Source organism: Heptranchias perlo, chromosome 22 (assembly GCF_035084215.1).
Source record: "Heptranchias perlo isolate sHepPer1 chromosome 22, sHepPer1.hap1, whole genome shotgun sequence".
NCBI classification, from domain to species: domain Eukaryota; kingdom Metazoa; phylum Chordata; class Chondrichthyes; order Hexanchiformes; family Hexanchidae; genus Heptranchias; species Heptranchias perlo.
In genome coordinates this window covers 30,064,732-30,136,820 of record NC_090346.1, presented here as the reverse complement: position 1 = coordinate 30,136,820, position 72,089 = coordinate 30,064,732, and the positions used below count along the sequence as shown (strand labels likewise).

General features: G+C 41.1%; 2 protein-coding genes across 2 annotated transcripts; one reads left to right on the top strand and one right to left on the bottom strand.

The window, feature by feature from the left end:
- Positions 1-23,862: 23,862 nt before the first annotated feature.
- percc1 (proline and glutamate rich with coiled coil 1) lies at positions 23,863-24,723 on the top strand. Its single transcript, XM_068003055.1, has one exon. It carries the CDS (start codon positions 23,863-23,865, stop codon positions 24,721-24,723), a length of 861 nt encoding a protein of 286 aa, XP_067859156.1.
- Positions 24,724-36,285: 11,562 nt separating this feature from the next.
- On the bottom strand, positions 36,286-66,395 carry LOC137340912 (coiled-coil domain-containing protein 154-like). Its single transcript, XM_068003717.1, has 3 exons — positions 66,297-66,395; positions 52,983-53,149; positions 36,286-36,501 (listed from the first exon to the last, which is right to left on the bottom strand). Exons 1-3 carry the CDS (start codon positions 66,345-66,347, stop codon positions 36,408-36,410), a joined length of 312 nt encoding a protein of 103 aa, XP_067859818.1. The 5' UTR covers positions 66,348-66,395; the 3' UTR covers positions 36,286-36,407.
- Between the last annotated feature and the right edge of the window lie 5,694 nt (positions 66,396-72,089).

The window sequence follows — 72,089 nt, the reverse complement described above, 5'->3', positions numbered from 1 at the left end:
GTTTACCTGAGTGCAGCCCGTGATAGCTTTGGCTGCCTCAAGGCAAACCAGTCTTGGAGAGGGGACCTCAAACATGTGTTAGGCCCTTTATTTGCATATGCAAATAGACTAATGCCTGCTTCAGGCTTGGGTAAAAGATGCCTCCTGTTTTTCCTTACCCAAAATGGCGGTCGGCACACTTACGGCCTGCCATTTTGGGGCCTGCGGATGTCCGTGCAGCCTATACCTCATGAATAAACTAGAATTCCATTTTTTTTTTAATCAACCTGAGGTGCTGCCTTTACTGTCCTGCAAACCTGTACCTCCAAATGCCTCTGCTCTTCCACAGCACCGAGCTTACTTCCATTCAGAGTATAATTACTGCTGTTAATTTTTTAAAACCAAAATGTATTACCTCATACTTACATTGAATTCCATCTATCAGTATTTAGCCCATTCTCCCATTTAATCATTATCCCTTTTCCTTTGGTCTTCTAAAGAACTAGCTAAATCTCCTATTTTTATATAATCTGTAAATTTCGACAGCACTCCCTCTAGCCTATATCCAAATCATTGATATACATAGTGAATAAAACTGAGCTTTGCAGGACACCACTACCCACTTCCAGCCACTCTGAAAAACTGCCCTTTTTCGTTTTCTCCTTTCTAACCAATTTTCAATCCAGTCTGCTATCCTCACCCTAATTCCATCTTCTTTAGTAATATCCCATGTGGTACCTCGTAGAAGGTTTTTTCCCAAAGTCCGTGTACATCCATTGCATTTTCCCCATCTAACATGTCTGTTATCTCCTCAAAGAATTCTATGAGGTTTGTCATGATTGTGCTTTTGAAATACATGCTGGGTACTTCTAATTATTTTCTATTTATCAAGCTTTGTGATAATTTTATCCTTAATTAAAAACTCTAAAATTTTCCCTACCACAGATGTTAGGCTAACTGGCCTGTAATTACCCAGATTAGCTCTACCCCCCTTTAAGAAAATGGGTACTACATTGGCCACACTCCAGTCCTCTTGCACACCTCCACACTCAGTAGAGCGCTGAAATATAGGGGGAAAAATTGGTTAAGGGTCTGTTCTGGGCGACGTTAGCACGATGCGCTAACACCCAGCGCCCGACGGACTCTGGGCAGGCAAGACGCAAGTTTGGTCCCAAGGGAGCACTTACCTTCAATCCGCGTTCCTTTCCAGGCCTTGTATGTGGAATGAATACAATTTGCACTTTCCACCACCAGAGGGAGCTCCATCTCTTAAAGGGAAGATGTTTCTTAGAAATCTCTTAATGGTAGCTTGTACCTGTTATTTTCTGAAAATAACAGTCTACTGTCTGCATGGAGTCTAAACAGAGATCAGACATCGCAAACGTAAAACACAGATGCAGATCTTATCCCTGTGTTTACACACTGATGAGTTATGTTAAAACATTGAATAAAGGTTGCGCATTACTAAATCCCACATCCTCCAATCTGCACACCAGACCTTACCAATCTGCCGATCTGAGTTTGTGTGCCTGCGAGAGTGCATGCACCAAGGTTCTCTGCTGATGCACTGGGGACCTTGGGTGCAAGAGGTGGACAGAAGGAGGGACATCCTATATCCGCAGTGAGGATGGGCAAGAGGCCCTCCAGAAAAATACTCAAAAGACAGTGGGAGGCAGCGGGGAACGAAGTCAATGCCAGGCGCACAGCATCATGAACATGGATGCAGTGCAGGAAGAAGTTCAATGCTTTGACATGAGTAGGCAAGGTGAGTGAGGTCAACTGTCAAGTGGCGTCTCCTACCAACTGCACCACGCACTACACCCCCATCCCCCAAATACCAATAAACTCTTTCCACCAGTACTCAACTTTTCCCATCAGATGCTTCCTCTCGCCCTTACACATTACCACTGTTTCAAGCCGCCCACCCACAACTCACAGACCACACACACTGGCAGCTATTCAACCATGACAGGCACATCACCCAGGCACACGCCTCGCTTTCTTGCAGGAGAAGATGGCGTATATCAAGAGGCAGCAAGTGGCAGTGGCATTTAGCCCCTCGAGCCTGTTCTACCATTCAGTGAGATCATGGTGGACTTGTGACCTAACTACATATACCCGCCTTAGCCCCATATGCCTTAATACCCTTGGTTCACAGAAATCTATCACTCTCAGATTTAACATTCACAAGTGAGCTTGCATCAACTGCTGTCTGTAGAAGATCGTTCCAAACGTCTCCCACCCTTTGCGTGTAGAAGCATTTCCTAACTTCACTCTTGCACATCCTGGCTCTAAATGTTAGGCTATGTCCCCACGTCCTCGTATTGAAGTCTAGGCGACCTCCAAAAACAGTTACAAATGTCTCGGCAGCCAGAGGCAATAATCCAGGCACTAACCTGTAAATCCTGCATGGTCCCTTTAAATAGCACCGGTGGGGGGTCCTTCAGGCACTCTAAGACATGTTCAGATGGTCGAGGTTAAGACTGCGTTGAGTTGAGCGTTAAGTCCCAAAATGGTGTCTATCACTTTAAATCAGCGTTCCATACTGATTGAAGCCATTTTCTCCCTACTTTACATGATTCCAGCGTTTCTTATCTGCGCCTGTGCAAACTCCTATACCAAGATGGCGTCCGGCGCACGTCATGCAGGAAACGTGCGTGCGCATCCAAGACGCTATCTTGGATGTCGGAGAGGCCGTGTAGCGCCGAAACAACGGGCGCTACACGGCTCAATTTAGCGCCCATAATTTCTAGGGCCGTGGTAATTTCCTCCCTCATCTCACTAATGATCCTAGGATGTATCCTGTGAGGCCCAGGCACCTTGTCTTCAATTTTAATTGGTTTCGAACTTCTTTATTTATCCATGGCATCCTACGCCACTAGTAGTTTTCTTTTTTATGGGTTCACCTCCTCTGATATCATTCTCTTTAATAAATACCATTGTGAAGTACTTATTAAATACCTCTGCCATTTTTTGAACATCATCTACAAATTGGCAATCCTCTCCTCTCTGGGGTCCCAGCTCACTTTTAACAAATCTCTTTTTACTGATATACTTGTCAAATACTTTACAGGTCTTTTCAATGTTTATTGAATTTTTTTCCTCATACTACCGAGGGCATAATTTCAAAGTTTGGAGATGACACGAAACTCGGAAATGTAGTAAACAATGTGGAGAATAGTAACAGACTTCAGGAGGACAGAGACAGACTGGTGAAATAGGCAAACATGTGGCAGATGAAATTTAATGCAGAGAAGTGTGAAGTGATACATTTCGGTAGGAAGAATGAGGAGAGGAAATATAAACTAAATGGTACAATTTTAAAGGGCATGCAGGAACAGAGAGACCTGGGGGTTCATATACACAAATCTTTGAAGGTGGCAGGACAAGTTGAAAAGGCTGTTAAAAAAGCATATGGGATCCTGGGCTTTATTAATAGAGGCATAGAGTATAAAATCACAGAAGTTATGCTAAACCTTTATAAAACATTGGTTAGGCTTCAGCTGGAGTATTGTGTTCAATTCTGGGCACAATACTTTAGGAAGGATGTCAAGGCCTTAGGGTGCAGAAGAGATTTACTAGAATGGTGCCAGGGACGAGGGACTTCATTTATATGGAGAGACCGGAGAATCTGGGGTTGTTCTCCTTAGAACAGAGATTTGATAGAGGTGTTCAAAATCATGAACAGCTTTGATAGAGTAAATAAGGAGAAACTGTTTCCAGTGGCAGAAGGGTTGGTAATCAGGGGACACAGATTTAGGGTGATCAGCAAAAGAACCAGAGGTGACATGAGGAAACATTTTTTTACACAGCGAGTTGTAATGATCTGGAATGCACTGCCTGAAAGGGTGGTGGAAGCAGATTCAGCAGTAACTTTCAAAAGGGAATTGGATAAATACTTGAAGGGAAAAAAATTACAGGGCTATGGGGAAAGAGCAGAGGAATGGGACCAATTGGATAACTTTTCCAAAGAGCTAGCACAGGCACAATGAGCCGAACGGCCTTCTCCTGTGCTATACATACTATTAGACTCCCTCTTGGCTTTTATTATCACACTCAACCTTTTTTCTTATTTTCCCATATTCTCCTTTAGTTTTTTTTAATCATTATTATTCTTATAATCCTCATAGACCCTCTTCTTCAATTTTAATTGATTTTGAACTTCTTTATTTATCCATGGCATCCTAAGCCACTAGTAGTTTTCTTTTTTAATGGAATATACTTACTGTGTACCTTACCTTTGTAAACTTTTAAAAATAAAAATCCCACTGTTGCTCTACAGTCCTCTGTGCCAATTTCTCCTTCCACCTCACCACAGCTAGCTAGCTCCTCATCTTTCTAACCTGGTGTTTAGTTTTTGTACTGACTTTTTACACTTCTAGTTATATCTTAAACTTTATATTACGGTTACTACTCCCAATGTGCTCGCCAATTGTCGCAACGCCTCTGCCCTTGTACGCCTACTAACATATTGCTTGAGGGTGGAGTCCTGTACACATTTTAAGAATTCCATTCCCTTTTCTTCATTTACTCGCTCTCTGTCTCAGTCAACGAGTAGACAATTAAAATCTCCCAGAACAATAATTTTGTTATTCCTACTCATCTTTCTAGTCTGACTGCTGATTTCCTCCTCCAGTTCCTTCCCACAATTTGGCAGTCTGTGATACACCCCTACTAATGTAACAAGTCCTTTTTATCTTTGAGCTCCACCCATATTGACTCTGTCTGTATCCCTTCCTTGTCTACACCGACCCTATCTACAGCAAGTATTCTCTCTTTTACCAATATTGCCACTCTACCTCCTATCTTATCTTTTCTATCACTCCTAAGTATATTTTATCCCGATAGGTTTATTTTCCAGTCTTGTCCAGTTTGCAGCCAGGTTTCTTGTTAATGCTATTAAGTCCAGAACTTCCTGTAAAATGATTGCATTAAATTCCCCCAATTTGTTTCCCACACACTGTGCATTACAATACATGCATTTCTTGCTTTATTTAACACTACTCCTTTTCCCTTGATTTTTTTTTTGTCTAAGCTTCAGTCTTTTTCCTGTATGTAACTAGTCCATTTGATTTTATTCCTCATCTCTATATCCCTCTTGCTAAATTGTTTTCTACATGAATATCCTCATCTATTTCTCCCTTCACTGGTAGCTGATCCTGGTTGAATTTTCTTTTCACAAGTTCATCCACCCCCCCCCCCAACTTCCTAGTTTAAATGCCTCGTCACTTTCCCTACTTAACTGTTTTGCCAGTACATTAGCACCCTCCCTGTTCATACGTAGTCCAACCTCATGGAATAGCTTCCATCTGTCCTAGCATGGTGTCAGTGCCCAGAGTGGAATCCCTCTTCCTGACACCTTGGGGGTGAAATTTGATCTCATTTTGCTGTTGCGAAACAGGTGCTAAACTTACCAATATCGGGCCGTGATCAAGCGTGCCTGATATAGAGCAGGCCATATTGGTTCAGGCACCCATTAATTGTTCCCTGCGCTTGTTTAAAATAAGCATTTATTCTATTAAAATATTTAAGTCAGAGTCCTTCAAATGTTTTAGAACCCTATTGTGAAATTGGTCTGTGCCAGCGCCCGGTTCGATAATTCTTAAGCCCGCCCAACAAATCATGGCAGAAACAGTCAGGAAGCAGACTACAGAAGCACTATTTAAAGGGATCCTTACCTCCATTAAGGTTGTTGTTTATGGCTGCTAGAGCTCATCGGCCTTTTTTGGTTGTTTCGGCTGCAGTAGAAGTGTTTAAAAATTTGTCTGAAGAACCTTTTGAAGGTGCAGATGTCTTTCTGTGCTTTGCAATCAGCACTATTATTTTTATAATGGGAGATATGCTGGGTCTACCATTGCTGCTTGAGGATGAGGAGCTGCAGCAGCAAGGCAGCAGGGAAGAGTATACAGACGAGGAGATGCTGCTGGAAGAGGGAAAAGGAGAGGTGGGTGCAGGGGGGCCTACACCATGTGTTTATTCAGGAACCTGATGTTGTACCTGGTGTGTGAGGCACCTCTGCTTCATGAAAGAAGCTGCCACTGAACTGTGTCACCTATTGCAGCATCAACTGGAGCGCCACACCAGGGCATGGGCAGCACTGCCTGTGGCTATCAAGATGACAGTAGCCCTTAATTTCTGTGCCACAGGGTCATTTAAGGCTGCAACAGGTGACATAAGCAACATTACATAGTTTGCAGTCCACTGCTGCATCAAGGATATGATAAAAGCACTGTACTCCAAGAGGAACCAATTCACTTCGTTGCCCATGGCAGCAGCAAAACGCTGTGGGCTTCACCAGACTAGCAGGCTTCCCACAGGTGCCAACCATCATAGACGGCCTTGCATGCTTCAAGACTTAGGGATATACATAAACACGAAGGGATTCCACTCCCAGAACTTCCAGCTTGTGTGTGACCATAGGCAATGCATTATGCAGGTCTGTGCCCTGTTTCCTGGCAATAGCCATGATGTCTTTAATCTGCACCAGTCCTCAATACCTGCATGTATGTTAGTGGTAGTCTAATGAGATGTTTTGAGAATGTGCATGTCAGGGTAGGATAGTGTGAATGGTGTGTGAAAGATGGCACAGGTGTGAGGAGGTGAGGAAAGTGATAATGAGGACAGTAGCAAGTACAGCGTGTTACAGTAGCAGCAGCAGGAGATAGAGTGAAGTGATTGGAGGAGAGTGCTGGAAATCGGGGAAGGAAGTGTTGTGAGTGCCGGGTCTACAGGTGGAGCAGGGCTAACCAGAATGTAATGAGAGATAAGAGTTAGGAGTCTTACCTTTAGTAACCCTGGTCAGGTCACTGAACTTTTTCCTGCATTGCAGCCAGGTACTTGTCTCCCTCCCCCACATCTTTAGCCATGCACTGATTTCTCTAATTTTCCTTTCCTTCCCTATTCTAATACATGGCTAGGGAGGTAATCCTGAGATTACCATCTGTACAGTCCTGCTCCTAACCTTATTTCCTAATTTCCTAAATTCATCTTGTAGGAATTAAGGCTTTTCTTTGTCTACATATTAAGCTCCCACATGGAGCATGATGTCCAGTTGCTCTCTCTTCCCTTGAACAATCTTTTCCAGTCTATTAAATATGTAACTTATCCTAGCATATAGGAGGCAACAAAACATCTGGGACTATCTGGACGGCAAAGGATCGTGTCAGCCCCTTTAACTGTTGAATCCCCCATCGCTACTGCATTTCTAGCTGTGCTGTTAATCTTTCCTCTTGAACCATCTCTTGATTGTTTGTTGAACCATCTCTTATTTGATGGCCCTGCCCAGACTCCTCATTTTACCCACAGGAAGCTGGAGTTTCAAACCTGCTTTTGAAAGCATAACTTGCTCTGGGCATTCCCGTTCTAATCTTTTCTTCATGCCTTCCTCAGCCCCTCGGATAGTCACCCATCTTTTCCCCTCCACTGCCTGCTCCCTAACACTCATTGATATATGTAAGGAATCTTACAACACCAGGTTATAGTCCAACTGTTTTATTTGAAAATCACAAGCTTTCGGAGGCTTTCTCCCACACTCACCTGACGAAGGAGAAAGCCTCCGAAAGCTTGTGATTTTCAAATAAAACAGTTGGACTATAACCTGGTGCTGTAAGATTCCTTACATTTGTTAACCCCAGTCCATCACTGGCATCTCCACATCACTCATTGATATGACTACCTTCTCTGTCTGTTCCACATTACTGACTACACATCGGACACATCACTGTCCCTTCCTGTGTTGCCATTTTTAGATTTAGTAATAAGTTTGTTCTATTTTAATGTTTATATTACTTGCGTATAATATCAGCTAGTCTACTTAGCACCTCCTTCCTCCTGCACCTAATTTGCAGTCTCACCAAATTCCCATTGTTAGAAGTCTTTACCCTCACTCTATTCTTATCACACTGTTACCAGCTCTCAGCTTGAGCTGGGAATGTCGCATCTATCTCCCTTTATATACCTTTCAGACACAAACCAAGTTCAACTGCTCAGTCAGCCCCTCAACTACACAGTATCTAATTAACACCTGGCCAGTGACCTACCTACAGCTGACCAAGAACTGACTTGTAGTTCTACAGGTTAAAATTTAAGATTAAATTTCAGTCCAATAAAAAGCACATGTACTGCTTACTCACAGCTAATCTCCTGAATTCCCACTCTTACCAAATTCCTGTCGCTAGAAATTCTTACCCTCACTCTGTTACCAGTTCCCTCTGTGATGTGCTGTTGACATGTATCATGGGCCTAATTTTTACATCACTCACTCAGGTATACTTTACATTAATTTCTGCTGCATAACACTCCTTGATACATTTTACATTACTTATTCGCTCCAGAACAATTTATATGATCAGTCTCTGGAGTATATCTCCCCCAAAGATTCAAAGTTCTATCACACTACCAGATGCCATTTCACCACGAGCCAGCACAGGACCCACATTCAACTGTGTATTCACACAAGCTCTGGGATGCACTCACACAGAAAAGAATTCTGTTGTTTAATCAGAAGACGGACCAGCAGTACTGTTTTGTTTCAACAAACACTGACATGAGTGCAACTCTGCAAATACTGTCAGCATAAAACAGTAACATGTAGGTTAGAGCTGTTTTACCTGTGTTAAAGCTTATGGGTAATGGTTTGAAATAAGATATTTCCTAATTTTTATCATAAAAACACTAGAAGAAACACAACTAACCCTAGTCTTATTATAAAATCCCTTTGTTCTTCCATCAGCCCCAGGTTTCTGTTTCAACCATCCCTTTATTCTCCTAACTGACATCTAACGCAGCAAGAACAATGTTGTGGTCATAAAAAACTTAGAAATGTGGGGCTTTTGTCATTTAAGATTGTGGGGGGGATCTATTAGAGGTTTTCAAAATTATGAACAATTTTCAGAGGGAAAGTAGTACAAGATTGTTTCCGTTGGTTGGTGAGTCAGTAACAGGAAGACATAGACTAGGAATGGGGGAAGTTAGAAGAATTTTATTGTTTTAGATTATATATAATGAGAACACACTAAGTTGCCATTTTGTGAGTTGCATATGGAGGGCGTGGACACAGACAATGCAAAGATGGTGAGTCTCCATTCTTCCTGCTTTTGATTGTTTGGGACAAGTTTTTTTCCCCATTTTGAAGAAAAACTCTTTCCTGTTACTGAACTTATCTGCATTTGGTTTTGGTGTAGCCTAATGCCCAGAAGTCTGCCCCAATCTCAATGGCCAGGCTCCCTCATAAGCCCAAATGACAACTTTCCAGTTGGCTGGTACTCGAGCGCAAGGAAAATATTAGGAAAGGTAACAAGTCTTTTTTCTGCATTTGTCCCAGATTCAGTTGTTACCTGTAAATACATGTAATTAGTATTTGAATTCAAATGCAGAATGGAAATAATAAACTTGGCAGTTTATATGTATACCGCCATACAGAATAAAGGATCCTTTTAGCATAATATTCAAAGTAATAGACCCTTATGAAAAGGCAAATAATGTTATGGACAAAGCTCTTCACAATTGAAAAACAAGTTTGTGTTATATTGCTTAATCCAAAAAAAGCAATTGTATTTAAAAGGCAAGATTTGTCAGAACAATTACAGGAGATAAAGCAAAATGTAAGAATTTAAAGATTAATGTCAGAATTATATGTTTGAATGCAAAGCTCTTAAACCATTCACCCAGCTATCTTCAAATTTCAACAGAAGAGGATCAAAAGGTTGCGTTTATTTGCAGCTGCAGGATTTTATCCATGAACATAATTCCAAACTATTCGGTAAGAAGCTTACCAGCACATTACAAATTTCACCTAGACATCTAGTTTTGGAGTTAGACATGCTTTCTGAAAAAAGGTTTCCACCCAAAACAATATTTTCTTTTGTCTTTTCAGATGCTGATGGACATTTCAGTAATTTATGCTTTTTCAGATTTCCAATTTATTCTTTCTATTTCTGTCGAGAAACAATTGGATTGTCCAAAACTAAATTGTTTCATTTGTCCTCGTATCTTGGACAAGTTTTACTGCACTCTACGACATGGATTTTCAACTAGTTTTATAATGATGAATGTTAGAGACCCGTTGAGTATATTTATTCAGTTAGTAGACTTGATCAAATAATGAATGAGCTCTTACGGTGTAAATAAGATTCCCATCCAACAGGTCCTAAATTTGTTTTCATTTTCTTTTAACCTAATTAAAGCTCAGAGAAGGTATATAAAATCTTGTAGAAATCTTTAGTTTGTCCACTAGATGGCAAAAGATATCAAATATTGAGATCAAGAGGGCACACCGATCTCTTCCCCCTGTGATCCTTCCCCACCCCGCCTCGCAATTGCGATCCCTCCCCCCCGCGATCAAGATCTCTCCTCCCCGCCAAGATCGCGATCTCTCCCCCGCCAAAATCGCGATCCCTCCCCCCTGCAATCGCAATCGCTCCCTCCCGCCCCCACCGCGATCCCTCCCTCCCTTCCCCCTCGCGATCACGATCCCTCCCTTCCCCCCACCGCGATCCCTCCCTTCCCCCCCCCACCGCGATCGCGATCCCTCCCCCCCCCACCGCGATCGCGATCCCTCCCTTCCCCCCCCACCGCGATCGCGATCCCTCCCTTCCCCCCCCACCGCGATCGTGATCCCTCCCTTCCCCCCCCACCGCGATCGCGATCCCTCCCTTCCCCCCCCACCGCGATCGCGATCCCTCCCTTCCCCCCCACCGCGATCCCTCCCTTCCCCCCCACCGCGATCGCGATCCCTCCCCCCTCCCCCCTCCCACCTCGATCGCGATCCCTCCCTTCCCCCCCCCACCGCGATCGCGATCCCTCCCTTCCCCCCCCACCGCGATCGCGATCCCTCCCCCCTTCCCCCCTTCCCCCCTCCCACCTTTCCACCAACTCCAATCTTGTCAATTGCCAGGAACCGTCCTCAGTGGTTGCCGGCTACTGCCATCTACTGCAGGCTTTCCCGCCCGGCAGGCAGCCAGCCCTTCAATCCAGCTGGCTGCCGAGCAGGAAACGGAGTAAAATAATTCTAATAAGGTCCTGTCGTTAAATTCAGCAGGAGCTTGGTTTTCCCAGTATTTCCGTGCTTCCCTCCCACAAACACGCCTCCCCCCCACCCACCTACCTCCCCATCCTCCTGGAAATATCGGGGCCTGTAAATGTACAATTTTTGCTCAAAACAATTTGGAACAAATAAAATATTTAAAAGTAAATATAAACTCTTAGAATTGTCTTCACACAGTGATTAACCTGCAAAACTAACTGCACATCAGCTCCTCCTGCCCCATGGATCATCCATATATAGCTATCATGTAGAAGATCCATATCAGCAGCAAGGAGGGAAAAGTCCACTCTGACTGTTTGTGATGCAGATGACTGCAGGTATGCTCTATTTTAATGCAGCCTCTCAGTACAGACAGAAGATGAAGTGTTTCCTGTGCCTAAAAGAAAGATTTGCACTTACATAGCGCCTTTCACAATCTCAGGTCGTCCCAAAGTGCTTTGCGGCCAATGAAGTAATTTTGAAGTGTTCACTGTTGTAATGAAGGAATGGGAAAATGGTAGCATGTGTCACACAAAAGCCTCAGAGATCTTTTGCTGGATTTAATCCTAATTTTGTAAACGAATTTTAGAGTTTACTATTGGGTTTAACCATAAAATTAGAAGGCTTATTTACATACTTTAACAAGAATATTAAGTGTCAACACCTATCTTTCAGTCAGAAGGTTTCAGGTTACATCGAGTCTACAGCACAGAAACAAGCCATTTGGCTCAATTGGTTTATGACGGCATTTATGCTCCACATGAGCCTCTCCCCTTCTTACTTCATCAGTGTACCCTTCTATTCCTTTCTCCCTCGTGTGCTTATCTAGCTTCCCTTTAAATGCATCTATGCTATTTGCCTCAATTACTCATTGTGGTCGTGCATTCCACATTCTTACCACTCTTTGGGTAAAGAAATTTCTCCTGAATTCCTTATTGGATTTATTAGTGACTATCTTATATTGATGACCTCTAGTTTTGGACTCCCCCACAAGTGGAAACATTTTCTCTACAGCTACCCTATCAAACCCTTTCATTATCTTAACGACCTCTATCAAGTCACCCCTCAGCCTTCACTGAAAAGAGTCCCAGCCTTTTTAATCTTTTCTGATAGGTATATCTTCTCAATTCTGGTATTATCTTTGTGAATATTTTTTGCAACTTCTCCAATGCCTCTATTTCCTTTTTATAATATGGAGAGCAGAACTGTTCACAGTACTCCAAGTGTGGTCCAACCAAGGTTCTATACAAGTTTAGCATAACGTCTCTGCTTTTCATTTCTACCCCTCTAGAAATGAACCGCAGTACTTGGTTTGCTTTATTTTATGGCTTTATTAACCTGCGTCGCTACTTTTAGTGATTTGTGTATCTGTACCCCGAGATCCCTTTGCTCCTCTCCCCCATTTAGACTCTTATTATCCAAGCAATATGTGGCTTCCTTCTTCCTACCAAAATGCACCACCTCACACTTACCTATATTGAAATTCATTTGCCAATTCTTTTTTTATTCGTTCATGGGATGTGGGCGTCCCTGGCAAGGCCAGCATTTATTGCCCATCCCTAATTGCCCTTGAGAAGGTGGTGGTGAGCCGCCTTCTTGAACCGCTGCAGTCTGTGTGGTGAAGATTCTCCCACAGTGCTGTTAGAAAGGGAGTTCCAGGATTTTGACTCAGCGACGATGAAGGAACGACGATATATTTCCAAGTCGGGATGGTGTGTGACTTGGAGGGGAACGTGCAGGTGGTGTTGTTCCCATGTGCCTGCTGCTCTTGTCCTTCTAGGTGGTAGAGGTCGCGGGTTTGGGAAGTGTTGTCGAAGAAGCCTTGGCGAGTTGCTGCAGTGCATCCAGTGGATGGTACACACTGCAGCCACGGTGCGCCGGTGGTGAAGGGAGTGAATGTTTAGGGTGGTGGATGGGGTGCCAATCAACAGGGCTGCTTTGTCCTGGATGGTGTCGAGCTTCTTGAGTGTTGTTGGAGCTACACTCATCCAGGCAAGTGGAGAGTATTCCATCACACTCCTGACTTGTGCCTTGTAGATGATGGAAAGGCTTTGGAGAGGCAGGAGGTGAGTCACTCGCCGCGGAATACCCAGCCTCTAACGCGTTCTGCAAGTTTATTAACATCCTCTTGCATTTTGACGCATTCTTCCTTTGTATTAAGTACACCCCCCCAATTTCGTGTCGTCCGCAAATTTTGAAATTGTACTTCTGATTCCAGAGTCCAAATCATTAGCGTAAATTGTGAACAGTGGCACCAGCACCAATCCCTATGGCACACCACTTCCTACCTTTTGCTAGTCTGGATGGCTACCCTTAACCCCTACTCTTTATTTTACAGTCAGCTTGCTATCCATTCTGCTACCTGTACCCTGACTCCAGATGGTCTGACCATAGTCACGAGTCTACAATGCAGTACCTTATCGAAGGTCTTTTGAAAATCCAAATATATTATATCTGCTGCATTAACCTTCTCTATTCTTTCTGTTACTTCTTCAAAGATGTTGGTCAAGCATGACTTTCCCTTCTGAAGTCTATGCTGACTACTCCAATATATTTTCGTTTTCTAGATGTTTTTCTATTACATCTTTGAGTAAAGATTCTATTATCTTTCCCACAACCGACGTTAAGCTAAATGGTCTATAGTTCCCTGGACTTGTTCTATCTCCCTTTTTAAATATAGGAATAACATTAGATGTCCGCCAGTCCTCTGGCACAATTCTGAATTTTTACATATAAGTAATAGTGCCTCTGCTATCTCTTCCCTAACTTCTTTTAGTATGCGCAATCCATCCGGACTAGGGGTTTTAATCCTCTCAGTTTGATTAGTTTATCAATTATCTCTCCCCTTTCTACCTTAAATGTGTTTATATCTTTTTTGATGTCTTCTTCTGATGTCATACCCACCTTATTAGTCTCCCTGGTAAATACAGAGGCAAAGTAACTTCAATATTTCTGCCATTTTGCTGTCATTACCTGTAAGTTTATCTTGTGCATCCCTTAGTGGCCCTATCTCTATCCTGATTTTTCTTTTGTTACTTACGTGTCTGTGGAAGACTTTACTATTTCTTTTTATATTCCTTGATAATTTAATTTCGTAGTTGCTTTTTGCTTTCCTAATTGTTTTTTTGACATTCTTCCTAACATCTTTGTATTCCAGCACGTAATATAGGCTGATGCTCCAGTGTGATACAGAGGGAGTGTTGCATTGTCAGAGGTGCTGTCTTTCAGATGAGATCTTAAATTGAAGCTATATCAGTAAGGGTGAATGTAAAAAATCTTATGGCACTATTCAAAGATGAACGGGAGGCCTGGTGTCCCAACCAAAAACAAATTACCTGCTCATTTCCCCCATTGCTGTTTGTGGAACCTCGTTGTGCACAAATTAGCTGCCGTGTTTGTCTGCACAACAGCAGTGACTGCACTAAAAAAGTAAATAATTGGTTGTGATGTGTTTTGGGACACTATCGAAAAGTCTCAGTCTATCCAACCTCTCCCTATAAGTCAAACCATCAAGTCCCGATAGCATCCTAGTAAATCGTTTCTGCACTCTTTCTAGTTTAATAATATCCTTTCTATAATAGGGTGACCAGAACTGTACACAGTATTCCAAGTGTGGCCTAACTAATGTCTTGTACAACTTCAACACGACATCCCAACTCCTGTATTCAATGTTCTGACCAATGAAACCAAGCATGCCGAATGCCTTCTTCACCACCCTATCCACCTGTGACTCCACTTTCAAGGAGCTATGAACCTGTACTCCTAGATCTCTTTGTTCTATAACTCTCCCCAACGCCCTACCATTAACGGAGTAGGTCCTGGCCCGATTCGATCTACCAAAATGCATCACCTCACATTTATCTAAATTAAACTCCATCTGCCATGCATCGGCCCACTGGCCCAATTTATCAAGATCCCGTTGCAATCCTAGATAACCTTCTTCACTGTCCACAATGCCACCAATCTTGGTGTCATCTGCAAACTTACTAACCATGCCTCCTAAATTCTCATCCAAATCATTAATATAAATAACAAATAACAGCGGACCCAGCACCGATCCCTGAGGCACACCGCTGGTCACAGGCCTCCAGTTTGAAAAACAACCCTCTACAACCACCCTCTGTCTTCTGTCGTCAATCCAATTTTGTATCCAATTGGCTACCTCACCTTGGATCCTGTGAGATTTAACCTTATGTAACAACCTACCATGCGGTACCTTGTCAAAGGCTTTGCTGAAGTCCATGTAGACCACGTCTACTGCACAGCCCTCATCTATCTTCTTGGTTACCCCTTCAAAAAACTCAATCAAATTCGTGAGACATGATTTTCCACTCACAAAACCATGCTGACTGTTCCTAATCAGTCCCTGCCTCTCCAAGTGCCTGTAGATCCTGTCTCTCAGAATACCCTCTAACAACTTACCCACTACAGATGTCAGGCTCACCGGTCTGTAGTTCCCAGGCTTTTCCCTGCCGCCCTTCTTAAACAAAGGCACAACATATATGTTTATTATTTTTTTTTATTTCTCTCATTATGCCTCCTATTGTCTCGTGCTTATATCACTTCTGCCATTTAACCATATCCTGTTTATCACTTTATCAGTTTAAAGGTCATTCTACTTCTTTGCTTATGTTTGTTTGTATTTTTCCTCCCCCTTCCCCTTGTTCTGTTCCATTTTAAATGCTGTTCATCTGTAATATATTCCAGTTCTGGTGAAGGGTCCATCCATGAAACATTAACTTATCTCTTCTCTCCACAAGTACTGCCTGACCTGCTGAATGTTTTCAGCAGTTTCTTTGTTTTAGATTCATAGCTGTTTTGCTTATTCATGTACAGAGTCGTACAACACCAGGTTATAGTCCAACAGCTTTATTTGAAATCACAAGCTTTCGGAGCTTTACTCCTTCGTCAGGTGACAAAGGAGCAAAGCTCCGAAAGCTTGTGATTTCAAATAAAGCTGTTGGACTATAACCTGGTGTTGTACAACTCAGTACATTTGTCCACCCCAGTCTATCACCAGCATCTCCGCATCTTGCTTATTCATAGTTTTGATTTCCTGGGTCCTTGGGTGCTGACACCATAATTTCTGTTTGGTTCTTTTCCATTTTAAAACTGATTTTTCCCTTCCACTTGTTCCCTTTCCCAGCCAAGAGGGCAGAAAGATTTCCTGTTCAGAGGCATCTGCCACTGCCACCCTGTGATCAAGTTACTCAAGACTAATGACTCATCATTTTACTTTTCCTTCTGATGTGAAATGCCTACCCTCCAATGAGTGTGTTTCCTCAATGATCCAGAAGAGACCAGAACCATTTGTGAGGAAATGATAAGAAAGATTGATCCCATGGAGTACTGGCAAATTAAGGGACTATTTATCTAATAGTTTTTTTAAAATTCAAATTTAGAAAGAAAATAGCTTCTATGGTATTTTGTCACTTCAAGAGTCCTTTTCTTAAAGTTACTTGTTAAACGTTCATTCAGGATGTGGGCATCACTGGCAAGATCAGCATTTATTGCCCATCCCTAGTTGCCCTGACAAAATGGAGGTTCATACAACTTAGTGGCTTGCTAGGCTACTTCCGAGTCAACCATGTTGGTAAGGGTCTGGAATCACATATAGGCAAGACCGAGTAAGAATGGCAGGTTTCCTCTCTAAAGAACATCCAACAGGTTCATGGTCACTTTTATTGATATCAGTTTTTTTATTTCCAGATTTTTAAAACTGAATTCAAATTCTCATACTGCCATAGTGGGATTTGAACTCACGTTCTCTGGATTACTAGTCCAGAAACATAACCAGTGTCGTACCCCATTATATGTAAAATAAGTGATTTGATGCCATAGGACCACGATACTGTCAAAAGTATGTTTTCATTTAAAATGATCACGAAGAGCTAAAAAAATGTAATAATATTCACTATACTTCCAATGACAATGTACCCCTTTTATGCACCATAGCATGGCATTAGTTTGCAAAACTTGTGTGAAATAGTTGCTTTTTATGGTTGTAAAATAACAATCTATTTAATAATTGATGCAAAAACTAGATTTGACCCAACACAAAAATTGTGCTGTAACGTCCATTTCAATCTTTGAGTTTTTGTATATTATAAACCTCAGACCAAACCACCAAACTGGTGAGCTTGATTTACTTTCAGTTAAGTGATATGTTTTGTTGAAATAGATTCTCTCCCTTCAATTGGATTGGAACTGCAGTCTATTTTTTGTTCTATCAAAAAGATTGATCGTCAAGGGAAAAGTTAAGGCATTCACCAGGCCCTCACCTCGCCAGTTCATGTGTCAATGGCTGTTACAAAAGTTTGGAAGAGAAGAGCAAAGCAAATAGATGTTAAGATGATTTGAGAACTCAGTGGAGTAGATCTTGACTTTGTGTGATTGTGTAAAGCGGGTGATAGCGAGTTGGCAGCCCGTTTTACATCTCTCCCGATTTTCATTTCCAATAAAGGAGAGGTAGGCCTTCCCATGACTTTGATGTTGAAAGTCATAGGAAGGCCTATACTCAAGGCAACCTTCCAGTTCTACTCAGCAACGGTACATGGAGGTGAACAATTTTGATTTCATGGAGATTTAAGGGAAATACAATGGTAACAAATGAAAATAAAATGTGAATAAATAATCCACTTTTTTATTTCCAAAACATTAGTTATACATGTATCCACGGCCATTAAATTCATTGTTTTAACTTGTTGCTAAAAGTAAAAAAATCTCCATCTCCATTAAGATCTCACAAAATGGGGCACTTGCACTTGGAAAATATCTTAGCGCATTTTCAGTCTTAAACTGGCACAATGATAGATTTTAATACCATTGTAATAAGAAATCTAGTGCTCATTAAAAATTATTGGTACCTCTAACATTTGCTATACAGATATTTGATGAGTGCAAACCTTTGCATGGTCCTATATCACACCTAGTAAACTATTCACAGATATATGGAGAATAAATAGTTTTCAGGAAAGGAAATCCTGCTGGCCAAGGTATGGTGGAGCTTACAGCAGAGCTTGTGTACTTAACAGATCATGTAATTTATTGTTGCTTCAGAGTTCTAGAATTATTGATTTTCATCTTCAGAGGCAAATGGCATGTAATTATGCAAACACCATGTAATATTCAGCACAGAATAATCATAAAAAAGACTAAATAATTTTTCAAAACTTAAAAGTCAATATTTAAGTGGGGGAAGTTGTGGGGAAAGAGAACAGGAAGAATCATTATTTTGACAACTTCACTTTGAATATTTCAAAAGTAATTTTAACCTGTTGATGACTAACTATGTTATGAGATTGAGCAGCATAGTGCAGCAAAAAAATGCATCCGATCTTCACTCCACTGAGTTCCTGATCTGTATGGAGATGCAAATGCAAGTGAAATCAGAAGGAAGAATCATCTCCATGCTACTATTTTAGGCCTCCTTGTGGCCAACCCAGTTACATTGGCAGGACACCTGAGTAGATCGCCAACCTGACATAGAAACATAGAAAATAGGAGCAGGAGTAGGCCATGCGGCCCTTCGAGCCTGCTCCAACATTCAATATGATCATGGCTGATACCTCCATCTCAATACCATATTCCCGCTCTCTCCCCATACCCCTTGATGACTCCTGTGTCTAGAAATCTATCTATCTCTAGCCATGGGTAATTCATGCCCCAGTAGGGCATAGGACAATAGATACAATAGAAAATTCATAACTTTGACAAAAAAGTCATGTGATTGTGTGGAAATCACATAATTTATGATAAAATAATAGCAAACTTTGTGAAAGCTATGAAACTAGTACATGAGAATGTACAAACGAAACCTACGTTAGGGCGGAAAAGGTAGCACTCTTTCTTTAGACAAAGGAACACAGAAAGCAAAGAAGAAAGTTTAAGCCATAATCTGATACAAAGATAAGACATGTGGCTCAAATGTCTCATTTTGTTATAAATACCAGGTATTGGAGAGCACATCCAGGGCAGCATCTGCTAGGACATATGCTCCTGCAAGTACATACTACGCTATTGGATCATTAGAGGCTTTATAGTCAGCAGATGGTCAAATTTTCAGTCAATGAATACACCTACACTTGAAGCAAGATACCTGAATAAAACAAGGTGAGACTTCAAATCATAAATACAAGCTAATCAATGCAAAATGAAGGTTTAACTATCAAAAAAATGAAAGATTTGCATCTTTTCAAACCCAGAATAATTAAAATATATTTTCATTTTGATGTAATTGTTTGCAAAAAAATTGCTACAGTTCTTTAAGTAAATGTATAACTGGTTGTAAAACAGCAAATAGCCCACAGAACTTAAAAGAAAACATGTATTATGATACATCACAAAAGCACAAAAACTAATAAAATATAAATGGAATTAAAATGGTACCAATTTCTAAAGAAAAGGTTAAGTGTGCATATTTTAGATTTGGATGAATGTAGAGGCAATATCCTACTTTTGAACACATATATAGGTATTAACCTATTTTGAATGTCTTTGTAATGTCCTATGTTAGTGTTATACCATTATGTTGCCTGGTTTTTAAATGTTGGTTTTCTCACCCATTTCCTGGTATTTCCCTTTCCCCAAAAAGTTACTAACCTCAAGCAGTCTTCATTTTGATGACTATTCTCCAAAATAAATCATTTAGTGTCCCAGTTAAGAAATAATGTTAGGAAATTGAAAGAGCGTTGACCATTAGGTCATGAGTTTGAGAAGACTATCGTATAGAGACTTCTCTGATTTGTTTGCAGTACTGAAATGATGGAACGGTCGATGTAGAATACAAACCTTATTGAAGTGATCCCTAAGTAGATATGAGGAAATTTTGACCCAAAATAAACCAATCTTAAAAAGTGAAATCAGCACTGTGACTAAATGTGCAGGTTAAGGAATTTGTGTCAGGACATGTGCAATCCAGATTCAACCATGGATGACTGTAATCTAAGGTATAGAAATATAGATTACATCAAGTTAACAGAGCCTTCAGTATAAAACTCTAATATAAAGGGTTAATCTATTAATTGAATGTTGAAATCATTTTCCACACTGACTCCAACTCATTGTTAAATAGCTCCAGCCTATTTTTCAAGTTATATGGTACTTTGCAATACTGAGGACTAAGAAATGAGTGGGCCTGAATCTGTATCAAGCCAAACAACTATAAAATGCGCTATTACCTCTTGCAAGGTTTATCTACGTAAGTAGAAGGAATTCATGACCAGATACCATGACCCCATACCAACAAAACCAACCCTGCTCCAATGGTGGTAAAAATCAAGTGTTATACATGGCACTGTAAAAATAGTGACAACACAGTTAAACCTATTAATGCAGAATGGAACTCTGCTAATACTTTCAAGAGCAAAAACTGCGGATGCTAGAAATCTGAAATAAAAACAAAAAATATTGGAAATACTCAGCAGGTCAGACAGCACGTGTGGAGAGAGAAACAGGTCGTGAGTTCTGATGAAAGGTCATCGACCTGAAACGTTAACTCTTTCTCTCCTCAGGTGCTGCCTGACCTGCTGGAGTATTTCCATAACTTTCTGTGTTTATTTCTGCTAATACTTTAATTGTCTTTAGGTGGTGTATGGCTCACCTACCTGCAGACAAATTTAATGGTATGAGGATGGCAGTTATTTTCAAATTAGAAAGCCCTGACCAGTCAGTCGGTGCGGGGGGGACGGAGGTGGGGGGGGGGGGGGTGGTGGGTGGTGGTAGTGGGGAGAGAGGAAAGTATTCAGTTAATCCATGGCACCGTTAGGACCCATTCCACTACATGGCATAGGTCAAATATTTAATTTCAAATTTTAGTGTTCATTCACAATCTCCTCACATTTTTATTTACATCAAAATACTCTGGATTGACTTAACAGTGTCATTGGTACGACTACAAATAGTGCAAATATAATCCCATGCTTACAGGACTATATTGCAGAAAATAAAAACTCAGTAAAGATTAAAATAACATTCATAAAACTGCAAAAACAAACACATTAACTAGACCGCAACTCACTCCGAGATAATTATTTAATCAATATTTGAAAATATGACATTTAAGAGTACAAACATTTTGGCTGGGATTTTAACCCCACTCGGCCAGCGAGAATGATGCATGGGAGGGTTTAAAATATGAAAAATCTAGCTCCCGGTTCCAATCCGCCACGTTCCCGGTTGCTGTCGTTTTTATGACGACGAATCATGCAATCGACGAGGATCCCACTAAAGGCAGGCGTGAGCCAACATAACAACAGCAACTTGCATTTATATAGCGCCTTTAACATAGTAAATCGTCCCAAGATGCTTCACAGGAGCGTTATCAAACAAAATTTGACACTGAGCCACATAAGGAGATATTAGGACACGTAACCAAAAGCTTGATCAGAGGTAGGTTTTAAGGAGTGTCTTAAAGGAGCAGGGAGAGGCAGAGAGGCTTAGGGAGGGAATTCCAGAGCTTAGGGCCTAGGCAGCTGAAGGCACGGCCACCAATGGTGGGGCAATGAAAATTGGAAGGCCAGAATTGGAGGAGTGCAGTAATCTCAGAGGGTTGTAGGGCTGGAGGAGGTTACAGAGATATTGAGGGGCAAGGCCATGGAGGGGTTTGAAGACAAGGATGAGAATTTTAAAACTGAGGCATTGCCAGACTGGGAGCCTAAAGTAAGTCAACGAGCATAGGGGTGATGGGTGAACGAGACTTGGTGCTCGTTAGGACACGGGGAGCAGAGTTTTGAATGAGCTCAAGTTTAAGGAGAGTGCAAGGTGGGAGGCCTGCCTGGAGAGCATTGGAATAGTCGAGTCAATAAGTAACAAAGGCGTGGATGGGGGTTTCAGCAGATGAGCTGAGGCAGGGGCAGAGATGGGCGATGTTACGGAGGTGGAAGTAGGCAGTCTTGGTGATTGAGAGGATATGGAGTTGGAAGCTCAGCACAGGGTCAAATAGGATGCCAAGTTTGCAAACGGACTGGTTCAGCCTCAGACAGTGGCCAGGGAGAGCGATGGAGTTGGTGGTTAGGGAGCAGAGTTTGTAGCAGGGACCAAAGACAATGGCTTCAGTTTTCCCAGTATTTAATTGGAGGAAATTTCTACTCATCCAATACTGGATGTTGGACAAGTAGCGTGACAAATCAGAGGGGTCAAGAGAGGTGGTGGTGAGGTAAGGCTGAGTGTCGTCAGCGTACATGTGGAACCTGATGTTGTGTTTTCGGATGATATCGCCAAGGGGCAACATGTAGATGAGAAATAGGAAGGGACCAAGTTCCACTCAAAAGTCACGGCCCGATGATGTCATCAGTGCCACGATGTAACTTAACCTCATGGCCACAGCGGGAGGAGCCAATTGGGCAGAGGCCAAGTTAAGTTTAAAAAATTTGCTTCTTTTAGAACACTTTGTAGGCCAGGAGGAGCAGGAGTTAACCCATTAAGCCCTGCACAGAGTCTTTGGGCCTCCCCAGTCCCAGCCTTCCGCTGATTTCACTGGACTCCCCAGCCCTGGCCTCCCTCCGACCGCATTGGACTCACCATAGCGTTTACTATTATCGTTTTGTTTCTGCTTTGATGTTATTCCATATTTGTACAATTAATATGTTTAACAATTAAACAGTATGTTAAGTGAAAACACTTAGTAAATTTGCAGTACCCTTTACTAAAAAAAACATGATTTTAAAATATTTATTAATTTATATTTGATTTAATTAAAACGTTACTGTTTGATTTGCTTTTTATTTAGATGTATGCATGATTCCCCAGACCACATTGCAGAGCATTTGATCATGTAGAATTTTTTTTAAATTATTGCTACCCATCCTCTTTAAACACCGATTGTATGATAACAATTATGTTTCTTAAATGTGCCTACTCAACAAGTCAAAATACCGTGAAATTCAATTTTACGCCTATTTGAGTCACCCTGATTTGAGCACAAATCAGAAGAGTTGATATAGGCCCTTTGGCCAAGTGTGCAGACCAGTTTTGCATCTGTGACATGGAGATTTAATAGCTGAATTTATAGGAACAGCACTTGAAAATTCCCTGGCAAGCAGACCATTAAGCTAAAGCCTATCTTCCGCCCCTCTGATTTGCTTTCTTCAACACTCTCTGGTTGCTGGGTGCTAAAACAAACCAAAGCTCTGTTTACAAAGTCTACTATTACAATACTCCCACCAAATATTTGTCAAAAGTCAGTTCATGCAAAACTATAAATGCATTAATCACAGGTGTGGAACTGCTATAGCAGGGTAGCTCTTTGGTGTGCTTCTCCAGTCTGAGTATATAATTCAGGTAAGAGCTTTAGAACAGCTACCAGCTTTTTACTATTTTTATAAAAGATTTCCTGTACCATTAAAACAAAAATAAAGCTCTCAGCAAACACTGTTTTGGATTTAAGGATTAGAATTAACATTAAGAAAGGTTGATAAACATTTTGAAAATTGGTAATTTTCTAGAAGCTGTATTAAAAACACATTGTGTAGTTGTTAAGCGAGTATGGACTTTGTAAAATTATGAGTACTAAAGAAGAATCATTTAAAAGTAAGGTGGACTTTTCAATTGATAGATTTGTATGTCAAATAAAATTGCAATGCAGGTCTATATTAAAATTCTTATATTGAAAATCATTTTAAAAATTACACTTGGCCGCTTTTGAGATTACTTTATTCATTTAAAATGTTTTGTTATTTTGCCTTTAACAGAACACAAAAGTAACTGCTTTATTACACCAGATTAATGATTTTAATTTATTGATAATCAACTGTTCTATATTGAAACAATATTAAAGGTATTCTAACAGTGGTTTCACCTTGTGTGCTATATAATTTCCCCTTAATATCTGATTGGGGAAACAGCTAATCATTCACTTTAAAATGGTTACAGTACTGTATGTAATTTTTACATTGTGTTCAGGGGCTGATACAAGCAAGAACCAGAAGCGAGATAAGAAAGCCATGGCAGCAGGTGTGATCAAGAACATGTCAGATTTTAGACTAGTTCCTACTTTTCAGCTTCCTTTTCTAAATCTCAGTGTTCATCAGGACATGGATTTCCAGGAAACATCTGAGGAAGAGGAAGAGTTGGAAGATGACAGCGAAGAGAGAGAATCAGGATCCATCACCAAATGCACTGAAAGTGAAAACTGGAGTCCTGCACTCCAGTCATTCACTCCTGTAGCAAACAGCACTGAAACCACATTGCAGCTACTAAGGTTTACCGAGTTAATCAACAATGATATCCAGAAGTACTTCGGAAGAAAAAATAAAGATGATGATCCTGATGCTTGCAATATTTACGAAGACAGGTTTTCTTCTGGTAAATCAGGCAGAGAGCTGTACTATGCAGATCTAATACGAATTGCACAAGATGGAGACCAAGAAGAGGAGGAATCCCATGTACCTTTAACACCTCCCAGAGAAATAGACATTCAGGCATTGAAGTTAATCTGTGACAGAGAAAGCATTAAAAAACTAGGGCCCCTGGCAGAACTTTTCGAATATGGTTTACACAAGTACATGAAACAAACAATCTTGAACAGGAGAGATAGCAGGAGACAAAAACTGGATAGAAAATATGCCAATATTATCCCAATGCACAGACGAAGGCTTCCTTCATCCTTTTGGAGAGAGCCCATTTCTCCCACACCTGGCTGCATCCTTCATACCAGCACACCTGATTTCAGTGATCTTTTAGCCAACTGGACTTCAGAATCAAATGGACAAGAACTCCAATAAGTTACTAGAGAAATCTCAATTGAAATAAATAGACAATCACTGGAATCAGAATCTTATCAGGTTGTATAATGCAAATAGTGTTTCTCAATAAATCTGCTATGAACCTTTTGAGTACTGATTCTTTCTGCCATCCTTTTAAGAGCTTAAATATACACATATCTATCAAAATAGTTCCTAAAATAATTTTTGTTTTTGCTAATGTGCAAAATAATTGTAGATTTTGTTTGTAAGAATTTATCAAATGCATGATTTGAAAATACATACTTCTGGCATTACAGAAAATTTGTGGTGATCATTCAATTGAAATTTCTCTAAGATTAGCTTTGACTTGTTAGGTTTCAAATATCTTGCTTTGTATTTTGCATATTCAGATCCTGACCAAAATATAGAAATATAAGTATTAATATTACCCATGTTGCTGATGTAATTACATGTAGTATTACATTTAATGAAACACTATCATAATTGGGATATCTTTGGTCAATCTGTTTATATGTGTAGATATAGTTAATCATTTAATCAATTTATTTTGTGATTAGATCATATTTTTAATTGCTATCCATTTGTTCAGTATTATAGAACACTAATCATTTGATGGAGTATGTCACAGTGTATGTAGGAATAATGGAGAACAGAAAACACTGGAAACATTCAGCAGGTCAGGCAGCATCTGTTAAGGGAACACGTCGACATTTCGGATTCCTCAGAACTGGGTTCAATACCCGAAACATTTTTGTTTTAGATTTCCAGCATCTGCAGAATTTTGCTTTGGTACATTATCTATTCTTGTTAATTATTTTACTTTAAATTCACATTCTTATCTAAATATCAGATCAAACCCAAGACACTTTTTTTTTTGCTTTACTCAATTTTAGCAATGTAATTGTTGATTATAATAAATCAATGCTAATTATCAATATGAGTATGCAATTACCAATTTGAGTATTAGGTTTTTAAAAAAAGTTATGAACTTTTGACACTTTGGGACTTCAATATACTTTTTCTTTAATGACGACATGGTTGAATAATACATTTTATGAAGCATTTGATTTCTTTTTAAAAATAATCTTTTATCATCCCAATGCAACTTGAATTTCTGGTAAATGCAACGATGGGAAAGAAAATGCAATGATTGAAAACAATGGCTATTTGTCTGATACAGAGCATCAGTTTATTTAAATGGAAACCAACTTCTCAATCTTCAAATGCAATCCTTTTGTTTGTGAAACAGGAAAGACTTGATAAAGACACTGATTACTTGAACAATTACTTCTTGTTTTTACTATATTATTTATACATCTGGTCTGTCTGTCTCAAATGCTTAATAAACTCCAACCTGGAAGTGACAAAAGATTTTACAATGGAAGCATCAATGAGTCATTTTTATTTTAATCTAAACATACAACTGTTTAAATATATATTATTTATACAGAATAATGGTTCATCAGGGATTGATTACAGAAGTATATATGGCGGTTCAGGGCATGTAGGACACTCGAGCATCGATGAGGGATTACATTCATATCAGTAATCTATTTTGATAAAATGTTTGTATAAAATGCTGCTGTAATTATTTTAGTGATTTGAAATTTTTTACTGATTTATGTTCAGTTAAGTTCCTAGTCTGAACCGTGTTGCTTTGGAAAGACACCAAACAGAAGCCACTTTGTGGTGGGGAGGAATCTGATGGGTTGTCACCTTGTTGTTCTCATACATTACGCAACAATTGATCAAATCCAACATTGAAAGCAGCCTGGAAATAGACTACAGACTCCAATTTCTTGGCCATGGGAGGGGAAAATGGGTATGTCATCTGGGATGAAACAGAAAGTTGTTTTTGGAGCTATCAAATCACAATATATTCTGCAACTGACAGGATCACTTGCAAGATACTACTGTTCAACTCTTATCTGTCATTCCTTATTTAAGGATGAGCTATCTCAGACAAATGTAAGAATAAACTCTATAAGAGAACAAGCGTAGTTTTGGTTCTTCTGAGCTGAAGGAAATATGAGGTGGGCAGCAGATACTGTGAATGGAGTGTTAAGGCACTTTTATTTTCCATTTCAGGATCTGGCTGAGTGGTATTCAAATGTCCCATGAACACCATAAACCACTCTCCCCAATTTATCTTGCATTCTGCTGCCGTTCTTGTAGACCCGTTTCAAAATATAAACCAGCACATTGTACATGTCTGTGATTGTTGCAAGTGTGCATGTGTGAACTGGGTGTGTCCTAATGTAGCAATATCATGACACGATAACATGCAACATGTTTGGAAAAATGCGTAGAAATCAATACGTTCTAACACTACATACCCAAAACAAAAGAACAGAAACCAGAGGAAGTAATGATAAAACTGTACAGCGCTATAGTCAGACCCCACCTCAAATTCTGCATCCAGTTCTGATTGCCAAGAAACATGGGAGACTTTCAAGAACTAAAGGAAGTGCTGAGAAGAGCCATGAGGCTGATCCCCAGTGTCACGGGTCTGAGTTATGAGAAAACACTGGAGGAGAGTTTTCAGCCTGGAAAGGAGATGACTGAGAGGTGATCTTATAGAGGTATATATGATTATTAAGGGAATATAAAAAAGTTAACCTGGCATATTACTTTAAATTAAACTGCAGCAGTAGAATTAGGGGACACAGGTTCAAACTAGGACAGATATCAGAAAATTTTCATCACACAAACAGTGATCAACATGTGGAATATACTTCCAGATAGAGTGGAGGTAAACCCTGGAATCATTTAAGAAACAACTGGATGCTACAATGAGGTAGTTAAGATTTTTCTGGATGGATGAATCAAGATGGGTCAAATGGCATTCCTCATCTGTAATTATCTTGTAATCTGCATGCAGACAGAACCAGCACTGTGTGTTTACCAGGTAGATATAGGAGTGTAGTTTAACAGCAGCTCAGGCACCTACTATCAGAAGTCACAAGGTTAGATCCTTTGTGTTAGCAAGCACCACTGACTGCAGGATTACAACACGTGCCTTGATATAATGGAGTGATTTCATTCTATGTTTTATGTTCTTGGAGACTAGCTGAAAATTACCTCCATCTGCACTACTTTAACATCTATTATTTACTCTCCTTAGCACTGCCTAAAACACATGGCATGATCTGCCCCAGTTCCTATTTAAGCCTCACCTGTGCAAATAATCACCAATTAAAGAGTGTTTTTAATCCCTTAATTGCAAATGTTCAACTTCATGTCTTAGAAAATCTATACAGTTTGTTTGTGGATGCACTGATGTATCTTCCACATGATTTGTTACAATAATCTGTTGCACAATTTCTTTCAAGCTTCTAATTACAATAGATAATTTTCCAAAATGTGAACTGTTTCAGATGATCCCTTTGCCCAAATCTCAAGACATAGTTGGGCCCCCTTCGCATTACCAGGTCCAGATGGAGCACTGGGCACAATTGAAAAGGACATAAGAACATAAGAAATAGGAGCAGGAGTAGGCCAATCGGCCCTTCGAGCCTGCTCCGCCATTCAATAAGATCATGGCTGATCTGATCCTAACCTCAAATCTAAATTCATGTCCAATTTCCTGCCCGCTCCCCGTAACCCCTAATTCCCTTTACTTCTAGGAAACTGTCTATTTCTGCTTTAAATTTATTCAATGATGTAGCTTCCACAGCTTCCTGGGGCAGCAAATTCCACAGACCCACCACCCTCTGAGTGAAGAAGTTTCCCCTCATCTCAGTTTTGAAAGAGCAGCCCCTTATATTCTAAGATTATGCCCCCTAGTTCTAGTTTCACCCATCCTTGGGAACATCCTCACCGCATCCACCCATCCTGTGTTAACAACACAGGAGGCCCCATAATCTCACAAACAGGGTTTAAAAAAACTGTAGTAAAACAAATATTCAGTTTCACACATGATAACAATTTAAGTCACTGGGATCAAACAAGTTTTGTATTTCTTATTCATTAGCTTCAGGCAAGGCAAAATACTCTTGTAGTGTCATACATATGTTATATGTTAACATATTATCTGCTAACAGTCATACTTTCCTGTACAGAAAGAAAACACCAATGGGGAGAGAAAAAGTGAGGTTGCATTAGCCATCAGTTATATCTCAGGTTACCTTGCAGGTTGTCAATCAAAATCTACCAGACCTCCAAGAAGGCTCAGACTTTTCCCCAGGGTGGCGAGCTCTTAGACCTTCACTGCCAGAGTAATGGCTCTGTGATTGTCCCATTGACCTTTTCTCAATAGTTTACTGCCAATTTGAAAAGCATCCTAACAAAGAGTATTTTTCTGAATTCCTTTCTCGATTATGACCTTTGTTAGTTATAAAATTTACACTAAGGCAGAAATTTCAGTTGCATGGAAAGGTGTGTGTATGTGTGCGAGTGAGAGATCTAATGGAAGAATGATAAGGTTAGAATGTAGAATACAAGATGGTATGTTTAAAACCCAATGCATATTACAAACTCTATTGTGTCAGAGAGTACAAAGATATTTGCATCCAGTTTCTTAGCTGTACTCCTGGTGTACAAATAGTTATCCACAGGTGTCTGCTTCTGCCAAAAGGAAGGTCTTTACTTCTCACCCTTCTCTCTTCACTGGTTTGTTCCATTGCTGTTCCTGCATCACTTTAATATTATTTTGGTTCATAGCAATAAGCGAAATCAGACAGGGTTTTTCCCATATATCAAAAGATCAAATATATGTATTTGCAAGATGGGAGAGGGTGAGATCACACAAACACATTGGGCTCGATTTTCCGGTGAAGCAGCGGGTGCGTTGGGAGTGGGGGGGGCCCCGAAAATCGCAGAAATCCCGAGCGGGTTCGGAACCTGACTCCAACCCGCAGACTTCCGAGTTCCCCACTGACGCATCTGGGTGCGCGCCGCCTCCCAAATGTGGAAGGGATGATAGTTAAGAGACTTATGTAGATACTTGGAAGTACTTAATTTTGTCCACATTAAGGCAGGGGTCCGATTTTCAAACATCCTCAGCGTGTTTCCTGTGCTGTGGGAAACACTCCATGTTCTACCAGACGTGTTTCAGCCAGCAGCCAGTTGGACATTCAAATGCTTGTTTGACAGATGGGGAGAAAAGCTAAGATCTTGCTGCAGGGCACTCAGTTCTTTCACACAAACTTTGGGCTGCAAGATCTTTGTGTTTTCACTGAAAATTCTTACTTTCCACTCACAATTCTTCTGTTCACACATATTTAACAACTTTTCTGACCCCCTCAAACTCACACCATCAGGAAGGGGGTGCCAGGGCTGTATTCACCACTACATCCAAGGGTGAGCAACATCACCAGCCTCGCCAGGCACAGTGTGCACCTCCACAACATAGTGCTGCGCCACAGGCACCTGCACGAGAGCACAAAGGGCAACAACAGACAGAGCGACGTCGCAGGAGGCATTACCCTTGCCACAGGGTCCACAGACCGAGGCTCAGCTTCCTGGACCTCTGAGGAGCAGCGCATATGGAGGCTCAGAGTGAGTTGCCAGATAGTCGCAGGCATCTGCAGCCTCCTTCATGCCGAGCTGCTCCCAGCTGGGCCGAACGGCATTTCCTTACCTGTCGCTGTCAAAGTCACCACTGCCCTCAACTTCTTCGTCTCTGGATAATTCCAGGGTGCCTCCGCGGATATCACCGGGGTCTCGCAGTCATCTGCACACAAGTGCATAAGGCAGGTCACCGATGGCTTGTTTAGCAGAGCCTCGCAGTACGTCAACTTCCCCACGGAGGACCTCAGCCAGATGGAGAGGGCAGTGGGATTCCACTCTGTGGCTGGCTTCCCACAGGTGCAGGGTGTAATCGATTGCACCCATATAGCAATACGAGCACCTCCACACAAGCCAAGCCTATTCATCAACAGAAAGGGGTATCACTCCATCGACACTCAGTTCGTTTGTGACCACCGCAAAAGATTCCTTCACGTCTGCACCAGATTCCCCGGCAACTACCACGATTCCTTCTTCCTGAGGGAATCCAACATCCTGCCCCTCTTCCACGCACCGAACACCCTTAAGGGCTGGGTCCACGGGGACAAGGGATAGCCCCTGCACACGTGGCTCATGACACCTCGAAGGAACCCCATCACTGAGCAACAGCTTTGCTATAACAACAGCCACATCGCCACCAGGTCTACAATTGAGCATGCTATAGGGCTGCTCAAGATGCGATTTAGGTGCCTTGATCGTTCTGGGAGAGTGCTTCAATACGCACCAGAGTGGGACGCATTATAGTAGTGTGTTGTGCCCTGCGCAACATGGCACAACAGAGAGGGGTGCCGCTTGAGAAGGCCCCATCCACACCTGCCACCCACATTGAGGAGGAGGAAGAGGAGAAGTAAGAGGAAGAACCCATGGACAGAGCAGAGGCTCACCTGGCTGCTCGTGAGGCCAGGGAGTTACTGAAATGTGAACAGTTCTAACATCAGAAAGTGTGAAGCGTCCAGTCGTCACACCACCTGGAAAGTGCAGCGCCCACACTAGGACGCCCACCCCTCCCTGCACAAAACAGTCCTGCAACTACACATACACCCGCTGTAAAGTGACCCAATGGGTGGCATCAATGGTGAACCACATGAAAGGGCCCTATCACAAAAGCCAGTCAAGAATGGGCAGGACATGGAAGTGGTGGTGACAATCATAACATTTAATGTCACTTTAACAAAAAGCAAATATAAATGAAAAAGATGACAGTCTGTCAAACACTCTTGTGCAGATCCTTCGTGCTCACAAAACCGTCACAAAGCCTTTCTCTTACGACTACTTTTACGTAGAGCATCCCGAGGCTGCAGCAGAGGTAGTGGCAGGTTGCTCATGTTCATGCCCTGACTGTTTAGATGCTTTGGGCCTATGCCCTCTGGGTTTTGGAGCCCCTGAGGGCCTCTCCAGAGACTGCACCACCTGCACCTGTTCAGGGGCAGTCTCGGCCACCTGGATAGCAGGCAGCATTATGGGTACTGGTTGAGAGGGGGGCAACGGGTGAGATGTGGGAGCACTTTGAGTGGCATCCCCACTTCCATGTCCCCTTTTGCCATCATCCCTCCCCTGGGCCAGGTCCACATCACTCCTACCATCCTGCTGGAGAACAGTGTGTTGGACATGTGTGATGTGTTGGAAGGCCACTTCTAAAGTATCTGTCAGCCTGTTTAAGGCGGCAGTATGTTGTTGACCCTGAGTCCGAACAGCCATTGTCAGGGCCTGAATTGGATCTGGCGCCTCCTGCTTCACGTCTGTGAGGACCACTACTTGTGACCCACCTCCAGTCCTCGCCATCTCGCGTGCATTTTGCGCTCTCTTCTCTTAGAAGGGGACAAAGGACAGACTTGTGAGTGAGTGATGGCGAAGTGGCCAACCGATGAATGCAGCGCTTTAGGTGAGGTTGACTGTGAAAGAGATACATCAGAGGTTGAGTATGAGACAGAGCCATCACACTGGATGAGGATTGGGGTGAGTGGTCGTGGTGGGGTGACTAATGGGGAGGTGAGGAAGTGCTGAGAAAGCACAGGTAAGTTGAGGATGAACCTTAAGTGGGTGTGAGGAGTGATATGATGGAGTAGTCTTGGCAGTGCAGAATGAGTTGGGGGGGTGGGGGGGGAGGGGGGCGGTGATGTGCAACACAGAATGTAGGAGAATGAGTAAGTGTACTCACTTTGGCTGACCTAGTTAGGTCATTGAAGCGCTTCCTGCACTGGATCCAGGTGCGAGATATGTTGCTGCTGCTGGTGACTTCCTCTGCCACCTCGAGCCAGGCCTTCTTGGCTGCAGAGGCAGGCCACTTCCTCCTGTCTGCCGGTTAAAACACATCCCTCCTCCTCCTCACCCCGTCGAGTAGCACCTGGAGTGAGGCAGTCTTGCCCCTGTGCTGCTCCACTGTGGTCTGTGGGTGTTTGCTCCAGCAAAAGCCTTTGGAGCAATGGCCCTTTAAATAGAGCTCCTCCAGGTGACAGCATGTGATGCAGGTGCCCAGTCTGCCCACTGCGCAGCTTTCTGAAGGCAAACCCGGAAGCCATGTTAAGTGGCACCAATTCAATTGCGATCATATGGGAAACGGACATTTTTTATTGGTTGGGTTACCCACACACCCACTCACCCGCCCCCGCTGCCATCCCACCTCCATTCTATTATCGGGACCATTGTCACATCTTTCATTTTTTTTCATTATTACACTGTTCTTATGGTTAATAACTAACTGAATACAATAAAGCAGATTATTAAATTAAAAACACAAGAGGATATCTAGCCTCTCTAGTTGCTCCTTTTACAGCATATGTACAATGTACCCCATCATGAATTCTACCCAACGCATTTAATTTCTTGATGGAAGCACCAGAAGGTATATTGAGTTAAACTCCAGAATATCTTACATCCTGCTGTGAAATCTACTAGCAACTGCCCCTCAAAATAATTTCCATTTATCATTACCACCTTCTTCCTATCAAGCCAATATTCAATGTGGATAACTTGACTAAATTAATTACAATGAGCCATAATTTGCTTTAAATGCCTCAGATATGGAACTTTATCAATTGCTTTTGAAAAATACAAGGAAATCATATCCACGGAAGAGGCTTAGTTCACTAATATAATAATATAATCTTCCAACCGACATCCACAACTCTTCTGATGCCCTCCACCACTTTAACAGTTTCCAGTTCCCCGGTCCTGTCTCCTTTTCACCATGGACGTCCAGTCCCTCTACACCTTCATTCCCCACCAGGACGGCCTGCGGGCCCTCCGCTTCTTCCTTGAACGGAGGCCCAATCAGTCCCCATCCACCACCACCCTCCTCCGCCTGGCTGAACTTGTTTTGTTCTTAAGTTGAACAACTTCTCCTTTGACTCCATTCACTTCCTCCAAATAAAAGATGTCACTATGGGAACCCGTATGGGTCCCAGCTATGCCTACCTTTTTGTGGGATACATGGAACGTTCCTTGTTCCAGTCCTACTCAGGTCCCTTCCCTCACCTCACCTCTTTTTCCTGTACATGGATGACTATATCGGTGCCATTTCCTGCTCTCACCCCAAATTGGAAAATTTCATCGACTTTGCTTCCAATTTCCACCCTTACCTCGCCTTCACACGGTCCATCTCCGACTCTTCCCTTCCCTTTCTCGACTTCTCTATCTCCATTTCTGGGGATAGGCTGTCAACCAATATCTATTATAAGCCCACTGACTCCCACAGCTACCTTGATTACGCTTCCTCCCGCCGCACTTCCTGTAAGGACTTTATTCCCTTCTCCCAGTTTCTCTGTCTCCGTCGCGTCTGTTCTGACGATACCACCTTCCGCACCAGTGCTTCCGATATTGTCTTCTTTTTTCCTCAACCTAGGATTCCCCTCCACTGTAGTTGGCAGGGCCCTCGACCGTGTCTGTTCTATTTCCCGCACTTCTGCCCTCACCCTTTCCCTTCCCTTCCCTCCCAGAACCACGATAGGGTCCCCCTTGTCCTCACCTTCCACCCCACCAGCCTCCACATTCAAAGTATCATCCTCTACCATTTCCGCCACCTCCAGCGCGATCCCACCACCAAACACATCTTCCCTTCCCCTTTCAGCATTCCGAAGAGACCACTCCCTCCGCAACAGCCTAGTCTACTCTTCCATTGCCCCCAACACCAGCTCTCCTCCCCACGGCACCTTCCCGTGCGAGCGCAGGAGATGCAACATCTGCCCCTTCACCTCCTCCCTACCTGCTGTCCAGGACCCAAAACACTCCTTCCAGGTGAAATGGCAGTTTACTTGTACTTCTTTCAATTTAGAATAATTTAGCAGTATTTTGCTTTTGATTTAGTTCACTAATAGTTACCTCCTCAAAGTATACTGGTAGCTGTGTGAGACACTAACTATTTTGATTATTCCCTACAATCTCTATGCTCTTTAGATCCTATAAAATGCTCTTGATTATTTTCCCCCAAACCAATGTTAGTCTAACTAATGCAATTCCTGAATGCATCTCACTCATTTACTGAATAATCAGAATTCTACTTATTATCTGTATCTTTTGGGTACAGCCTTGCATTTAATAAAGTACTCAAAAATATTAACCAGAGGTTCAACTATTTCCTCAGGAAAGACTGGAGAAACTGGTCCTTGTTAGCCTTGAATGAAGGTGTCAGGGAGGAGGTCTTATAGAAGTATACAAAACATTAATTGGCATAGATAAGGTAAATATGGAGCACTACTACTTCAAGAATACTAGATCAAGACAACACAGGTCAAAATTGATTCAATGGAAATTTAGAACAGATATCCTATAAAAATGTTCACACAAAGAACACGGAGAGTGGTTTTCTGAATAGAATAGTGGAGTTGAAAAGCTTGGATTCATTCAAGAACAGTGAGATGACATGATAAGGGAAATATAAATTTTCTTTTATGCTGGAAGAGATAAGATGACCCAAATAGTCTCCCTGATCTGTCTCTATCCTATGATCTTCTATTTCTTTCCAATGAATATTTTAATGTTTAAATAATTTCCCAATTATCAAATTTCAATGCACATTAACACAGCTATCTTATAATTTTCAGAGGAAAGTATGAAAATCACCACAATCTTTAAACATTAAAATGATAACCCATAAGAATCCTGAAACATGGGCATTGTGCTGAGCTTGTGCAAATTGGCAAAGTATCCAACTGTGCATGTGTAATGCCAATTTTCATAATGACACAGCATCTCAGCTGGCATAACATTTTAATTTTCCCTATTAAATCTGAATCAGCCCAATTTGGAAATGATATGGAATAATCTATTTTAGAAATTGTTGAGTTGTATGAATGCTATCAGTTGGATCCAGATTTGAATTTAAAAAGATCCAGTGCTCCATAAGTCATACTAATGTAAACACCTAGTATTCTAATTTTTGTAGTCTCCTAAAGGAGACTAAGCTCATTTTTAACATGAATAATTTACCTCCTACGAGATCTGTATGGTTTTCCATAAATATGGTAATTGTAATAGACTTTACACGTGGAAACTGAATGCTACACACCGAAATTTAATCATCATTAAACACCCAGCCTGAAAGGTAAACACCATTGATCATCATACAAGTCTCTACTTGATCTACAATTGATGCTGTGCAGCAAATCACTACACGTAGTTTAGGACTATTTAGTAATTTCATTCAGCGAAGATAGTTACCAGGTCTATTGAAAATATCCAAATTACCTCAGTCTTTCTGGCACATTCATGGTCCTTTTTAATAAAACATAAGCAAAACTATTTTAACAGTCTATTCTCCGTATTGTTCAATGAATTGACACAAGGCTATTTGATTTATTAGTTCACGTGGCTTTAACTTATATTTTTCTTTCTAATTATTGAAACAGTTTGGGTAAGTAAGTTACCTCTGTTAATTGCCAGTGAACCCTGATTCACTTTACACATAAATCAGGCATTTTCCACTGCGTAAAAATTAACTGCGTAAAATAGTTTTTGGCACAAAGTCTCATGCCTTATTGATAACTAAAGTGCACTACTCACTCAAAATAAGCAAATCAGTCACTAAACTTTGTAACAGCAGCATGTTTATAGAAACAGCAGAAATTACTTATTTGACACCAGTGCTATTTGGTCACCCATTCATGATCAAGTACTGCACGTCACCCTCTTCTTTGAAGTTTCTCTGTTGTGCTCTGCAGACTAATTTTGCTCCTTTATATTGTTTCCTTTTTTAAAAATCACGCAGAGCCATTTTTTCTGTCAGACAGCGGCTTATCCCTTCCATTTTTAAACTTTGGTGTCTTCAACAGATTTTTTTTCCACTGCAACCACCTAAAAGTACACAAGTAAATATACTTTACTATTTATAACAGTATAATTGTAAATAAATACTGTTTGACCATTAGTAGTTAAATGTTACTTTTTTTTTGCACCATTGTACATAATCGCAATATGAATCATAAGAACATAAGAAATAGGAGCAGGAGTAGGCCATCCGGCCCCTCGAACCTGCTCCGCCATTCAACAAGATCATGGCTGATCTTCTACCTGAACGCCATTTTCCTGCACCATTCCCATATCCCTTCATGCCTTTAATATCTAGAAATCTATCGATCTCTGTTTTGAATGTACTCAATGACTGAGCCTCCACAGCCCTCTGGGGTAGAGAATTACAAAGATTCACCACCCTCTGAGTGAAGAAATTTCTGTGACCCTTGGTTCTAGACTCCCCAGCCAGGGGAAACATCCTCCTTGCATCTACCCTGTCGAGCCCTGTAAGAATTTTGTATGTTTCAATTAGATCACCTCTCATTCTTATCTTCTAAATTCTAGAGAATACAGGCCTAGTCTACTCAATCTTTCCTCATACGACAATTCCGCCATCCCAGGAATCAATCTGGTGAACCTTCGTTGCACTCCCTCCACGGCAAGTATATCTTTTCTTAGGTAAGGAGACCAAAATTGTGCACAATACTCCAGGTGCAGTATTACCAAGGCCCTGTATGTAAGACATCTTTAATCCTGTACTCAAATCCTCTTGTAATAAAGGCCAACATACCATTTGACTTCCTAATTGCTTGCTGCACCTGCATGTTAGCTTTCAGTGACTCATGTACAAGGACATCCAGGTCCCTTTAAACATCAACATTTCCCAATCTCTTACCATTTAAAAAATACTCTGCATTTCTGTTTTTCCTACCAAAGTGAATAACTTCACATTTTTCCACATTATATTCCATCTGCCATGTTCTTGCCCAGTCAATTAACCTGTCTATATCCCCTTGAAACATAGAAAATAGGAGCAAGAGTAGGCCATTCGGCCCTCCGGGCCTGCTCTGCCATTCAAAATGATCATGGCTGATCGTCTAACTCAGTACCATTTTCCGTTTTTTCCCCATCTCCCTTGACCCCTTTAGCATTAAGAGATATATCTATCTCCTTCTTGAATATATTTAATGACTTGGCCTCCACTGCCTTCTGTGGTAGAGAATTCCACAGGTTCACCACCCTCTGAGTGAAGAAATTTCTCCCCAACTCGATTCTAAATGGCATACCCCGAATCCTGAGACTGTGACCCCTGGTTCTGGACTCCCCATCCATCAGGAACATCCTCCCTGCATCTGGCCTGTCTAGTCCTGTTAGAATTTTATATGTTTCGATGAGATCACCTCTCATTCTTCTAAACTCTAGTAAATATAGGCCTAGTCAACCCAATCTCTCCTCATACGTCAGTCCTGCCATCCCAGGAATCAGTCTGGTAAACCTTCGTTGTACTCCCTCCATGGCAAGGACATCCTTCCTCAGATAAGGAGACCAAAACTGCACACAATACTCCAGATGTGGTCTCACCAAGGCCCTGTATAACTGCAGTAAGACATCTCTGTTCATGTACTCAAATCCTCTTGCAATGAAGGCCAACATATCATTCGCCTTCCTAACTGCTTGCTGTACCTGAATGCTCGCTTTCGGCGACTGGTGTATAAGGACACCCAGGTCTCGTTGCACCTCCCCTTTTCCCAATCTATCACCATTCAGATAATAATCTGTCTTTCTGCTTTTACAACCAAAGTGGATAATCTCATATTTATCCACGTTCTACTGCATCTGCCATGTTCTTGCCCACTATCCCAACTTGTCTAAATCACATTGGAGCCTCTATGCATCCTCCTCACAGCTCACATTCCACCCCAGCTGTGTGTTGTTTGCAAACTTGGAAATGTTACATTTAGTTCCCTCATCCAAATCATTGATATATATTGTGAATAGCTGGGGCCCAAGCACTGATCCCTGCGGTACCCCACTAATCACTGCCTGCCACCCGGAAAAAGACCCGTTTATTCCTACTCTGTTTCCTGTCTGTCAACCAATTCTCAATCCATGCCAGTATATTCCCCCCATCCCATTTTTAATTTTGCATACTAACCTCTTGTGTGGGACCTAATCAAAAGTCTTCTGAAAATCCAAATACATCACATCCATTGGTTCTCCCCTATCTATTCTACTAGTTACATCCTCAAAAAACTCCAGTAGATTTGTTAAGCATGATTTCCCTTACATAAACCCATGCTGACTTTGTCCAATCCCGTTAGTGCCTTCCAAGTGTTCTGTTATCACATCTTTTATAATGGACTCTAGCATTTTCCCCACTACTGATGTTAGGCTAACTGATCTGTAATTCCCTATTTTTTCTCTCCCTCCTTTTTTGAATAGTGGGGTTACATTTGCCATCCTCCAATCTGTAGGAAGTGTTCCAGAGTCTATAGAATTTTGGAAGATGATCACCAATGCATCCACCATTTCCAGGGCCACTTCCTTTAGTACTCTGGGATGTAGATTATCAGGCCCTGGGGATTTGTCAGCCTTTAGCCCCATTAATTTCCCTAGCACTATTTTTTTTACTAATTCTGGTTTCCTTCAGTTGGTCCCTCTCACTAGACCCTTGGTTCCTAAACATTTCTGGCAGGTTATTTGTGTCCTCCTTTGTAAGACAGAACCAAAGTATGTGTTTAATTGTTCTGCCATTTCTTTGTTCCCCATTATAATTTCCCCCATTTCTGACTGTAAGGGACCTACATTTGTCTTCACTAATCTTTTTCTCTTGACATATTTATAGAAGCTTTTACAGTCAGTTTTTATGTTCCCTGCAAGTTTACTCTCATACTCTATTTTTCTCCTCTTAATCAATCTCTTTGTCCTCCTTTGCTTAATTCTGAACTGCTCCCAATCCTCAGGCTTGCTGCTTTTTCTGGCAATTTTATATGCCTCCTCTTTGGATCTAATACAATCCCTGATTTCTTTTGTAAGCCACGGTTGAGCCACCTTTCCTGTTTTATTTTTGTGCCAGACAGGAATGAATAATTGTTGTAATTCCTGCACACGTTCTTTAAATATTAGCCATTGCCTATCCACCGTCATCCCTTTTGGTAAAGTTCCCCAATTTTTCATAGCCAACTCACACCTCATACTTTTGTAATTTCCTTTACTTAGATTCAGGATCCTAGTTTTGGATTCAACGACTTCACTCTCCATCTTAATGAGGAATTCTATCACGTTATGGTCGCTCTTCCTTAAGGGACCCCGCACAACAAGATTGTTAATTAATCCTTTCTCATTGCACAATTCCCAGTCTAGGATCGCCTGTTCTCTAGTTGGCTCCTTAACGTATTGGTCCAGAAAACCATCACGTACACACTGCAGGAATTCCTCCCCCACAGTATTATTGCTAATTTGGTTTGACCAATCTATATGTATATTAAAGTCACCCATGATTATAGTTGTACCCTTCTTGCATGTGTCTCTAATTTCCTGTTTAATGCCCTCCCCTACATCTCCACTACTGTTTGGGGGCCTATCGACAACCTCCACCTACGTTTTCTGCCCCTTGGTGTTTCTTAGCTCCACCCATACAGATTCCACATCGTAATTTTCCGAGCCAATATCCTTCCTCACTATTGCATTGATTTCCTTCTTTACTAACAACGCTACCCCACTTCCTTTCCTTTTTTGCCTGTCCTTCCTAAATATTGAACACCCCTGGATGTTCAGTTCCCATCCTTGGTCATCCTGCAGCCATGTCTCTGTAATCACAACTATATCATAACCGTTAACATCTATCTGTGCTGTTAATTTATCTAGCTTATTGCGAATGCTCCGCGCATTTAGACACAATGCCTTTAGACTTGTCTTTTTAAGATTGCTAGTCATCTTAGTTTTATTTTGCACTACGGCCCTATTTATTTTTCACCCTTGTTTTCTCTGCCTTCCACTTTTGCTTCTTCCCTTTCTGACTTTTGTTTCTATCCTTCTTTCCCCCTCCTCTGTCTCCCTGCTCAGGTTCCCATCCCCCTGCCACTCTAGTTTAAACCTTCCCCAACAGTACTAGCAAACACCCCCGCGAGGACATCGGTCCCGGCCCTGCTCGGGTGTAACCCGTCCCGCCTATACAGGTCCCACCTTCCCCAGAACCGGTCCCAATGTCCCAGGAATCTAAATCCCTCCTTCCTACACCATCCCTGCAGCCACGCATTTATCTGGTGTATTCTCCTGTTCCTATACTCACTAGCACGTGGCACTGGTAGTAATCCTGAGATCACTACCTTTGAGGTCCTGCTTTTTAATTTATCTCCTAACTCCTTAAATTCACCTTGCAGGACCTCATCCCTTTTTTTTAAACCTACGTCGTTGGTACCGATATGGACCACGACTACTGGCTGTTCACCCTCCCCCTCCAGAATGCCCTGCAGCCGCTCCATGACATTCTTGACCCTAGCACCAGGGAGGCAACATACCATCCTGGAGTCATGTTTGCGGCCGCAGAAACGCCTATCTGTTCCCCTTACAATTGAATCCCCTATCAATATAGCCCTGCCACTCTTACTCCTGCCCTCCTGTGCAGCAGAGCCACCCGTGGTGCCACGAACTTGGCTCTTACTGCTTTCCCCTGATAAGCCATCTCCCCCAACAGTATCCAAAGTGGAATATCTATTTGAGAGGGAGATGGCCCCAGGGGACTCCTGCTCTACCTGCCTAGTCCTTTTACTCTGCCTGGCAGTCACCCATTTCCTTTCTGCCTGCGTAATCTTTACCTGCGGTGTGACCACCTCACTGAACATGCTATCCACGATAATCTCAGCATCGCGGATGCTCCACAGTGAATCCACCCGCAGCTCCAGCTCCGAAATGAGGTTAGCCAGTAGCTGCAGCTGGACACACCTCCTGCATACATGGTCGCCAGGGACACCTGTAGTATCCATGACTTCCCACATAGTGCAGGAGGAGCATATCACGGGTGCGAGCTCTGCTGCCATGACTTGCCTTAGATTTACACTGCGTTCACCTCTCGGACTCTCTTCCCGCTCTCTGGACTCTCCTTTTACACTGCGCTCACCTCTCGGACTCTCCTTTTACACTGCGCTCACCTCTCGGACTCTCCTCCTGCTCTCGGACTCTTTGCATCCTCCTCACAAGTCACATTTCCACCTAGTTTTGTGTCATCAGGAAACTTGGAAGTATTACATTTGCTCCCCTCATCCAATTCATTGATCTAGATTGTGAATAGCTGGGGCCCCAAGCACCGATCCCTGCGGTACCCCACTAGTCATAGTCTGTCAACCTGAAAAAAAATCATTTATTCCTACTCTCTGTTTTCTGCCTGTTAACCAATTCTCAATCCATGCCAGTGTTTAAACCCCCAATTCCATGTGCTCTAACTTTGTTCACCAACCTCCTGTGTAGGACCTTATCGAAAGCCTTCTGAAAATCCAAATACACCACATCCATTGGTTCCCCCTTATCTATTCTACTAGTTACATCCTCAAGAACTCCAATAGGTTTGTCAAACATGACTTCCCTTTCATAAATCCATGTTGACTCTGCCAAATCCTATTATTATTTTCTAAGTGTCCTGTTATCACATCCTTTATAATAGATTCTAGCATTTTCCCTACTACTGATGTCAGGCTAACAGGTCTGTAGTTCCCTGCTTTCTCTCTCCCTCCTTTCTTAAATAGTGGGCGTTACATTTGCTACCCTCCAATCTGCAGGAACCATTCCTGAATCTCTAGAATTCTATAGATTACAATGAATAAAATGTCATCACTCAAATAGTTGTAGCAATAGGAAAGCAACATGCTGTAAAACGAAAATAGCTTTTTAACTTGCTTATTGCTTCAGCAGCCTCAAGAGAAGCTTCAACGAAACTAAAACTATTCAGTTTACAACACTGCACAACAAAAAAAATCTCATTGCTTTCAGTTTCTTATTTCACTTGGGAATAATCGTTCAAAAATGTTTTGAAGTGTAGTCACATTTCACTTGCCTTTAATAAATAAGTACTTTTAGCTCCTTGAAGCCTGTTACAGTACAGGTTTTCTCCAAACGCTTTTGTCTACTCCCAGCTATTTACCCAGGACTTGCTAATCCCTCAGCATTTTGAACTTCTTTGAGAAAAATACCCTGGATAGTTCAGCCATTTAGGATTTAACCTATTTGTCTGTTAAACCACATACATGATCACTTACCAGCAATTAAAACAATTCCTATGTCTGGCTGGCATTTACTTGAGTCTGCAAATAAATGTCCTCCAAAGGACCAAGAAGTTGATTAGCACCGAGAACCAAGCTTCTGCATTGTAGCTAATGTACAGATCAAAACACTTGTTTGCATTTTGCAGACAATTGTGCTCCAGGTCCCTATTTTGAAGTTTAGTAAGGAAAAATCAGCTATCTTAAATCTAGTCATTACTAAGTCACATTTACCCTGCATATCTATGGTCATATAAAAAAAACAGAAGTCTCCCAAATCATCACAAGAACACTCTTCATGAAGTCTATGCTCTGCTGGCATCCCATCTTCCGTAAACTTGAGCTCATCTAAAACTCTGTTGCCCGTATCTTAACTCGCAACGTCCTATTTACCCATCAGCCCTGTGCTTGCCAACCTATATTGGATCCCAGTCCAGCAATGCCTCGAATGTAAAATTCTCATTCTTGTGTTTGAATCCTTTCATGGCCTCGCCCCTCCCTATCTCTGTAGCCTCCTCCAGCCCTACAACCGAGAAAACTCTATTCCTCCAATTCTGGCCTCTCGTACATCCCCGATTTATTTCGCTCCACCATTGGTGGCCGTGCCTTCAACTGTCTAGGCCGTAAGCTCTGGAATTCCCTCCTTAAACTTCTCTACCTCTCTCTCCTCCTTTAAGGTGCTCCTTAAAACCCACCTTTTTGACCAAACTTTTGGTCACCGTCCTAATATCTCCTTAAGAAGCTCAGTGTCAAATTTTGTCCGATAATGCTCCTGTGAAGCATCTTGGGACGTTAAAGGTGCAATAAAAATGCAAGTTGTTGTTGTTGGTGGTTCAATTTCTTAATGGCTTTCTTTCATTCTCATCATCCCCTTCAGCCTAGTTCTCTGCAGTTCACTTTACCATTTTTTTTTTAATAGTACTAATCCTCTAGCTACTTTATTTATCATGATTCTCCCTCAGATATATCATCAATCTTTCCTTTTTAATCTGAAAAAGATATTGGCTAAGGTAACCTCCATCATTGGGCCCAATGATCTGAGCTTTTGGAGGAATGGCAGCTTATTCCACATCAATTGGATGTAAACAGCAATGAGTGTATTCTGGACCTCAAACATTTTTTTAAAAAATTCGTTCATGCGATGTGGGCATCGCTGGCAAGGTCAGCATTTATTGCCCATCCTCAATTGCCCTTAAGGTGGTGGTGGTGAGCCTCCTTCTTGAACCACTGCAGTCCTTGTGGTGAAGGTTCTCCCACAGTGATGTCAGGTAGGGAGTTCCAGGATTTTGACCCAGCGACGATGAAGGAACGGCGATATATTTCCAAGTCGGGATGGTGTGTGACTTGGAGGGGAACGTGCAGGTGGGTGTTGTTCCCATGTGCCTGCTGCCCTTGTCCTTCTCGGTGGTAGAGGTCGCGGGTTTGGGAGGTGCTGTCGAAGAAGCCTTGGCGAGTTGCTGCAGTGCATCCTGTGGATGGTACACACTGCAACCACTGTGCGCCGGTGGTTGAGGGAGCGAATGTTTAGGGTGGTGAATGGGGTTCCAATCAAGGGGGCTGCTTTGTCCTGGATGGTGTCGAGCTTCTTGAGCGTTGTTGGAGCTGCACTCATCCAGGCAAGTGGAGAGTATTCCATCACACTCCTGACTTGTGCCTTGTAGATGGTGGAAAAGCTTTGGGGAGTCAGGAGGGGAGTCAGAAAGGGAGTCACTCGTTGCAGAATACCCAACCTCTGACCTGCTCTTGTAGCCACAGTATTTATGTGGCTGGTCCAGTTAAATTTCTGGTCAATGGTGACCCCCCAGGATGTTGATGGTGGGGGATTCGGCAATGGTAATGCCGTTGAATGTCAAGAGGAGGTGGTTTTAGATTCTCTCTTGTTGGAGATGGTCATTGCCTGGCACTTGTGTGGCGCGAATGTTACTTGCCACTTATCAGCCCAAGCCTGTATGTTGTCCAGGTCTTGCTGCATGCGGGCAGCTGCATGCGGGCACAGACTGCTTCATTATCAATAGAAGCAATCATCCAAATTAAAGTGGAAAACATGTTGCATTGTCTCCTGGGTGTTTAGCTTGAGATTCCTCCAAGGAACTTTTATTGAACAGCTACTAAGTTTTCCACTATTTACAGAATTCATAGTTGAAAAAGAACAAACCTCCACCAAATGAGTCATGGTTATGATTTCGATGGTAGCCATGATGTGGAGATGCCGGTGATGGACTGGGGTTGACAATTGTAAACAATTTTACAACACCAAGTTATAGTCCAGCAATTTTATTTTAAATTCACAAGTTTTCGGAGGCTACCTCCTTCCTCCTTTCCACATCGTTCACCTGAGGAAGGAAGTAGCCTCCGAAAGCTTGTGAATTTAAAATAAAATTGCTGGACTATAACTTGGTGTTGTAAAATTGTTTACAATGGTTATGATTGTAATAGAAACTCTTACAACCAGAGAAAATAATGTACCCTGTACTTCAAGCAAGCTAAAGTTGATTTGATGTAATTTCCATTCATAGAATATTATAGGAAAGATTGGATGATGGAACTGAAGTAATACATGAGAAAGAAAACAGGAAGAAAAGCAGACAGAATCCTGAAGTAACTCTCCAACGGAAAAAAATATCAACATATAATAAACCAGAACTTAATCACATTTAATACACTCACTTGTAGTAATTATGCAGGTTTTTTTGTTTCAAAATCCAATTACTTCATTACCTTTTTTCCAGTCCATCTTGGGATAGTTAAAATCACCCATTATTATTGCCCTTTTGTTTTTACATATCTCTCTGAACTATCTGCAGATCTCCACATCTAGCTCATCTTCACTGTTTTAGTGACCTGTAACGCACAGTAAGAATTGTGCCAGTTCCCTTCCTATTTATCAAGTCTATCCATATGGATTCTGTCTTAACACAACCCTCTAGACAGCCTTCCCTTATAACATTGATAAAATTCTTTACCAACACTGCAACCACCACCCCCCCAAACCCTACCCAACTTTATTCCTCCCTATATCTCCTGAAAATGTTATAATCAGGATTACCGAGTTCCCAGTCCGGTCCAAGGGCACGTTTCCATTATAGTATTATATCATATCCCCCATAGCTATTAATGCTTCCAACTATCCAATTTTAATTTGATTGCTTTGTACATTCACATGCATATCATTCAATCCTGAGTACTAAATATTCCTGAGGATACAAGGTGTTCAGGAAAGATAGGGAGAGAAAAAAGGATGGGGGGGGTGGGGGGGTGGCACTATTGATTAAGGAGAATGTGGCAGTGCTGGTGAAAGAGGATGGGCGCTAAATTGGGCCGTATAGTGCCCGCTGTTATGGCGCTACACGGCCTTTCGAACATCCAAGATGGCGTCTTGGCTGCGCATGCACGTTTTCAGCGTGACGTGCGCTGGACACCATCTTGGCATAGGGGTGAGCGCATGCACAAATACTGAACGCCAGAAGCATGTTAAGTAAGGAGAAAATGGATGCAATCAGTGTGCAACGCTGATTTAAAGTAATCAACATCATTTTGGCACTTAACGCTCAGCTCAATGCACCGTCTTAACCACGACCACCTGAACATGTCTTAGAGTGCCTGGAGGACCCCCATCAGTGCTATTTAAAAGGGGCCATGCAGGATTTACAGGTTAGTGGCTGGATTATTGCTTCTGGCTGCCAATACATTTGTAACTGTTTCTGGAGGTCTCCGATACTTGAATACTAGGACGCGGGGACATAGTCTAATTTTTAGAGCCAGGACGTGCAGGAATGAAGTTAGGAAATGCTTCTACACCCCTCATGTCTGCTCCGCCATTCAATGAGATCATGACTGATCTGATTTTTACCTCAACTCCACTTTCCCGCCCTTTCCCCATATCCTTTGACTCCCTTGCTGATCAAAAATTTGTCTAACTCAGCCTTGAATGTATTCAATGACTCAACCTCTACAGCTTTTTGGGGTAAAGAATTCCAAAGATTCACAACCCTCTGGGAGAAGAAATTCCTCCTCATTTCCGTCTTAAACAGGCGACCCCTTATTCTGATATTTTGCCGCTAGTTTTAGATTCCCCCATGAGAGGTAACATCCTCTCAGCATCTACCCTATCGAGTTCCCTCAGAATCTTGTATGTTTCAATAAGATCTCCTCTCATTTTTCTAAATTCCAATGAGTATAGACCCAACCTGTTCAATCTTTCCTCATAAGACAACCCTTCCATACCCGGAATCAACCTAGTTAACCTTCTCTGAACTGCCTCCAATGCAAGTATGTCTTTCCTTAAATAAGGGCACAAGAACTGTACGCAGTACTCCAGGTGTGGTCTCACCAGCATCCTGTACAGTTGTAGCATGACTTCCCTGCTTTTATACTCCACCCCACTAGAAATAAAGGCCAATATTCCGTTTGCCTTCCGGATTACCTGCTGCAAATCTGAGATTAATAGATTTCTGTGAACCAAGGGTATTAACGGATATGGGGCTAAGACGGGTATATGGAGTTAGGTCACAGGTCCACCATGATCTCATTGAATGGTGGAACAGGCTCGAGGGGCTAAATGCCACTGCCACTTGCTGCCTCCTGTTATGCGCCATCTTCTTCTGCACGAAAGCGGGACGTATGTCTGGGTGATGTGCCTGTCATGGTTGAATAGCTGCCAGTGTGTGTGGCCTGTGAGTTGTTGGTGGGTGGCTTGCAATAGTGGTAATGTGTAAGGGTGAGAGGAAGCATTTGATTGGAAGAATTGAGTACTGATGGAAAGAGTTTGTTGGTATGTGGGGGATGGGGGATGTAGTGCGTGGTGCAGTTGGTAGGAGACGCCACTTGACAGTTGACCTCACTCACCTTGACCACTCATGTCAAAGCATTGAACTTCTTCCTGCACTGCATCCATGTTCGTGGTGCTGAGCGCCTGGCATTGACTTTGTCCCTCGCTGCCTCCCAATGCCTTTTGCCCCCCACCCCCCGCGGATATAGGATGTCCCTCCTTCTGTCTACCTCTTGCACCAAGGCCTGTAGCGCATCAGCAGAGAACCTTGGTGCACGCACTCTCGCAGGCCTGGTACCAACTCAGATCAGCAGATTGGTGAGGTCTGGCATGCAGACTGGAGGATGTGGGATTGAATAGTGCGCAACCTTTATTCAATGTTTTAACATAACTTATCAGTAAACATAGGGACGTGAGCTGCATCTGTGTTTCACGTGTGCAATGTCTGATCTCCATTCAAACAGCAGACTGTAATTTTTAGCAAATAACAGGTACTGGCTACCTTTAAGAGATTTGAAGAGACATCCTCCCTTTAAGAGATTGGGCTATCCCTGCTGATGGAAAGTGAAAATTGCATTGAATCAATGTGCAAGGCCTGGATTTCAATGCAGATTGACAGTGAGTACTGAACTGAGGCAGGACAATGTTCTGCCAATAATAGGCCCTATCGAATTTTTCCCCCGATGTCCTTGCGGGGTCAGGGACAGAATCTATTGGTTAGAGTTAAGAAATAATAGACGTGCCTTTACAATACTGGGTGTATTCTATAGGACACCAACTAGTGGGAAGGATATAGAGGAGCAAATCTGCAGGGAAATTACAGAGAGGTGCAAGAACTATACAGTAGTACTAATATGGGACTTCAACTATCCTAATATAGACTGGGATAGTATTATTGTAAAGGGCAAAGAGGGAGAGGAATTTCTGAAGTGTGTTCAGGAGAACTTTCTTGATCAGTATGTTTCCGGCCCAACGAAGAAGGACGCATTGCTGGATCTGGTTCTGGGGAATGAGGTGGGTCAAGTGGAACAAGTGTCAATGGGGGAACAGTGATCATGGTATCATAAGGTTTAGATTAGTTATGGAAAAGGACAAGGAGCAATCTGGAGTAAAAATACTTAATTGGAAGAGGGCCAATTTCAGTGGGTTGAGAACAGATCTGACCCAGGTAAACTGACATCCAAGATTGGCAGGCAAAATTGTAATCAAACATTGGGCAGCCTTTAAAGAGGAGATGGTTCAGGTACAGTCGAGGTACATTCCCACGAGGGGGAAAGGTGGGGCAACCAAAGCCAGAGGTCCCTGGATGACGAAAGAGATAGAGAGTAAGATGAAGCAGAATGACAGATGTCAGGTTGATAATGCAGTGAGAACCAAGCTGAATATAGAAAGTACAGAGGAGAAGTGAAAAAGGAAATAAGAGGGGCAAAGAGGGGGTATGAGAATAGACTGGCAGCTAACATAAAAGGGAATACAAAAGTCTTCTATAGGCATATAAATAGTAAATGGGTAGTAAGAGGAGGGGTGGGGCCGATTAGGGACTAAAAATGGGATCTACGCATGGAGGCAGAGGGCATGGCCGAGATACTAAATGAGTACTTTGCATCTGTCTTTACCAAGGAAGAAGATGCTGCCAAAGTCAAAGTAAAAGGGGAGGTAGTTGAGATACTGGATGGGGTGAAAATTGATAATGAGGAGGTACTAGAAAGGCTGGCTATGCTTGAAGTAGGTAAGTCACCCGGTCCAGATGGGATGCATCCTTGGTTACTGAGGGAAGTAAGGGTGGAAATTGCAGAGGTGCTGGCCATAATCTTCCAAACATCCTTAGATACGGGGGTGGTGTCAGAGGACTGGAGAATTGAAAATGTTACACCTTTGTTCAAAAAAAGGCTGTAAGGATAAATGCGGCAACTACAGGCCAGTCAGTTCAACCTCGGTGGTGGGGAAGCTTTTAGAAATGATAATCCCAGACAAAATTAATAGTCACTTGGATGAGTGTGGATTAATAAAGGGAAGTCAGCACGGATTTGTTGAAGGCAAATTGTGTTTAACTAACTTGATTGAGTTTTTTGATGAGGTAACATAGATGGTTGATGAGGGCAATGCAGTTGATGTTATGTATATGGACTTTCAAATGGTGTTTGATAAAGTGCCACATAATAGACTTGTCAGCAGAATTGAAGCCCATGGAATAAAAGGGGCAGTGGCAGCATGGATACAAAATTGGCTAAGTGACAGGAAACAGAGAGTAGTGGTGAACGATTGTTTTTCGGGCTGAAGGAAGGTATACAGTGGTGTTCCCCAGCGGTCGGTACTAGGACCATTGCTTTTTTAGATATATATTAATCATTTGGATTTGAGTGTACAGGGCACAATTTCAAAATGTGCAGATGACACAAAACTTGGAAGTGTAGTGAACAGTGAAGAGGATAGTAATAGACTTCAAGAGGACATAGACAGACTGGTGGAATGGGCAGACACATGGCAGATGAAATTTAATCCAGAGAAGTGCAAAGTGATACATTTTGGCAGAAAGAACGAGGTGAGGCAATATTAACTAAATGGTACAATTCTAAAGGGGTGCACGAACGGAGACCTGGAGGAATACGTGCACAAATCTTTGAAGGTGGCAGGACAGGTTGAGAAAGCAGCTAAAAAAACATACAGGATCCTGGGCTTAATAAACAGAGGAATAGAGTACAAAAGCAAGGAAGTTATGTTGAACCTTTATAAAACACTGGTTCAACCACAACTGGAGTATTGTGTTCAATTCTGGGCACTGCACTTTAGGAAGGATGTGAAGGCCTTGGAGAGGGTGCAGAAAAGATTTACTAGAATGGTTCCAGGAATAAGGCACATCAGTTATGTGGATAGACTGGAGAAGCTGCGGTTGTTCTCCTTAGAGCAGAGAAGGTTGAGAGGAGATTTGATAGAAGAGTTTAAAATCATGACAGGTTTGGATAAAGTAAATAAGGAGAAACTGATCCCATTGACGGAATAGTCGAGAACCAGAGGACACAGATTTAAGGTGATTGGCAAAAGAATCAAAGGCGACATGAGGAAAATCTTTTTTATGCAGGGAGTAGGGTGGTGGAAGCAGATTCCTTTCGAAAAGGAATTGGATAAATATTTGAAGAGAAGACACTTGCAGGGCCACGCGGAAAGAGCGGGGGAAATGGAACTAACTGGATTGCTCTTACAAAGAGCTGGCATGGGCTCGATGGGCTGAATGGCCTTCTTCTGAGCTGTAACGATTCTATGATTCTATAACTCCAATTTTTTGGAACCTTGACCCTTATTCTTTTTACGAGTTTTCTCATTTACTTTTTGATATCCCTTTCCCCTCAAATATTTTTGTCTCTCACTACATCACTTACTTTCCCTCTCTAGCCTCAAACCTAGACTTTGCCCATTCCCCTGCCATATTAGTTTAAGTCCTCCCCCACTGGTATCATTTTGGTTCAGGTGAAGGCTATCCCTTTGGTTAGCCTTCCTTTGTTCCAAAAACTCGCTCCAATGCCCCAAGGTTGTGAACCCTTCCCTCTTGCACCAATCCTACAGCTACGTGTTAACCGTCCTAATATTCTTCTACTTAACCTGTCCAATAATGTGGTTCAGGAAACAATCCAGACATTACCACTCTTGAGGTCTTGTTTTTCAATCTAGTGCCAAACTCCTCAAACTCCCTCTACAAGACCTCAAACATACTCTATCTGCATCAAAAGCAAAATACTATGGATGCTGGAAATCTGAAATAAAAACAGGAAATGCTGGAAAAACTCCGCAAGTGAGGCACCATCTGTGGAGAAAGGAACAGAGTTAACGTTTCAGACCTTTCAACTATCTGTATCATCGGTTCCAATATGGTCAATGGTTTATGGTTGCCTCCTGCCCATTCTGTGATGTCTTTCACCCTGGTACCAGGGAGGCAGCATATTATTCGGGACTTCTGGTCATAGCTGCAATAAAGACTGTCTACATTCTGACTATATAATCTTCTACTACTACCACTCTAGTATTCTTGTAGTCACATGTCTCTCATTTCATTCCATGGACCTGAGTCCATGAGGCTCTTGCAGATGGCCACGGGCCTCTCTTGTTCTACACTATCCCGGTATCCTGAACTGTCTAATACAATCCATACAATAGCACCCTATCAGTCCATCTGACAGTGCATTTACACTACAAGTCTAGCATCAGCATGAAATAATTTCAGTTTTGCATTGACACAAAACTGGCAGTGTAATTAAAAGTTAGGCCTGACCTGATTCTGGAGTGAAGTGGAGTGAGACTCCGTGGAGTGAGTAATCTTACATCATTTCATTTTGACGCCATTGAACCCTCTGGTCTCTTTGCTCTATGTACATTTAAATTAAGGTCAGGTAGGCTTACAGAGATTCTTCCCTCCCCACTCTCCAAACATTGAAACTTCTAGCTTTTGGGAGACAACTCTGCCGATGCTCTCTCCTAAAGCGGACAATTAGAGTTCCAGCAGGCAGGAGCCTAGCATTGTAAACAGGGTTGTGCCTGGTTGAAATGTGAACTGTAGCCTCCAGTCTCAGACTTGTAGCTGCAATGTAAATGTAATCTGAGTTGTACATTTTTAGATTTACTGGAGGTACATAATGTGTACCAAATTCTAAATCTTCCCACTTTTCATCAGTAATGGCACTGGCCCAATCCCTCATTAGTCATTTAAACATTATACCTGTGCAATAATATGCTGCAACAAAGATGTTATAAAGTTCTGTGACCAGCTTTCTTTTGGAAGGAGTTTATTAGAAAGATAGTCAAGTATAATAGCTCCAAATGTTCCTGGATAGTCATAATGTGCCATGATTATGGACAATTTTTTAAAAATCTGGTAGGTTGAGATTATATTCAGTATATAACCAGTGAAAGAGAGAAAGCAGTCTTGAAATAGGTTCTATACCTGTTTCACGTTACATAAAAGCAAACACTGAAAAGGCACATTGTGGGAGAGGTGCTTCTATTAGGAGAAAAGGGAGTGAGTTGACCACAGGATTTATAGCAAATGTCAGCTGTCTACAGATAAAGCAAGTATACACAGAGGAAAAATGAAACTTCAGTAAAGTAGCAGTATACGAAATCAATATTATTTTCAGTTTAGCAAAATAAATTGAAAACAGAGCCACCTACAACCCCTATCAGAAAAAGAAAGGTTCACATTAATCTTAATGTCTCTAATTAACATATGCATGAACCATACACAGAGTACGTCAATAGTCCCCTAATAAGTACAACATCCAAAAATATCTAAAAATGTATTTCCTGTGCAATGAAACAATTGTGATGAACTTTGAACTGTAGACAGCACTCAGCCTGAAAAATAAACAAGTCAGCTCTCCTGCTACAATAACTTAAGCCTTAGCAAACCAACTGCTATGTTACAGTATACATTAGTAAAAGGACAGATAATGTTACAACACATCTTTACATTTGTCTGCCAAAAGATACATTTACTAACACCTCTTTGTTGCTCTATTCCACCGCCTTCATACCTGATGGCTTGATACACGCCCCATCTGTTAATCTCATTGTCCTCAGTAACATCAGGTCCTTTGACAAATAGCTGCCTTTTTGGAAGTGTGTCATTTCCATGCTCCAGATTTGCTTCAGTCTTTAGCTTGATTAAATCATCCCGTAGACTTTTAATTTCTGCAATGCACTGTTGAATAGGTGGTAAAATAAAGAGAGAGAAATTAAAACAAAAATGAAAGAAAGGAAAAGATGATGGAGATATGAATGGTCAAAGAGGGAGGCAAGAAACAAGAAATATTAGAAATACTGCAAAAGGATAAACAACGTTGTTTGTAATCTGAGGTTAAGTAAAATCCTTATATTTAAACAAGGATTTTATCTGCATAAAAACTAACAAAGAATTTCCAATCTTATCTATTGTTGGTAATCCTTTTACTGAATTGGTAATAACATCAGACAAGTTCATCCCTCGTCGTTAGTAAAATTTAAGTAACCAGGATATGCCACAATAGTGCGGTTTTCCTTAACAGTGAAACCTGTAAACCTATTTATGTTACTCTCTCTATAGAGAACTTTTAAGATCTTTAAGTTTCACCATATAGATTACACTTAATGTTGCAAAGGTAAACTGAGTAAAAGCATTTCTGTCATCATAAACTGAAATGAATGGAAACATCAACTCAAAATTCAGATTCTCCCTAACATAAATAATTTATTCTTAAAACACGTAAGACACACAATTTATTTCCTTTTGCTTGTTTACAAAGGATAGGTTTTTAAACCATCAGCCTTGTGTATTTTAAACTTTGGCAAGATGTTCATTTAAAATACAGAAGACCACTGTTTTCAGGAACCATTCAAAAAGGAGGATGTAACAAGGAAAATGTAACAAGCATATTTTATAGTTTCTCAATGAGAGGGGAAGTCATAAACAGTATATGTTATACAAGAAATACTGAAGTATCAGAGACAGATTTATAGTGATTGTGAAAAATGATTTTAAAAAACCCTTACTAAATAAAAATCATACTTCCATCTTTACTTGCAAGCCAACAAAATGACTTGTCAGATATTTTACAAAATATACCTGGACATTTTTATAAATGTTTAACATTTTATGTAGGGATTCTTGTTGATCTCTCATTATGTTGCTTATGAGGGAAAAAATATTTCAAGCACGTTTGTATCTCTGATCCTGTAATTGTCTATTTAAAAACTACTTTCATTCTGAATAAAATCTTTCTCTGTTGAAATCTTTTCACTGGATGCCTTGGATCTCTGAGGACATAAGAAAGGTGGCAAAAAGATAAATAAGTTAAATAAAATGAAATCATTCCACGTTAAAAGATAAGTAGGTATGAAATCTTGAAAAAGGCCTTATAATGGTAAGAAATTATCTCTGTTGACTAATAATGAAACATTTCAAGAAGCCCGCCACAACATGTTAGTACAACAATTTGCATTTATAGAGTGCCTTTAACGTAGGAAACGTTCTAAGGTGCATTACAGAGAGGGAAGAAAAGAAAATGCATAAAAGTGAGTCACGGTGGAAGAGTGAGGACAGGTGGCCAGAAGCCGAGTCAAAAAGTTGGGTTTTGAGAAGATTTTTAAAGGTAGAGAGAGAAGTGAAGTGGGGATGGAGTTTATGAATGGGATGTGAGAGAGTATGATCAAGGCAGCTGAAGTCTCTGCAATCATTGGTGGGACGAAAGAAGGGTAGGATAAAAAATGGTCAGTCGGAGGACCAAAGCATGCAGCAGGGTTGCAGGAGGTCGCAGAGATAGGATTGGGTGTGGACATGGAGGGATTTGAAGATGAGGACAAGGATTTTAAATTCAATGTGCTGGAGGTCAGAGCCAAAGCAGGTGAGTAAGGACAGGAGTGTTGGGCATTTGGGACTTATTGGGGGACAGGATATGAGACAGCTGATTTTGGACAAACTGAAGTTTATGGAGGGTGGAGGGTGGCAAGAAGGTACTCAGTAATAGTTACTGAGGTTCTGGAAGTCTTAGGAAGGTTAATAAATATATAACTAAAAAAACTGTCACCCTGAAGTTGCTTTTTGATGACTTCCACTGTAACATAATTGTTATTCTCACTGGTTGATTGACCAGTTGAGAATGATGCTTAATGAGCATGCTAGAAAATGACATGCTGTTTCAACCAAAAGGCTTATTGGAAAGAGGAACTCACAGCAAACAATCAGGTGACTCAATTTCTTAAAATATAGATTGAAATTTCATGTTTAGCCATGTCAGAACACGAGTTAAACCACAAGGATTCAAATTCACTGAGTTCAAAACTATTACATTCCACACACCAGGCTTCATTTTGAGAACCTACACGATAACATGGTAAATAAACTAATGTAAATGTTTTTTCTCCCAATGCTAACAAAGGCACTATAGCTTCATGCACACGTGAGGAAGACTAGAGTTCATGGTAGCAGCCCTTATTTTCAGTGTCACTTTTTTGTCCGTAAGGTACATTCCAACATAATGTGTTATGAGCTAGAGATCTAAATTGTGGTCTCTACAAGAGTCCAGCCTTATATTTACTAACTGTCAGCAGCTCCGGGAATTCTAGACACCTCAGGACAGACATTATTTTCATTAATGTTTTTGCTCACATACTGGAACACTGAAATACAACTTCATTTCACAGTAATAAAGCTACTCAAATATCAGCAGTAGCTATTATTTTGATATCAAATCATAAACTAAAAAACTATTTTGAACTATACAAAAATTTAAACATTAATTCCACTCATCCTGCTTCAACTGCCCTCATCCTCTCATATTTTTATTAGCTTAACAATTTTTACAAACAAATTTGAAACTTTAAAAATGTCATAATCAGTTATATTAAGAAAAATGTAAATCTCAAAGCCAGTTTCCCCCTACTCTCCCCAACATGTGGACCCATGCTGAATTATAGTTCCGCAGATGCCAGCTGCTGTTAAAGTATCTAGCCGAGATACAATTTCTGCATGTGAGCCCAGACAATGGGGTAGATTTTCGTCTTCGCTGCCTGGGTGGCAATCTCGCAGAGTAGATCGCTCATTAATTGGAAGGGAGGAGAAAAAGAGAGTCAATATAACGGAGCCTGATCCCATCCACAAATGTTCACTTCCTACCAGGAATGATTGGATAGCAATCAAATATAGAAATTCTGACTCCCTATCTAAGGGACACTGAGGCCAAATTTTAGACCCTGACCACAGACCAGGGATGGAGCCATGGAGCTTCCAGTTCCACAATGGGGAGTGCACTTACCAAATGATCAATCAGGAACTGCTAACATTTCAATTACTGTTTTTTTTCTCTAAAAAAAGCTTTAAATGTGTACTTTTGCTTCAGAGACATTCCGTTCCCACCATTCATATTGATTGTGAAACTCAAAGCAACAAAAAAAATGCACTTCAGATTGGCTGAAAACTTTTTTTTAAAGCTAATTGAGGTGTGGATATATGAACAAAAGCAAGATAGTGCAGATGCTGGAAACACTCAGCAGGTCAGGCAGCATCTGTGGAGAGAGAGACACAGAGTTAACGTTTCAGGTCGATAACCTTTCATCAGAACTGGAAGAAGTTAGAGATTTAACAGTTTTTAAGCAAGTGCAGAGGCAGAGGAAAAGGGGAGGGGGGAGGAAAGAACAAAGGGAAAAAATTGTGATAGAGTGGAGGGCAGGAATGATTAAATGGCAATAGGGACGATGGTGTACTGCAAAATTTAAAGCTTATGCAATGGTTAAATATATTATGAATTTGGACAGGTTTGAAGTCATTTACATGACCATTTTTGCTTAATTAATAATTTGTTAAGTTAGCTTCCTCTTACTGTTCCTTAAACTTTATTCCTGCCACCATATTTTTAATATATTTTTCTACCCATCTTCAATTTGCTGTCATTCCATGCGTTATTCTATAGATAAATAAATGCCTCATTCTGTCCTTTGTCATTACTATATTTGAACTAGAGAGGGTGGAAAAATGAATGGCGGAGGTGATCTGCCTTCCATAACCACTCCCCTCATTGTGAGGGAGTAACTACCCTCTGTTCAGTATCCACCCTGGCAACATCTGCCAAGACTGGAAACTCACCATGAGGGAAAATTGGAGGGAAACCCATTTATTTACGGTCCTTGGCTCAGCATGTTGGAGCACCAAAGTTCCCTATCAGTATATTTCAAGCTTTCAATCTTCATGTTTTCACATGTGATTCTGGGAATATAATTACAATATTACTTTATATACACAAACAAACCAAATGAAAAAACTTTAGATTTCTTAATAACAAAAATTTATAATCATATTAGTTTTTGGCAAAATTACCCATTAATAGCACCTCATGGATGATAAAGGATAGATACATTCAGAACCAATAATTTTGCTGCAGTGAAACTAAAAACATGAGTAAAACCATAGCTATTTATTTATTCAATAATAGTTCTAAATCCCCGCCTTTTGCAATTAAAATAAAATGGCATGGTCTGGAGTGAAGCAATGACTTACATTTAAGGTTTAATTGAAATACTGAAATAAAAATTTGTATTACCTTCCCAAGTGTGTTTTGCTTTACCAAAAAAAAGTCCTGAATTAGAATGACAACAAAACCTCTGAAGTAACCCATCTTGGTAAGATTTAGCATTATTCTGTCATTAATGTATGGATTAAAGCTCTATCATGCAACAATTTTTGTTGTTCCCAAAATCAATAGCAATCTCTTAAACTAAAGTAGCTCCAGGAAAAACAGGATTTAAATCAATTTTGTTTCAGCTATTAAATGTTTTTTCAAATGAGCATATAGGGTTTGTTTTTATTTTTTTGCTAACACACCAGCTTATATTTATAAACCAACATCAAGGATAAGTACTATATTATATACAACATGCTATATATGTATATATATATATATATATATATATATATATATAGAGCTCATATGCTATTTTTAAAAGGACAGGAGTGTTACCCATGTAATGAATGATAGGTTTGTTTCTGCTGTGAGCCCGGGATGTCCCCATCTGTACTCCCGAGAGTGCCAATCCTCAGAGCACCAGACTGCATAATCAGCCCGAATGTATTATCCTGCAGGTGAGTGAAACTGTGCCCCTTTAAGGCCACAAAATCTAATTGTTGTTAAGTAAACAATCAATTAGAGCTTAATTCTTTGGTGAGAGAACTGTGCACAGTGAGGTTATTCAGAATTTAATTACTCTTCAGGCTACAAGTTAGAGCCCAGTATGAAATGTTTGGCTTTCATTACCTTAAGAGATATTCTTAATTGGGCATTTTATGTTCCTTGAGAGCTTCTCTCGTATTCTTTAAATGACTACTTTTGTTTCTTTATACTTTTTTAAAACACCGCTTATTGAATAGTGGAGCAGGCTCGAGCGGCTTCCTGCTCCTTTTAAAAAAAAATCAACATGCTACGAGTCGATTTCATGCTTGAAACAGCCTGGGAAACCTGCTGGCCTCTGGAAAATTGGATAGCCCTTCACCCCCGCCGACACTCAGGTAAGTAAGAGGAAGGGGGTTCTGGGGCAACTCGTGGTAAGGAACAGGGAGAGTCTGGGAGAGGGAGGGCCTGGATTTTCCTTGCGGGGTCCGAGGAGGACCCATGGTCCAGCTGCTCTACAAAGGAAAGTAAAAGGCTTACCTTCGAAATTTGAGCCTGAAACTTGAAGGTGGTAATTTTAACCTAACTCGGCGGTGGGTTCAGGTCAGTCGCTCATTTTACACCCCGCTTGATTCTACTCTCCAATGACTTAAATGGAGGAGATGGTAATGAGGTGTGTAAGTATTGGGGAAAGGGTGCAAGGGAAATTGGAAAGGGGAGTTTCAGGGTCCAGGAAGATTAACAGAATAGGGTGTGGAAGAATTGGTGGAAGCTTATAGCTTTCACGAATTTCCCTCACCACTACCTCCCCAGACCTATAAGACCAATGGTTTCCCAACATTGGCTGGGAACCCTGTCTTTATGACTGTATGCCAACCATTACAATATACTTTAAATAAGTTAGACATGGCTCCCAACTCAGTGAATGCCCGTTTTAATAAATCAATATGGGTGGACACTTGGTTGCCCCAGTGTTGCCAATCAAAAAACTGCTCCACATGTGCCCCTTCTTTTCTTAAGGAGGCACCATTAATATAATAATTTGAACATAAAGGGCAGGATTTGGCTATGAAAATAATGGCATGTTAACAACGCATAACATTATTAATGTGAAAATCAGCCAGTAAATTCAAGGGATTAAGAGATACGCCATGAGTTGCGAATTTCCAGAACTTGCTGGTTGATTTACGCCACTCTGCCATTTGCTTCACACAAACGGCATCTCGCCCTGAGCCTCCCCGTTATTTTTAAGAACTTGTTGGATTTGCACATTAATTTTCCATTAAACTCACCACAGAAAGTTAAGTCAGGTAATTAACAGCATAAGTACCTTTTTAATGACATAATTGTTAATGCACTGCCAATCAACCTCTCTGGCCCAGAAATTGAACAATTTAAACTGTGGAGTCTCATTCCTTCAGGTGGTAAATTGTTCTTAGAGATTTAAAAAATGTCAACTTTTAATTTTTTTTTTCTTACTTTTCCTTTCTGTTTCTTCTCTCTCTCTTAATTTAATCTTTCTTTCCCTCTTCTATTTCTCTTTCTGTGCCTGATTTGACTCTAATTCACCCATTCTAATTCACCCTCCTTCTTCAGTTTCCTTCTGAATCCTTAAATCTCATTGATTAAGGAGACATACTGTTGGTCCTGTCGTTCACTAAGGTCCCAGATGCCCCATTGCCCTCGCCACGGCGTTATCAACTCGCACTTCCACCAAGTTACAATGCAAAAAAATGCTGGCCTGAAAAGTGCAGAAAAAAGTCTAACAGGACACACCACAAGATGTCCCACTCCAGCAAGATCTGGCCCATTTCTGATTAACTAAAACAAATTTACAATTCTAAATCATATTATTGGTTGTGTCCATTAGACACTCTGTGCCACTGGTCGCGGAAGGCCTCGAGCGTGCCAGTAGACATCGCATGTTCCCTCTCCAGGGCCTCCCAGTAGGGACAAGACTGTGGAATAGAGGCAGGCAGCCAGAGAAACCCTCCCCACAGTCCACACTCATCCCAGATCTCTGAACTGCTGTTATGGCCAGGCCCAGAAGCGGACCCACGAGAACGACTTGCTCATCACCCTCCGTATCAGGTGGCCAAAGATTAGAAACGTGGGACTGAAATTCAGCCAAAATTTGAGTAACAGCCCCTTTAAATAATAAAACAGGGGCTGCAACCTCCCACAGTTCTTGCGGGGTGGTTAACTAATGCTGTGGGGGGAAGGGGTTAAGCTAATTTAGCAGGGGGATGGGCACCAGGATGAAACATTAGAGAGGACAAACAAGGTGCACAGAGGACTGGGAGCGACAAATAGCACGAGAGTAAAGAATAGTTCAGAAATAGGAGGGATCAGACAGGGGCAAACGTGAGGCAATCTAAGATGGGTTTAGAGTGCATGTGCGTAAATGCACGTAGCTTGGTAAATAGGTTGGTGAGCTGCAGGCACAAGTTGCCACATGGGACTATGCTATAGTGGCAATAACAGAGACCTGCCTGAAAGAAGGAGAGGATTGCAAACTTAATATTGCTGGCTACAAGGTATTCAGGAAAGATAGGGAAGGAAAGAAAGGAGGGGGGCAGGGGGGGGGCAGTATTGATCAAAGAAACTATTATAGCAGTGGAAAGTGATAATATAGTTGAGGGGTAAAAGACAGAATCTATTTGGTTACAATTAAGGAACAATAGAGCAGCTATTATGCTACTTGGGGGTATACTATAAGCCACCAAATAGTGGGATGGAGATAGAGGAGCAAATTTGCAGGCAAATTTCGGAAATATGCAAGAACTATTGAGAAATTGATACTGGGGGACTTCAATTATCCCAATATAGGCTGGGATAGTAACAGGCTGAAGGAGAGAGAGAGGGAGGAATTGCTGAAATGTGTACACGAGAACTTTCTTGATCTGTGTGTTACTAGCCCAAAGAGAAAGGAAGCAGTGCTGGATCTAGTTCTAGGGAATGAAGTGGGACAATTAGAGTATGCTTCAGAGGGGGAGCATTTGGTGAACAATGATCATAATATCATAAGGTTTAGAATAGTTATGGAAAAGGACGAGGAACAAACAAGCATAAAAATACTTAACTGGAGGAGGGCTAATTTCAGCGAGTTAAAAAGGGATCTTGCCCACGTGAATTGGAATCAAAAATTGGTAGGCAAAACAGTAATTGAACAATGCGAGGCCTTCAAGGAAGAGATGGTTTGGGTACAGAGTAGACACATTCCCACAAGGGGGAAAGGAAGGGCATCCAAAAGTGAACGCAAAAGTCTTTTATAAATATATAAATAGTAAAAGGGTAGTCAAAGGAAGGGTGGGACTGATTAGGGACAAAAATGATGATCTGGTGGACACTAAATGAATACTTCGCATCGGTTTTCAATGGAGAAGTGGATGCTGCCAAAATAAGAACATAAGAAATAGGAGGAGCCTAGGCCATACAGCCCCTCGAGCCTGCTCCGCCATTCAATAAGATCGTGGCCGATCTTCAACCTCAACTCCACTTTCCTGCCCGATCCCCATATACCCTTAGTGTCCAAAAATCTATCAATCTCAGTCTTGAATATACTCAACGACTGATCGTTCACAGCCCTCTGGGGTAGAGAATTACAAAGATTTGCAACCCTCTGAGTGATGCAATGCTTCCTCATCTCGGTCCTAAATGGCTGACCCCTTTTCTTGAGACCACGACCCCATGTTCTAGACTCTCCAGTTAGGGGAAACAGCCTCTCAGCAACTACCCTGTCAAGTCCTCTAAGAATTTTATACATTTCAATGAGATCACCTCTTATTCTTCTAAACTCCAGAGAATATAGGCCCTTTCTACTCAATCTCTCCTCATACGTCAACCCTCCCATCCCAGGAATCTATCTAGTCAACCTTCAATGCATCCCCTCTAAGGCAAGTCTATCCTTCCTTAGGTAAGGAGACCAAAACGGTACATAATCGTCCAGGTGTGGTCTCACCAGAGCCCAATGTAATTGCAGCAAGACCTGCTTGCTCTTATACTCCAACACTCTTGCAATAAAGGCTAACATACCAATTGCCTTCCTAATTGCTTGCTGTATGCTATTCTGCCTGCATGTTCTGCTATTCTGCTTTTCTATTCTTCTCCAAAGTAGATAATTTCACATTTCCCCACATTATACTCCATCTGGCACCCTCTCGCTCACTCACTTAACCTGTCTTTATCCCTTTGCAGCCGCTTTGTGTCCTCCTCACAGCTTACTTTCCCACCTAGCTTTGTATCAGCAGCAGACTTGGATACATTACACTCGGTCCCATCATCTAAGTCATTTATATAGATTGTAAATGGCTGAGGCCCAAGCACTGATCCTTGCGGCACCCCACTTGTTATAACTTGCCAATCTGAAAATGGCCCGTTTATTCCTACTCTCTGTTTTCTGTCCGCTAACCAATCCTCAATCCATGCTAATAAATTACCCCCAATCCCATGAGCCCTAATCTTGTGTAACAGCTTATCGAACGCCTTTTGTAAAACCAAATATACCACATCCAAAAGATTCCCCTTATCTACCATGCTAGTTACACCCTCAAAAAACTCTAATAGATCTGTCAAACATGATTTCTCTTTCATACAATTACATTTACAAGAAAAAAAAATTCTTGTGCATTTTTTCAGGGCTATGAAAGACTACAATGCATGATTCAAATTTTGACTGATTTTATTTAGAATAATTTTCAAAGTCTCAAGCAGACAAGGGTCTGCCCAGTTTACAAGCTACAAAAGCCACAGCGCTGAAATCATTGCTTGTAAAAACATGATGCAGATTTAAGATTAGAGTGACAGGCTTTTGCACTGTGGTTCTACAATGTTTATCTGTGAGATTGCCGTATCAAAAAGCAGACTTTCTGTATTGAATTACTAAAGTTACTTTCAGTTATTACCCCAAAACTTAACAATTGCTTAAACTAGAACCTTTAGCACTCTTTATTCTAAAAGCACTGTTTGACAACTGTCACTTTTTTACTGCCTGGGTTGCAGTTCTCCAATACCTCACCTATGTTCTCATTCTTCATGTGTGAGCAATGCAGTGACAGTGGGCAGGGTATTCCACTATGTAGGACATCATAATTAAGTTTGATGTTGTCCTTACCTAATGTCCACACATATGGATAGTATTAGATTAAAAGAGGCTTCAATGTTGCCAAAAGAGTAGTAAGCCTAAGGATTGCAAAATCAGCAAAAGATGACCAAGAAATTGATAAAGAGGGAGAAAATTGAATGAGAGTAAACTAGCAAGAAATATAAAAACAGATTGTAAGAGCTTCTACCAGTATGTAAAAAGGAAGAGATTAGCGAAAGTAAACGTGGGTCCCTTAGAGGCAGAAACACGAGAACTTATAATGGGGAATAAGGAAATGGCAGAGACGTTACACAAATATTTTGTATCTGTCTTCACAGTAGAAGGCACAAAAAACATTTCGGAAATAGTGGAGAACCAAGGGTCTAATGAGACTAAGGAACTTAAAGTAATTAATGTTAGTAAAGAAACAGTACTAGAGAAATTAATGGGACTAAAAGCCAACAAATCCCCTGGACCTGATGGCCTATGTCCTAGGGTTTTAAAAGAGGTGACTACAGAGATAGAGGATGCATTGATTTCATTTTCCAGAATTCCCTAGATTCTAGGATGGATTGGAAGGTAGCAAATGTAACCCCGCTATTCAAGAAAGGAGGGAGAGAGAAAACAAGGTTAGGCAGTCAACAGTTTTATGAAAGGGAAATCATGTTTGACAAATCTATTAGAAAAATTTTTGAGGGTGTAACTAGCAGGGTAAATGAGGGGGAACAAGTGGATGTAGTCTATTTGGATTTTCAAAAGGCATTTGATAAGGTGCCACACAAGAGGTTATTACACAAGATTAGGGCTCATGGGATTGGGGATAATTTATTAGCATGGATTGAGGATTGGTTAACGGACAGAAAACAGAGTAGGAATAAATGGGTCATTTACGGGTTGGCAGGTTGTAACTAGTGGGGTGCCGCAAGGATCAGTGCTTGAGCCTCAGCTGTTTACAATATATATCAATGACTTAGATGAGGGGACTGAGTGTAATGCATCCAAGTTTGCTGACGATACAAAGCTAGGTGGGAACTTAAGCTGTGAGGAAGATGCAAAGAGGCTGCAAAGGGATATAGACAGGTTAAGTGAGTGGGCGAGAAGGTGACAGATGGAGTATAATGTGGGGAAATGTGAAATTATCCACTTTGGTAGGAAGGATAGAAAAGCAGAATATTTTTTTTAAAAGATGAGACACTAAGAAATGTAGGTAGTCGGAGGGATTTGGGTGTCCTTGTACGCGAATCACGAAAAGTTAACATGCAGATACAGCAAGCAGTTAGGAAGGCAAATGTTAGCCTTTATTGCAAGGGGGTTGGAGTGTAAGAGTAAGGAGCAATTATATAGGGCTCTGGTGAGACCACACCTGGAGTACTGTGTACAGTTCTGGTCTCCTTATCTAAGGAAGGGTAGACTTGCCTTAGAGGGGATGCAATGAAGGTTCACTGGATTGATTCCCGGGATGAGAGGATTGTCCCATGAGGAGAGATTGAGTAGAATGGGCCTATATTCTCTGGGGTTTAGAAGAATGAGAGGTGATCTCATTGAAACATATAAAATTCTTAGAGGGCTTGACAGGGTAGATGCTGAGAGGTTGTTTACCTTGGCTGGAGAGTCTAGAACTAGGGGTCATAGTCTCAAGAAAAGGGGTCGGCCATTTAGGACAGAGATGAGGAAAAATTTCTTCACTCAGAGGGTTGTGAATCTTTGGAATTCTCTACCCCAGAGGGCTGTGGATACTCTGTCGTTGAGTTTTTTCAAGACTGAGATTGAAGATCAACCACGATCTGACTGAATGGCAGAGCAGGCTCGTGGGGCCGTATAGCCTACTCCTGCTCCTATTTCTTATGCTCTTATGGACTTTCCAGTAGCAGTTAATATATCCTATCTTTAATCTTTCAAAAATATCTTTTGCTCATTATTTAATACTTTTTAAAATGTAAATTCTAAATTATGCAAAATAATCTTGTCCGTAACAGCTTTAGAAAATAACTGACTGCCATTGCTACTGTCCTTAAAATGTTGCTCAAACCTAACGTACCATAAACTAGCACCTCTTAAATAAATAAACTTTGAAAAAATGCACACCGATACTTGAAGGGAAAAAATGTGCAAGGCTACAGGGAAAGAGCAGGGAATGGGGACTAGCTGGATTGCTCTCACAAAGAGCTGGCACGGGTTCGATGGGCTGAATGGCCGCCTCCTGTACTGTAACCATTCTATGATGCTATGAAGTACTACCCACAAAACTGATAGTCTGTGAATTTTTAAATACTGAATCTTGCAAGCTAAAATTAAAGGATAATGTGAAATCATGAAACATTTCTTGATCGACAACATGATCTGATCAAAATCTAAAAATACTTGGCTCAAAAGCTATCATAGTGTTGGAATAATTTTTTTCAAAGTTTTAAAACAATACTGATAATAAATGCAAGCTTCATTCAGCTTGTGTAACAACTCACTGAATTTTTTTCATGTTTGACTAAACTTCAACCAAGGTCAGTAAACCTACAAAGCATACTACTCCATTCCATGAGTAATTTTATATCATAATAGTATAATTGTGGGTGCAGCATAACTGCCTATTAAGTTTTACATCAGTATAACTTGAGAGCATTGTGAGTGGGCAATGCCAAGTTATACTGTCTGCTTCCCACAACACTCAGGAGGGAAAAGGGTTCTGCTGGCGGACATCAGAAACTCAGTGAAATTTTTCATGTTGGTAGAGACCTGGCTGTTAAAGCTTTAAGGGCAGTTTAGCAAACTACCTAGATATTTTGCATTGGATGTGGTTATACTGCTCCAGTAAGAAGCTAAAGCAGTGTGAAACTACCTCCTTGAGGTGGTCTCACATCCAACCAGATCCTGAACTTGCCAGTTCAACTACAGTTATATTATACATCTTGTGTCACTGTGATTCTAAACTACTGCAGTCATAGAACTGCCCTAACACAACTTACTGCAGTAGTGAAAAATGTGCTTAATTATGTCCCTAAGAGCCTGATGCATATAAACTACTTAAGTACAGACAAAATTCTTCATCATTAATTACACAATCATCAGTCATAAAATTGACTCTAGCTATGACAAGTTAAAAAGATCAAATAAATGTAATCAGATGTTAAACTTACAACTATCAAGTTTTCTTTGATCTTTGCAATTTCTCCAGGTGTGTCCTCCATAACTCGATGGATATCAGCCAACAATGTTCCCACAGTCCGTCGCAGTGACTCAACATCCCACACCCTAAGTACACAAATCCCAAATCTGCATTGACGTTTTCTACTCTGTGTCCATTTTATGTATTAGAGTTACTAAAATTTATCTGTCCAGTAAGACATTTTGCACTAGCCAATGATTATTATCTAAATTAATAGGTTTTACCTTTAAAAATCCTTAAAAATACAAGTAAAAGATCAATAGAAAGATACCCAGATTTTTTATATAGATGACTGCTGTGTTTTCATATTGATTCACGAGATACAAAATATTTGCAAATATGATTTAATTTTCATTGACCTGTAATAATATTAGCAAGTAAGCAAAGTGAAATCAAACATTTCAGATTCTACGTGCTTCGAGAATAAAAACTTGAATTTCAAGAAATAGCCTAAAAAGTAACTTAGACAAAGATTGAAACAGACAATTAACAAAAAGTAGGGAAGTGATCAGTTTAGACTCCTTATATAAACAGTATCAACATCTGCTTCAAGATAACTGTGGTTGCAGTTGATCAAGGGGAAATTTGACCTCTCATATATTTACAAGAAATCTGTTACTGAGAAGCTACTACAAATAGTTTTATCTCAATTCTGTCCTGCCTTGGCTTTGAGTGTAAAATAGATTCTAAACAATATAATGGCACAATAAGCTAGCTTTATTTTTACAAAATTGATAGAAAAACAGAGCTCCTTCATGCTTTTGCACTCATTCTATATAAAATTGCTAAAATTAATCTTGTATAAATAATCCAGAAAGAATCTCATGAAATACAAAGAAACAAAGAGAACATGTGGTACATATCAGGTAGGTGTACTGACTTTATTCAGTAAAGAAATTACCAAATTTCAACAAAATAAACAGACTGTACAAATATAAAGGATTAATAACAACTTGCATTTATATAGTGTTTAACTTTGTAAAAGAATTATTCTGCATTTACACTAATAATGGATTATTAAAATGAACACTTGTAGAGCATTTAACTTCTCTTCAATGAAGCAAGCCTTTATATTCTAAATCCAGTAATATTAAAATAGAAATTTAAGAAATGCTGGAAATAAATGACAGATATGGATATATGCTGCCTATAATGTTTTGTTCGGTTAATGTGGTGACTGGAACTAGAGTTTAGAGTTAAATAAAATTATGTCTCCAAAAGTATTTCCTCACGTCAGGAATAGCAATAAGATAGACTTTAAACTGATTTACATCAATAGTGGCTGCTGCTGACAACTTGTATTTTAACCTTGAAATCTTGAGAGATTAAGCGTTAGTCACAGTTTTATGTTTGGTCTCTCTTTCCCTCTAGAGAATCACTTGAAGCAGAAGTGATCACCACTTTACAAGATCACCAATACAAAGCGAGTCAGATTACCTGTTTTGCAATTCTTCCTCCAGCTTAGCATTTAGTTCGGCTTTTGACTCAGCAAATTTTAATTGTATTGTTTCAGCCTATTGTGCAAAATTTTATTTAAAAAGATTTAGTCCTCATTGAACAAGACATGTTTTAATTTTCTTCTAAATTAACTTGTAAATCTTGTAATTTTCTACCTCTAGAAAGCATAAATAACCTAGGATGCCCTTTTCATTCAACTTTCTCACTAACATTTTTATTCCTCGAAGTATTTATTTATTTTTTTATTCGTTCCTGGGATGTGGGCGTTGCTGGCGAGGCCAGCATTTATTGCCCATCCCTAATTGCCCTCGAGAAGGTGGTGGTGAGCCGCCTTCTTGAACCGCTGCAGTCCATGTGGTGAAGGTTCTCCCACAGTGCTGTTAGGAAAGGAGTTCCAGGATTTTGACCCAGCAGCGATGAAGGAATGGCGATATATTTCCAAGTCGGGATGGTGGGTGACTTGGAGGGGAACGTGCAGGTGGTGTTGTTCCCATGTGCCTGCTGCTCTTGTCCCTCTAGGTGGTAGAGGTCGCGGGTTTGGGAGGTGCTGTCGAAGAAGCCTTGGTGAGTTGCTGCAGTGCATCCTGTGGATGGTACACACTGCAGCCGGTGGTGAAGGGAGTGAATGTTTAGGGTGGTGGATGGGGTTCCAATCAAGTGGGCTGCTTTGTCCTGGATGGTGTCAAGCTTCTTGGGTGTTGTTGGAGCTGCACTCATCCAGGCAAGTGGAGAGTATTCTATCACACTCCTGACTTGTGCCTTGTCGATGGTGGAAAGGCTTTGGGGAGTCAGGAGGTGAGTCACTCGCCACAGAATACCCAGCCTCTGACCTGCTCTTGTAGCCACAGTATTTATGTGGCTGGTCCAGTTAAGTTTCTGGTCAATGGTGACCCCCAAGATATTGACGGTGGGGGATTTGGCGATGGTAATGCCGTTGAATGTCAAGGGGAGGTGGTTAAACTCTCTCTTGTTGGACATGGTCATTGCCTGGCACTATCTAGAAGGTAACCAGACAATTTGGTCCTTTATCGATTACAGCCTGCAACTTGCACCTAGGAGATATGTGAAAGAGATCAAGGGTGACTCTCCATCTAATTTTCCCTCTTTCCAGAAGGATGGGGTATTCACAGGGAAGAAACCACATTGAGTTACACTGCAGCACAGAAACAGGCCATTCGGCCAATGTCGGTGATTATGCTCCACACGAGCCTCCTTCCCTCCCTACTTATCAGGATACCCTTCTATTCCTTTCTCCCTCATGAGCTTATCTAGCTTCCCCTTAAATGCATCTATGCTATTTGCCTCAACTACTCCTTGTGGTAGCGCGTTCCATATTCTTACCACTCTTTGGGTAAAGAAATTTCTTCTGAATTCCTTATCGGATTTATTAGCGACTATTTCATATTTATGACCTCTAGTTTTGGACTCCCTCACAAGTGGAAACATTTTCTCTATGTCTACCCCATCAAACCTGTTCATTTTCTCTACATCTACCCTATCAAAATCTTAAAGACCTCTATCAAGTCAGCCTTCAGCCTTCTCTTTTCCAGAGAAAAGAGCCCCAGCCTGTTCAGGATATCCTCTCAGTTCTGATATCATCCTTGTGAATCTTTTTTGCACCTTCTCCAATTCCTTTACATCCTTTCTATAATATAGAGACTAGAACTGTGCACAATACTCTCTAAGTGTGGTCTAACCAAGGTTCTGTACAAGTTTAACATAACTTCTTTGCTTTTCAATTCTATCCCTCTAGAAATGAACCCAGTGCTTGATTTGCTTTTTTTATGGCTTTATTAACCTGTGCTACTACTTTTAGTGATTTGTGTATCTCTACCCCTAGATCCCTTTGCTCTTCTATCCCACTTAGACTCTTATTATCCAAGCAGTATGTGGCCTCCTTATTCATCCTTCCGAAATGTACCACCTTCCACTTATTGGACAGCTTGTCTGTAAAAGAACCTGTCCAATTTTCATCCATTTAAATTATTGGAAGGTAAATCGTATGGGTTCCATTACAGGCATATGCTCCAAGCAGTCTAATTTTCCAGTATTCGCTGTGCTCAAGACAATCTAGTGTGCCTGTGCACAGATCCAGGGAAATTGCATAGAATTAACAGCACAGAAACAGGCCATTCAGCCCAACTGGTCAATGCCGGTGTTTATTCTCCACTCGAGCCTCCTCCCACCCTACTTCATCTAACCTCATGAGCATAACTTTCTGTTCCTTTCTCCCTCACAAAGTTACCTAGCAATATAATATAATTCATTTCTCATATCTCATTCATTTTTTTCATGGTCAGGATATGATTCACTATCTACCAGCCCATTGGGAACACAGAATATAACATCTAATATATAGAGTAAATAAAGAGAAACAAAGCATTGGAGAGTGTGCAGAGGCGATTTAGAAGATTTATACCTGGAATGAGGGACTTCAGTTACGTTGAAAGTCTAAAGAAAATTATAAAGGGTTTTGATTGAGTAGATAGAGAGAAACTGTTTCTACAGGCAGGAGGGCTGGTGACCAGAGGACACAGATTTAAGATAACTGGCATAAAAGAGGTGAGCTGAGGAGAAATGTTGTTTACGCAGTGGGTTGTTATGATCTGGAATGCACTGCCTGAAAGGGTGGCGGAAGCAGATCCATCAGTAACTTTCAAAAGAGAATTGGATTTGGCATAGAATTACAAAGATACTGCAGTACAGAAACAAGCCATTCAGTTTATTTTCCCTAGTTCCATTCTCATCCCCCTCAAAATCAGTTTTCCAATCTATTATTTTGGTCTTTGTCTTACTTGTGTCCTTGATATATACTTGAAAAGGAAAAAAATTGCAGGGCTATGGGGAAATAGCAGAGGAGTGGAACTAATTGGATAGTGCTTTCAAAGAGCCAGCACAATGGGCCGAATGGCCTCCTTCTGTGCTGTATGAATCTATGATAACATCCACATATTCCCTCACTATCAAGGCAGAGATTAGGAATATTTGTTTGTATGCTCAAATTTAATTATGAGCATTGTGCTTACTTTCAAAATGGAGTTACCTGGAACCTCTTCCTTGGAGCAAGAAAAGCAGCAGCAAAGAAAAAAGAACGAACTTGCATTTATATAGCGTCTTTCACGACCTCAGGATGTCCCAAAGGGCTTTACAACCAATGAAATACTTCTGAAGTGTAGCTGCTGATGTAATGTAGGAAACGCAGCAGCCAATTTGCACACAGCAAGGTCCCACAAAGATCAGAAACTCTGATTTAGTGATGTTGGTTGAGAAATAAATTTAGCCAGAACAATGGGGAGAACTCCCTTGCTCTTCTTCGAAAGAATGCCATGGAATCTTTTACATCCAATTAAAAGGTCAGTTTAACATCTTATCTGAAAGATGGCACCTCTGATAGTGTAGTACTCCCTCAGTACTGCACTCAAGTGTCAGCCTAGATTATATGTTCAAGTCCCTGGGGTGAGACTTGAACCCACAACCTTCTGACACAGAGGCGAGAGTGCTATCACTGAGCCATGGCTGTACAGCAGAGATATCCCAGCTTTCAATTTTAATGGGCCACTTATTCATGCAATGTGGAACCCCACAGAAGGAATATTGGCAGGTTCTATAAAAGGTAGGCAATCCACTCGGGCTGGATCACAAGTGGTGAAGATAAAAAATCTACCCCATTGCGCGATTTTTTATATATATATATATATATATATATATATATCTCCAAATGAAAGACAGGATCAGTTCATTGATGTGAACAATGCTAATTGCACATTAGCAATAATTGCCTATCGTTGCAAAATGACTATATCAATATTAGTACTTTGCGTCATTATAATAGTACAATGGCAGTGATAGTACACAGTTAAAATTAGACCTCTCTAAATCATTGTTTTATGATTATTGTAGTTACCTCCTGAGGCTCCTTGAAACCTATACTGATTCATACCTTTTTATTTTACTCTCTTTTGCTCTTAACTTAGAACAATTTCATTTTGTCTATATTTTTGGTAAATCTTTAACATACAAAGGCAATTTGATTTGCAAATATTTAAGTTCTAAAATAAAATTCAACAATTATTATATGTGACCAAAGAGGTCATTCTGATCTAAAGAATCAATCTCTTTTGTGGTTTGTTTCAGGTTTCCAAGTGCTAAATCAGTTGCTCCAGGTCTATAGTAATGGATTATTATCCAATTTCTAGACACTGGCCTAGAAATTCAATTGTTCACCGAAATCAGGCGCACTGGGGCAGGGGCGCGCTCTCCACGTTCCTGGTCATGTGGTCCCAGGCAGCATGTTAAATTCGTGCTG

Bases quoted from the DNA above. Each gene is read 5' to 3' on its own strand.
- LOC137340912 (XM_068003717.1), bottom strand. From the start codon at position 66,347: ATGGAGGACACACCTGGAGAAATTGCAAAGATCAAAGAAAACTTGATA. The intron at 53,150-66,296 runs GTAAGTTTAACA...CCTATTCAACAG, and splicing joins TCAAAGAAAACTTGATAGTT to TGCATTGCAGAAATTAAAAG. The intron at 36,502-52,982 runs GTATGAAGGCGG...GTGTACTTTTAG, and splicing joins GGCGTGTATCAAGCCATCAG to GTGGTTGCAGTGGAAAAAAA.
- percc1 (XM_068003055.1), top strand. From the start codon at position 23,863: ATGGTTACAGTACTGTATGTAATTTTTACATTGTGTTCAGGGGCTGAT.